The sequence below is a fragment of the Papaver somniferum genome, chromosome 1 (assembly GCF_003573695.1).
Source record: "Papaver somniferum cultivar HN1 chromosome 1, ASM357369v1, whole genome shotgun sequence".
NCBI classification, from domain to species: domain Eukaryota; kingdom Viridiplantae; phylum Streptophyta; class Magnoliopsida; order Ranunculales; family Papaveraceae; genus Papaver; species Papaver somniferum.
The window spans coordinates 152,868,918-152,941,006 of NC_039358.1; the positions used below are offsets into that span (position 1 = coordinate 152,868,918).

The 72,089-nt window shown below is 38.4% G+C and overlaps 3 protein-coding genes, 2 non-coding genes and 1 pseudogene across 7 annotated transcripts; all 6 read right to left on the bottom strand.

Annotated features, from left to right (window-relative positions):
* Nucleotides 1–15,932: 15,932 nt before the first annotated feature.
* LOC113333559 (15.4 kDa class V heat shock protein-like) lies at nucleotides 15,933–16,769 on the bottom strand. Its single transcript, XM_026579993.1, has 2 exons — nucleotides 16,464–16,769; nucleotides 15,933–16,366 (listed from the first exon to the last, which is right to left on the bottom strand). The coding sequence occupies exons 1-2, from the start codon at nucleotides 16,606–16,608 to the stop codon at nucleotides 16,098–16,100; spliced, it is 414 nt and encodes a 137-aa protein (XP_026435778.1). The 5' UTR covers nucleotides 16,609–16,769; the 3' UTR covers nucleotides 15,933–16,097.
* A 5,724-nt stretch (nucleotides 16,770–22,493) lies between these two features.
* Nucleotides 22,494–35,330, bottom strand: LOC113304828. The gene is made up of 14 exons (XM_026553971.1): nucleotides 34,813–35,330; nucleotides 33,560–34,712; nucleotides 32,561–33,287; nucleotides 30,933–31,428; nucleotides 30,272–30,417; nucleotides 26,670–30,134; nucleotides 26,345–26,563; nucleotides 25,954–26,154; nucleotides 25,587–25,787; nucleotides 25,315–25,473; nucleotides 24,312–24,683; nucleotides 23,685–24,159; nucleotides 23,466–23,562; nucleotides 22,494–23,230 (listed from the first exon to the last, which is right to left on the bottom strand). Exons 1-14 carry the CDS (start codon nucleotides 34,949–34,951, stop codon nucleotides 23,026–23,028), a joined length of 8,055 nt encoding a protein of 2,684 aa, XP_026409756.1. The 5' UTR covers nucleotides 34,952–35,330; the 3' UTR covers nucleotides 22,494–23,025.
* Nucleotides 32,062–32,165, bottom strand: LOC113342307. The gene has a single exon (XR_003356591.1). It is a non-coding gene; the product is annotated as a small nucleolar RNA snoR103 (small nucleolar RNA).
* LOC113342299 lies at nucleotides 32,306–32,413 on the bottom strand. The gene has a single exon (XR_003356586.1). It is a non-coding gene; the product is annotated as a small nucleolar RNA snoR103 (small nucleolar RNA).
* A 255-nt stretch (nucleotides 35,331–35,585) lies between the features above and the next one.
* Nucleotides 35,586–41,155, bottom strand: LOC113304838 (annotated as a pseudogene).
* A 25,163-nt stretch (nucleotides 41,156–66,318) lies between these two features.
* On the bottom strand, nucleotides 66,319–70,668 carry LOC113304845 (polyadenylate-binding protein RBP45-like). Of its 3 annotated transcripts, XM_026553985.1 has the most exons (7): nucleotides 70,085–70,665; nucleotides 69,057–69,537; nucleotides 67,475–67,533; nucleotides 67,267–67,397; nucleotides 67,071–67,167; nucleotides 66,795–66,986; nucleotides 66,319–66,680 (listed from the first exon to the last, which is right to left on the bottom strand). In XM_026553985.1, the coding sequence occupies exons 1-7, from the start codon at nucleotides 70,406–70,408 to the stop codon at nucleotides 66,678–66,680; spliced, it is 1,287 nt and encodes a 428-aa protein (XP_026409770.1). In that variant the 5' UTR covers nucleotides 70,409–70,665; the 3' UTR covers nucleotides 66,319–66,677. The 3 variants fall into 3 exon arrangements, 2 of the variants coding, with proteins under 2 accessions (XP_026409770.1, XP_026409774.1); XR_003338455.1 differs by lacking the exons at nucleotides 66,319–66,680; nucleotides 66,795–66,986; nucleotides 67,071–67,167 and adding an exon at nucleotides 68,663–68,745 and having other exon boundaries at nucleotides 67,308–67,397; nucleotides 70,085–70,668; XM_026553989.1 differs by lacking the exons at nucleotides 66,319–66,680; nucleotides 66,795–66,986; nucleotides 67,071–67,167 and having other exon boundaries at nucleotides 67,263–67,397; nucleotides 70,085–70,666.
* Between the last annotated feature and the right edge of the window lie 1,421 nt (nucleotides 70,669–72,089).

Genomic DNA, 72,089 nt, shown 5'->3' on the forward strand with positions numbered 1-72,089 from the left:
ACTGTCTGAATTTTAACATAGATAATGTCTTTAGGTTATGTCATCTATGGTTGATAAGGGATGGATGGAATGCCCTTGTAAGTCTGCTCAGTACATAGAGTTAGGTCATTTATAGAGTTTGTTAATAGAAATGGTAGCGGAAATACCTTATTCTCATGCCCTTGTAGTAGATGTAAGAATGGTAAAGGATTGGGGCCACTTAGTGAAATTTCATTGCATTTTATTAAGTATGGTATTCTTTCTACATACACGACATGGCGTTTTCATTGGGAAAAGTTAGAAGTAGAAGCACGGTCACATGTGGATAACACTAGTAATGGCGATATAGCTGAGAATGTAGAAAATGTTAATGTAGGAGATGTAGTTGTTGATCCTGCTATAGGTGAGGGTGAAAATTTAGGAGATGTTGTTGAGAATGTTGGTGCTGCTATAGTAAATGACAATATTAGAATAGATAGTGGGGTTCATAATGATGCTGGAACTAGGAAAAGGAAGAAAAAGGAATCTGTCTATGAGCGTGCAAAAGAACCGTTGTATTCGTCGTGTCCTAAAGGAGTGACAGCATTGTATACTTCTATCAAGTTGAATCACATAAAGACACAATATAGGTTTTCTGATAATGGTATGACTGCACTCTTAAAGTTGATGAAGGAGTTGCTTCCCGAAGAGAATACACTGCCATCTAAGTACCCAGAAGTGAAAAAGATGATCCAAGAACTAGGAATGGATTATATAACATATGATGCCTGTGTAAATGATTGTGTTTTGTATTGGTAGGATTATGCATCGCTGGTGAAGTGTCCTGTTTGTCAAGAATCTAGGTATAAGAAGGTTTTTAATGATGGGATGAAGCTTAGTACTGTTGCTCAGAAGACGGTTAGACATTTTTCGTTGATTACAAGGGTGAAAAGGTTTTACAACGAACCATGGATCGCAGAGGCAATGACTTGGCATTCTATAGCAAAGTCAGATATAAGCGTCATGCGTCATCCCGTCGATTCTTTAACTTGGCGATGTGCAGATATTTTTTCGCCAGAGTTTGCCAAGGAACCAAGGAATGTAACACTTGGGATATCAACTGACGGTTTCAATCCGAATGGGTGTTTTGGTCTTGCACAAAGTTGTTGTCCGGTGATAATGTGTATTTATAATTTGCCTCCTTCGTTGTGTATGAAGCGGGAATTCTCTTTGTTGTCGTTGCTGATATCAGGCCCAAAAGCACCCGGTAAAAACTTTGATGTTTATTTAGTCTTATCCTTATTTAGATTGATTAATACAAATCGACTCGTTATATTGGTAGGAGCGCGAGAATCCTGATGTGGAAATCAGCGCCTCTGATGTGTGGATTAAAGATCATACTCAAGAGGGAGGGGAAATTCTACCTAGTGCGCAAAAACACTTTGTGAGTCAGCTTGTGTTTCATCTGAATTTTAGTACTCATATGTATATTATGTACTAGTCATTTATATATTTTATATCTGACACATGCACTGTTATGCTCAACATGGCAGGATGAGCTTAAGAAGGTGCAAGAAGATATCAACCAGAAAAAAGCTGCGGGTATTCCTGTACCAGACATATATGTAGTGACTAAAGCTTTTGGGAAGGAATGTAGAGGACGGGTTCGTGTTGTTGGTCCTGTTACTCGTACACAATATGATTGTTCTGCTCCTGCGCGTGCCAAAGTACTAGAATTGAAATCCAAGGATGGAGCTGTTAAGCATCATTTAGAGGAGCTAGGTAACAAGGTGGAGGTTCTGATCACAGGTTTAGGATCAGTATGTAACATTGTGAAGGAAATTCAAACTGCAATTCCAGGGTCAGTTGTTGCATCAAACAACAACAGTTGTTCACAACGCCACGCAGCTTCTCCTGTTTAGAATGATTCACCTACACCTGCTCAAACACCTACACCTGCTCAAACACCTTCACCTTCTCAAACACCTTCACCAACTCGATCATCAGTAGCAGGTACTGAAATTCCTTCATGTTCATTGTTGAACCTTGATGATGAAGTCATTGATGTTGGTAGGCTGTGCACTGGTGCCATGAGACGTATGTGTCACGGCTGTATTGTACCATCTAATCTTGGAAAAGTGATGTTGGACAAAATTTTACTCCCAAATGAACCAGTCCTGAAAGTTAACAAGTTTGTTTCAACCTTTCAAGATGTTGGAAATGGAGGGTACGTGCTTCATCCAAAGAAGTGAATCAGAAATGACTAGTCTGGTCGGCGGTCGACTTGTTTTTTGGAGATATCTCAGCCATCGTATATAATGCTCTATAATCACTTTATTAACAACACATATGGCTTTATCTTTTTCTTGCTTGTATATGTTCACACTTTTGTACATGTTCTTAGCATGCTAACATGTAGATTCTTATGCAGTTGTGCATAAGGAAGACTCTCAGGCAGTTGTGCTTTATATTTTTTTACTTTTTTTGAAACACTTTTATACATGTGCTTAGCATGCTAGCATATAAATTCTTATGCAGTTGTGCATAAGGAAGACTCTCAGGCAGATTCTTATGCAGTTGTGTATAAGGAAGACTCTCAGGAAGTTGTGCTTAAAAACTTTGAATCATAATGTATCTATGTGAACCAGCAGTATTAATATAATCAATTTTTCTTTATGGATGTGTGTGGTTTGGGTTATGTTGTATTTTGTTGCGCAGGTGACTGCAGTGCAGGTCAATTGAAGCGGTAGTAGCCACCCGGGGGAATATCAATCCCTGGTAAGTACACTTCCTCTGCTTATGCTTATCATATTGAGTTCAAACTTATGGATATTAATCTTTATTATGTAATCACTTTTGAGGTATTATGTTGTTCATGTTGTTGCTACGGACTATGTTGTTGGTAACCTTACTCCGGTAGGTCTTTGTTGTGATCTTCGTTACATTATCATTTGCATTTTATTCATTAAGCCATTGGGTCTGGTGGGTCTTCATAACAGCTGTCTTAGCTTATATGGTCTTTTTTGTTCTATTTGTGCAGTTCACACTTTTGTCAGACCTGGAACCATCTCTCAAAGCTCTTAAAGATAAGCTCTTGACTAAAAATGTGCATTGACTTTGTAATGAGCATTGACTGTGTTACATTCTAACTTTTTTCCCAATATTGTGAATGTGTGAATTACTTTGATACCAAATTACTTGGCTTTTTTCAGTAGATTGTGAACTCTTTACGGTTGAGCAGACTCATTCATCGAAGCTTCGCTATGGTTATGCTCGTGTGAATGATGATAAAGATGTTTCCAACATCGAGGCTAAGATGACTGATGGTATGTCATATATCTTAAATTATTTAGTAGTTCACTAGTTCTTAGTTTCATTTTTAGTATAGTCAAGACTCAAGATTTTGGTGAATGTTTTGTACTAAATAGAACAAGAGCAGTTTTAAGGGATAGTTTTGTGTATTATGCTTACAAGATGCTAGTGCAGACCTAAACATATATCACGGAATCCATCATAATTAGGATTTGGCTGACTTCAGCTGGATTACAAGATGATCCCCAAATTCTGGTGCAGATTCAATGTGTTTACAGAACACCAATTATATGCGCAAGCTTTTGATGTATCATTGTTTTAACTTAGGTCATTGGAAGGAGGATTAGAGACAATGGAAACTTATACAGTTTCCCATATTCATCATTTCCACAGATTTTGCCTGCTTGTACTTATACAACATATTATTTCTTTATTAGTTTTTGACTCAATCTTTATAAGCATACTGGTTATCTGATCGGAAGAATTTGTGATGCTTTGTTCGCAGGTTGATTGAATGATGTTGTGTTACGAGATCAGAAATTAAGGTTGGAGAACAAAGCAGCATCCATTAGGTCCCTTAGCAGCTGCAAGATTTGTAAGTTTATGTAGTATCTCCTTATAGTGATTTAAGTTAGAAGAACTTAGGAATTTCGTAACTTTACTTGGAATACATTTGTATCAAATACTCATAATTTTTGTTAACATCAATTGAAGAATCCATTTTTCATAATATGATACAGTTTTGTATGTTGAATGAATGAATGACATGGTTTGTATATCTGTGGAAATGATGAATATGGGGAACTGGGTAACTGCAGGGGGGAAATGTGGGGGGGGGGGGGGGGGGGGGGGGAATGGATTTTGACCAGGTCAATGAAGACTTGACCTTTTTTTATGTTGCAAAATATTAGAAACGTCTTTGATCTGTTGCTAAATTAGAACCAGAACCAATAAATTAGAACCAGAACCAATAACATTTAGTTCCGGGTAGGGGTATTCCTGTAATTAAAAAAAGCTTGGCAACGGCATATCTCGGTTGCGAATAAACAAAGTAGCAACGGCACGGGCCGTTGCGAATCCCCGTTGCTGACCGAGAGTCTCAACGGAGCTTATGTCGTTGCGAAAAATGCAACACCGTGTTTTGCAACAGCGATCTGCCGTTGCGACCCCAGTCAGCAACAGCCAGGGTCCGTTGCTAATCCCTAAAAATGGTGTAGTGTATCAAAGAGTTATATCTTTGTTTCTTAATGTAATCAGTAAATCAAACAGATAGAAATCCGTGAGCCTGATTAATATAAGAAACAACTTGGACGGTATCAAAAACCAATATCCAAGTGTCAATCAATTCAATCAACAACCAAAGGTTGGATTCACAATTGATTGAACTTACGCAAAACCTGTGATATTTCAATTATATAGAAAATACATTGTTAGAGCATAGCTCGGTTGAACCCACCAAGCGTTGGTATGTCAAGTTTGGTTGTCATATTTTGTGAATCAAAACTCATTTAAAGAGTCGCTTGATTATATATGCTAGAGTCAACTTCGTATAGGTTAACTTGAAAGTATTAGGATATGAGACATTACAAGTATTACATGAAGAATTGAAGAATGTGAAGAAGTAAGGAGCTACAACGACGACATCATCCTTCCACTTGAGGTTAGTAATATTTGACTTGAACTGTTTCATTCCATAACTATCTTTCAAGTCGTGCATATTGAAAACATAACTGCGAAGCTATGAATGATTATACTCTAGTTAGACATAGTATTAAGGAATACAATACGAAGTATAACGCTTATCTTTTGAACTTCGTATATAAGACTAGGGATGTTAATGGATATTCGATATCCAGTATCCGTTTCCGAACATCCGGATTCCGTTAGGTTAATATCCGACATAACGGCTATCCGATATCCGATAACCTTAACGTAACGGATATCCGTTTATTAACATAACGGTATCGGTTAAGGGAGTTTCTGTTAGGTTAATATCCGATACCGTTAGTGTATAACTATATCATAAAATTTTCGGAAATTTTCGATACCTAATACCCTTTAGGTTTACTCTTTAGCCATTTGATTATGTCTTTATTAAGTAAATATCGGAAATTATCGAACATTAACGGAAATTATCGGAAATTATTGAATATTAACGGAAATTATCGGAAATTATTGGAAGTTTTTTGTATCATGAGTAGATAACGGAAATTAACGGAATAATATCAGATATCCGATAGCTTATCCTTAACCTTATCGATATTGAATTTTTGAATTCTGACGGATATTATCGGATACCGGATATCCGATAACCCTTAACCTTAACCTTAACCTTATCGGTATTGCCAATATCCGACGGATTTTTATCCATTGACAACCCTATATAAGACATCGACATAATTGTTTGAATGCTATTGTGATTATGTATGGGTATGAGGCGAAGATTTCATCCTAGGAAACAATGTTTTACATTTGTTTAAAGGAACTAAATTCATGAACTTGTTTTATGAATCGAAAGGGAAATCGCTAGGCTTATTGGTATTGTTATTCATTGCAAATCTTTTGAATTACCAATATGTGTGTTTAGTATAACCGCTCATGACTTGCTTATGTTCTTGGTAAAACTATTCACAAGGCCTGGCTTTTGTATTGGTATGACTTTTATTAGTGAAACTGATCTTAAGTAATCACCTGAGATGGTATGATCGATTTGTTGTAATTGGTATGACCAACTCTAGTCATTGGGGAACCGATCCTAGTAAGAGGTGCAACCGATCACAAAAGGGGAATCGATCCTTGTAAGAGGTGCAACAAGTTTCTAGTTATTGGGAACCGATCCTATGAACATGTGCAACACATTTTTAGTTATTGGGAACCGATCCTATGGACATGTGCACCAAATACAAGTTAGATAGCATATATATGTGGGAACCGATCCTAGTACCTAGTCAACCAAGTTTTGGTAACTAGCGTGACTAATTATAGTACCCACATGGAGGTAGAACCGAAACTTGTTTTGGTAGAACCGTTAAACCCATGTTTGGTGATTTGATAGGATAATCAATCACATAGTTCTTGGAAGTCAGATGAACCAATTCTAAACTTGTTTGGAAGTGTGGCAAATCGGTTTCAACATTGTAAGTATGAAAAAGGACTTACAAAGTAAAGATGTCAACATACTTTGAACATGTGCAGTAACGCTTATCTTTTATTGTTCAAAGATATTCCTTAATAGCTAAAGGAGAATCCCGGATCGAAAATAAATTGAGAATCTTTTAATTAAGGTTTTTAATTTTATATTTGGAAAATAAAAATTAGTAATGTGCATTTACTAATTGGAGATTTTCTAGTGAGATTTCGATCAATATTTGGACAAAGCATTTCCATGAATTATGGAAACCGAATTTGGAAATATATTGCATATCTTGAGAATATTTTCGGTTTTGCAAATTCCTTGGTGTCCAAACTTCCTTAGTCTATAAATATTGAAGTTTGCATTTCGAGCAAACTTGTAGCGCCCCAAAGCTAACAGCTGACTAATCCAAGAGATTAACGAATAAAGAGGCACTAAGGATCTAAAACATTTACTTAAACATTCAATTAAGAAATCTGCTACCAAACTTAACCCAGAAACTAGCCCTGCTCTGAAATATATATATATATACAAGAACTCCTCTCAAATGATACTTATACAATAGTCAATATGTTTACAAATAGAACATACAACATATTAAACATAGCAGAGGTTAACCAACTAACGAAATCAACCCTTGAAACTTTCGCTACGCAACTCTGATCTATCTCTGAAACTGAAAGTGGGAATGGGTGAGCACATCATCCCTAAAAGGGGTGCCCAGTAGAAATAACATTTAACTTTCAAGAAATCATGGCAAGACATGGAAAACAATACATGTTTTCCCAAACATTAAAAGTGACCAAGTCACTGTAACAAACAAACATGTATATGGACAAACTCCTTCTTCAAACAATGTATAATATGGTTGTGCAATTCCGAACTCGCAAATCCACACCTAATCGTATGTATGGATGTCGATAATTCCGAACTCGCAAACTGTCGACCAATATATCATAAAAGCTCTATGTATAAATGTGAAGGAGCGTATCCTATATACCATCGGTGGAAATTCTTATGTCCCATAAAAATTCATATTAACATTCAAACATTACAAGTCCTTTCCAAACCATATAAAGATTACAAAGAATCAATAGAATAATCATAATACAAATAACCAACGCATGGAAAGCACAAAATGACAATGCATGAGTTCATTAAACATAAACTTTTGTAAAAGAAACAACAATGGTTTCAAGAGAGTTAAATGTATTCTCACCTCTTTTGATGACAAGCCACGCCTACCTCGAGATCCATGATCCACTGGTTCATCCTTTGAATCTATCGTTGTTAATAACTAACTGTTAATCACACAAGAATTCTAAGAATCTAGCCAAAATGGCTCACACAAGAATCATGCAAGTCTATCTAATGGTTCTAAGCCTATTTATGGTTCTACACCTTCTTATCATCTATCTTAAGCATAAATAAGAATTTACTAATCCAATTAGGTTGATTCTATAGACTGTGGCTAAGTCTTATGAATATCAAAAACCTTGTACAATAAACCAAAGGCTAATTCGGACCACAAGAGGTCCAAATTATCAATTTAGGAAAATAGGGTTCATCCTAGTCAACTAACACTCATTAACGGTCAAACTAACAGTCCAAGGTCAACTTAACAGTCAACGTCTAAGTCCAAGGTCAACTTAACAGTCAACGTCTAAGTCCAGGTCAGAGTCTAGTCAAAGTCCAAGGTCAATGGTCAAATAAGTCAAAAAAAGAATCGGTCAACGATCCAACACAGGCCAAGATAGGGAAACTCAGTACGTTAACTCAGTCAGATTGACAGAGTTAGAAGTACCAGGTCAATTCAGCTAAGAACAAAATCAGTTAGATAATCTGACTAGAATGACTAATAGGTCTTAACCATTGATTCAACAACGAATTCCCATTCTACTAGATTTGGTGCTACACTTCCATTAAAAAAACCAGAGCAACTCAATCACTTAACTTAAACAAACGTCAAATCTTAATTACAATACTAAACTAAGGTTACCTGCAATTGCAGCTCTAAGCAACACTTCTGTCACTAATTACAATTCAGTTGTAATAGATTTTATCACCAACATCCTCAAATCTGCAATTGCAACTTCATTAACATCTTCAAAACCTTAAACTCAATAAACCATTACCACCTGCGAATTCTAAGAGTGATACTACTTCTCCATTTCAACACCAACGACCATATACAATCAACTGAATCTCAACATGTACTTCATTCATTTACAAACCCAAATTCAGTTTACCTGAGTCTAGCAGCAGTTGTATGCTTTCACATAAACCACTATCTATTATCTTGCATCTACCATAGCTCAGCTCAACCAACCAAACCAATTGCTAAAGCACAACCCTGACAACTTCTTCATTTCACAGTTTAACTAACTCTTGCACAACATAATAGCTCAGCCATCTTTCTTCATATTACTTACAAATTCCTCCACCAGCAACATCTATAGTTTACCATCAACTCAACCCTTCACAACCACAACAATTGAATTTAACAATCATTTAAAACATCACCTCCACCCAACCTGTATCAATCTCAGTCTTATTGGCATCTCCAGAATCTTGTACTTTATCAAAACCCTGACCACCAGCACTTGCAATTCTAACTATAATCAGAGCAGTAATCTTGTTTTGCAACAATCATATCCACCACCACCAACACAACACCATAATCTCTATTACCACACCACTAATATCAACACTACCGCCACTTGTATTACCGGTTCTCAACCAAAGCAATATCTCAATTCCAGTTCATTCACAAACACATAAGACCAATCAATGAAATCTAATAGTTTTACTAAATTAACTCAGAAACAATTACCTCAAGTAATTTTCCTCAAGCAACTGAATCAGACTCTGCTTCTCACCTTGATTTTCATTCACCAACACATCTCAAGACTACCCAGAACTCATCAGCACAACTCCAACCATACCCTAATTCTTCAACCCATCACTGATTCTCAAATTGAGAAAGAACATAAAGCCTAATTTTCCTTGATCCCGAATTACTCTTCATCCTTGCCCCTAATTCACTCTAACGATCAGTACCCGTCTCGAATCATTCTTCCACAACATCAATTTCATCTTCTACAACCTCTCTAAGTTATTTCTATGAAACCCTAATTCTATAATTCTTCATGAACAACTCCATAACTTCTAATCAACTCAAACCCTTTCTTCAATTAGCTAAATCCAACCTTTAAATCTTCTTATACGTCAATAATTCGAACTTTAATTCGATTCTCTGAAAAATCTTAACTTAGTTCTCTGGTTCATCTTTTCTTCTTCAACGACGACAACTTCGACTCCTACATCATCTAAGCAACTCCACCACCGATTTAGTTTCACTCAAAACTCACTCTCGACTCTTAAATCTCTCGCAGGAGCAGAACAGGGGGAAGAAAAGAAAAAGAAGAGGAAGAAGAAAGATGAATAAGAAAGAAGCAAGATGAGAAAGAAGACTTATCTACTCGATATGGTCTTGATAAGGCCAAGGGAAAATATTAAGGCACCCATTTAATTGATAAGGGTAGCCAGGAGTTTAAGAGGAAAATGACAAACCCTTCGTACATATCTGATGCTATCTTCTTCGTACGCTATCCGAATGCCACGTTCGAGTAGTTCATTGCACGTAACTTTTCGAGATCTATCTAACGATACTAGTTTCGTATCTAAATCGTTGTTAGATTAATTTATATTAACTACGTTTGTGTTAAACTAATCGAGTCATTAACGGTTAAAACGTCTCTTGATCGTCTATTGACCGGTCTAATAGCGTTGACGAGCTTGAGGGTCTTTAAAAAACTAATCCTCAGAGCCAGAAAAACTACCTAGTTGTGTTGTTACTGGTGGAGCCTCCTATTCGGAGAGGAAAGTAACCTAATTAGGAGAAATCTCTTATGGCCGCTCGGTTTTAAAGACTTCTTTGGGATTGAGAAGCTCTATTAGTACCTTTGGTGGGAAACTAGATAATTGCGGTTTATTATTAGTTTTCGATTGATTTGATTGACTAACGGTTGTTGAACTTTGAACGCATCTAGTTTGTTTATGCTTGAGAATCTTCTCTTCTGATATAAGATTCACTCAAACTAGATCGAAGTTTCGACGTGGATCTTTAGATTGTTTGTAGTTCTAAAGAAGTCTTGTGATAATCCGTTGTTAACAGACTCCGTTTTTTGTGTGATTGATCACAAGAGATTCAAGTTGATTTTGTGCATGTGTTTATTGAAGATCTAAGAAGATTTGAAGACGAAGAAGATTTCTGATTTGGGTTCATAATCTTTGATGTGCACAATACTTGTTTCGGGTAAAAAGGATCCAACTATAATCGGTTTATCTTTGTGATAAATTGGATTGATTAGTTGAGTAGATCGACATCAATACAATTCTTTGTGATTCAAAGTATTGATTGCAAAATCTTGACAATTACTTTGGTAGTTGTTATTGGATAAGGACCTGACAAAGGAGTTTATTGGGATAAACGGAAGAGTCTTTTGTCGAACTCATATCACTTGATTGAAAAGAGTTGTTATCGAACAAATTTGTTGTTCCTTTACTGTTTGGAATACGAAACAGAGAAATTGGTCCAAGTGCGTGACTTATTGCAAGTTGGAGGTGCAGGGATACAGACGGAACTTGGTGAACTATAGGTTTAGTTGCTTGGTCTCAACTATACGAAGTTGGTTTAGATTTTGTATAGCGGATTAATCCTGAGAGTATTCAATTCTGGACAAGGTCCCGAGGTTTTTTTCTGCATTTGCGGTTTCCTCGTTAACAAAATCTTGTTGTGTCTTTTACTTTTCTATTTCCGCAATTATATTTTTTTTTATTATAATTAGAAGTAAAATACACAAACGTTAATTCCTATTTACTTGATAGTAATCCTATTGTGTTTGGTTAAGTTTGAACCTTTTATCAAGTAAACACACTTTGTTGTTGTATCATCTCGATCTTGTATCCATAGTCAATCACACAAGTTATCTTGTTGTCGTATTGTCTCGATCTCGTATCCATAGACGATTACACGAAGTGTGAACCGATTAGTTGTATTGTCTCGACTCAGTCCATAAACAATCACTTTCGGAGAAAGGACTTATAGGTGGAAAAGTTTTAGATTGAGGTATATTTGGGTAGTCTTTTCATATAATGCGGAAAAAAAAATAACACATACATTAGAAGTTTTGTTAACGAGGAAACCGCAAATGCAGAAAAACCCCGGGACCTAGTCCAGATTTGAACACCACATTGTATTAAGCCGCTACAGACACTAGCCCACTCCAAGTTAACTTCGGACTGGAATGTAGTTGAGCCCTAACCAATCTCACACTGATCAAGGTACAATCTCGTTCCTTACGCCTCTAGAACCACGTCGGATTCTGCGCACTTGATTCCCTTAGCTGATCTCACCCAAAACTAAGAGTTGCTACGACCCAAAGTCGAAGACTTGACCAATCTGTCTCACACAGAAAAGTCTATTGAATAGATAAATCTGTCTCCCACAGATATATCTACGAGTTTTTTTCCTTCTTTTGATAAATCAAGGTGAACATTAACCAATTGATATACCGGACTTATATTCCCGAAGAACAACCTAGAAATATCAATCACCTCACAATAATCTTAATCGTATGGTAGCGAAAAAAGATATTGTAGAATCACAAACGATGAGACGAAGATGTTTGTGACTACTTTTTATCTTGTCTATCAGAGATTAAATCTCGAGCAAGTATTAGAGAAGATAGTACTCAATCACGATAGAAAATAGCAAGATCAGAACACGCAACTACAGATAAAATAGTTGGGTCTAGCTTCACAATCCCAATGAATTCTTCAAGTCGTTAACCTACTAGGTTTTAGAAAAACCTACGGTTAAAGAAGAATCGTCTCTAGTTGCAACTAGTATCACAGAAGAGGTGTGGGAATTAGGTTTCTCAGTTGCGAGAGTTCTCCTTTACATAGTCTTTAAATCAGGGTTTGCAATCAATGTTACCTTGGTAACAAAGCATTCAATATTAACCGTTATATGAAAACTTGATTAGACTCAAGCTAATATCTTTCAATCGTTAGATCGAACTTAGCTTGTTACACAAAAATGAAAAGTGACTTCATTTAGATACGAGTAATCGTACCTAAACGTGTACACCTTTGTTGGCTCAACAATAGTTAACCGAAGTTAGCCATATGAACACTTTCATATCAACCATATTCATCTTAACCATAACTAGTTCAAATGACTCAAATGAAACTAGTTCTAGAGTTGTTCAATTGTTTATATTCTCATAGAAGTATACAAGACACAATTGAAGTAAAATCGATTTTGATTCACTCGAATCAATTCATGAACATTATAGCCACGGTATGCAAAATATTGCATTTGTATTAGTTCATGAACAACCCGATTTTAGAACATAACCTACTCAAGTATGCAGACAGGTATGCATACTATAGTACTCGGACTTCAACTGACTGCGCCAGTACGCGTACAGGTACACATACTCTAGCTCCCGGACTTTACCTGACCTCGCAAGTATGCATACGGGTATGCTTCTGCATTCCGCTCTTGGATCAACACATATGAAAGTACGCATACTGTGTTTAAATGCAATTATGGTTAAGTGTTCTAAACTCCCATTTCAATCATTGAAATATTCTTAGAAGACGATAATAGTTGTCTCACACAAACTATTAGCTTCAAATCAATTTTAAAGTGATTGAATGATCAATACGAAACATTTCGAGTCTACATCAAATGACTGTCTCACAAATCATGTAAGATGTTACCAGGCGATTTTCACATGATCATCTTTTGATTTTTGTCAAGAATATAAGATGAACTTGGTTAAAGCGAAAGCTTACCAACACATATTTCGAGAAATATGTAAGCGAGTTAAACTTAGCTCGAAATATCAAATGTGTATAATCGAAGTCTATATAGCTATACGACTTTTATCTCAAATAAGAGATAGAGTAGATATACTTTTGAGTGATAGATGAGTTCAAGTCTCCACATACCTTTTGTTGATGAAGTTGCACAAGCTCCCCTTAGTATCGATGAATGCCGTGAAGTCTAATGCTCTACTACACTTTCTATCTTAATCCGAGACTTAGCTATAAGTAGACTAGAAATCAAGACTTACAGTTTTGGCAACTAAACTTGACAACAAGCTTGAGATAGAAACGCTTGCGAGTTCGACCGAGCAGTTCTCTAACAGATTGCAAGAATGGGGATAAAAAGGGAGGGAAGAATTGATCGTCAACGTTGGAAGAGATATGGAAGTGCGATTAAGAGTGAGTCAAAAAGATCAAAAATTGGTTATGAGTATTATGTGGAAGAGATATATTCAAGTGAGGAAGATTCAGATGTTGCTGAGAAAAAAAAATGGCAAAGTATCATGAGGATAAACTTTATAAGAGATATTAAAATGAGAAGTTAAATCTTGCAATCTTCGCCAGGACCATGCAAGAAGGTGAGGAGACAGAGGATGAATATGAAGAGTTATTGGAGAAAGAGACTGGTGAAGATACTGAAGGCACAGAAAGTGATTCTGATAGGTCGGAAAGTTCTGGATATGGAACTCCTGCTTCATCTGGGAGTGATTATAGTGCATGGTATGAAGAGGAAGACCGAGGAAGCTATGATGAAGAGGATTAGGAAAATCCTCTTTTGGGGTAACAAGGCTTTATATTTTGAAAAAAGCTTGAAGATGGTTAACAAGTTCCTTTTAAATAGATTATGTTGGTACTTGCTTCTGGTCTTATGAATTTTGCTGCTAGGAATGGCTATCTTCTTGTTGTTTGTTCTATTTTAGTTTTATTTCTTACTGTTTTTCTTTTCAGATTTTGTTGTGAATGCGAAGGAATAATGGTAATAAGGTAGTGATGTTTGGTGGCGACTTTTGGTGATGATGGGTTTGAAAGTTTATAACTTGTGTAATCATGTAAGCCTGAAAATCTCTGCGACAGTTAACAAGAGATTTCATGTGGGTGTGAATCTGTATGGTGTTAGTACTTTTGCTTTTAGCTTGGGAATGTTTATAGTAATGAACTCCTGTTGATATTCTTGTTCTTTTAATGTCTTGATTGGTAATTTTATTGAGCAGACTTGCAATAGCTAAGAACACATTTGAATGTAGAAGAAAGAAAATTGATGATTACTCCCTCTGTACCACAGATATAGGCGGAAAATGCAAAATCTCTTAGATTAAGATTTTTTTTGGTTTCATAAATATCCATTTTCTTTTCTGTTTTGCCTTTATCATATTTTCAATGCTAAAAACATTATTTTAGTTGTGGTGAACCAATGTATATTAAATAAAGGTAATATGTGCAAAAATTCATCTTGAAATTGAAGTTCCGCCTATCTAATGGGACAACCAAAATCTAAAAACCCGTCTATATATGTTGTACAGAGGGAGTAAAAAACAAAAATAACTGAAATTGATGATGTTTTGGTACGAGAGTGATGAACACATATTTGCTTCATTACCAATGAATATGTTATCGCTTCTAACGCGTAAGGTGATACTCCCTCCGTACCACATATATAGGCGGAGGGACCAATTCTCTTAGATTAAGAAAATTACCTTGAATTCATCATTTTACCTTGAATTCATAATTTTTCATGTTTTTTCTTGTTTTACCCTTTGTCTTATTACTAACACAATTTTCTACGTACAATAAATAAGGGTATTTATGAAAAAGTTCATCTTTAAAATAAGATTCTGCCTATCTATTGGTATAAAGAAAATTCAAAATTCCATATATATAATAGGTACGGAGGAAGTATATCAATTCATCTTTATACACGAGTGAAAGTTTACAATATTCATTCGGCATTAACTCCCACTATTTATAGCCTATGTATCAAGCACCTATTTATACCTTGTTTTGCTTAAAGTATTTTAGTCATGGATAATGAGCTGTGACCACAAATATAAAACGATATACTCGGACTACATAACCACTACATTCTACATACCATAGATTCAAACAGAAATTTATATCCCATGGAAGAAGCTTCATTTAGTGGGGAGGTACTATCTTTTCCCAAGTTATGTTAGGACCTATGGGTGAGCCTACAACTGACGGGCGCATCTAAAATGGTTAGTGTCTGCGTTAGACTAGTGCCCGAAACATGACTACAAGTCTACTGTACGATTCTCCCAGTTAGTACAATGCTGATGATGGATTTTACTTGGGATGCACCAATCCAAAGACAATTGTTTTTTTGTTTTATATGTAAATTGGTACGCCCCAAATAAAATGATATCCTCGTTAGCAACCTTTCATTAGTCCTGCTCCTTGATTACCTATGAAAACTTCACATCCGATGCACTTTCAAAAATCGTCTTAAACAAAAAACAAAAAACGCAATAAAATAAACAGGTTTAGTGGGAGAAACTGCAGAAGAGAAATGTAAGTTATTGCTAATTTGCTATACACGCGTAGCAAATATACTATTGGTCCCCGAAAAAATATCTTATGTGTAATCCCCACATTCTTCCCCAACAACAAAAAATGACATAGGAATTTGTATCATTATAACAACAACAACACTGATCAAGAATACATTTGCAGCTTTCAAGCAAAATTAAAAAGAAAAATGTTCTTAAGAAATAAGAAAATAGCGAAAGAAACGGAACATCACGTTAAAAATCTAAAAAATTGCCCATTAATTTCCAAATTAAGCTGCAGGGGCAAGTATTTCATGCCTGCCTGGTAAATCAGAAAGATGGATATGTAAAAGTCTCCTTGCAGAAGTTCTTGGAACTGTAACAGTTAATACTCCATCTTCATAACCAGCTGAAATTGAACCAATATCAATCATACCAGGAAGTCTGAATTTTCTCATGAAACGTACTGCTGGTTGTGTTTCTTCAGTTAATTCTTCTGTTCTTATGATCAAATATTTTGAATCCTCTACTTCTACTTTAATTTCTCCTTTCCTTACACCTGTGCATTAAAAAAAATCAACAAAAGCACCATTTATTAGCATGAAAGAAAAATCCAGATGAACCACAAAAATAAATATGAGATTTTATATGATTACCGGGAAGGTTGGCTGTGTCGATATGAGATTCTAGAGTTTGTGTCCAGTGAACATAGTTATCAGGGGTAAAGAGAGAAGAAGGAAAGAGAAATGGTGAATTCATGAATATGGGTGACCAAGGTGATTCCTGAAATGTAAACTCCATTTTTTTCCCTTTCTGTGAAGTTTTTGTTTGAGGCTGATGGTTTTATGGCACGGTCTTGGATTACCTTTGTATTCTGATGTTGTGTTGTTATCGGGACTTGAGAGCTTCTAAAAAACGGATATGGTTGGTGGCTTTGGTGGTGTTGCTAACATTTATGTTGAGAAATTGCTTATGGGAAAAGAAAAAAAAAATGAATGGTTATTGGTTGTTGGAACTGTGAATATACTGAAATGTCCTGGTTTGAGCTAACTGTCAGTATCTCTAATTTTTTTATTTATTTCTGATGAAAATATCTCCTCTTCCTCTCTAGAATTAGTCTAAACCGTTTTGGCATGCATCCGTTTAAAAGTTCTTATTGTTTACCACAATTTTCATTGCCCTGTTTTCAGTTGATTTGTTAAGAAAATGACATTCTCCGATATGTTAATCAAATATGAAAAATAGATATATGTTTAGAAGAGTGTAAAATTGAATTGTTGGTGTATTTTTTTTGTATGAGCAAACTATTTTATAAATCAATCCAATTTTGGTTGTAAATTCCAGTAGGCTAGGCATCCCTCTTCCGCAGACATAATATTGCAACCGTGTAAAAAACCACGAATTTGCGGAACGACGTTGGTGTATTGGTAATTTGGTATCGCCATACGTCGGTAAGGTCCCCTGAACTGAATGTAAAGCGTGTAACTGACACAAATACTACGTTAATATAGAATAATTTTCGAAAAATGTACGTAATCCACTGTAGTCCAGCCCGGTTAGGATACCTGGCGACCCGGGTTCAAATCCCGGCAATGGAATTCCGTTGAAGGAGGCTTGGAAGTATCTAATTGGAATCAGATGAATTATAAGAAAGGAATTGTTATAGAAGAAAATCACAACTCAGCTCATAATACAAAGAAAACAATAACCCCTCTTTTAACCCAATTCACCAAACCAACAGAACCCTCCAACATGAACTCTAAAATCCAGAAAGTGACTGAAACAATAAGTCAGGAAAGTATGCATTCTCTCACAAAAAGGCCAAGCAAAGTCAAAAGATCAAACCAGAAAAAATCCATCCCATTGAAACAGAGAGCTAGAGATGTTAAAGACTCAAGTATAGTTTCTCCTCTAGCAAAGAGGAAGCTAAACCAAAGAGATGACGAAGAAATGGAGGAGTGCCACAAAAAGCAAATGTCTGAAAAGGTAGAGGGAGTAGTACATGTGGTGCATGATGGGTCTGATTTCAAAATGGGAAGGGGAACTCGGGTAAGAGAAACAACAAATTTAAGCATTCTGATAAGCCAAATCCAGCCAAGTTAGACTCTACAGAAAAAAGCTCTAGTGTCACCAGTCAGCACTCGGAACAACACGATGGACCGGCTCCTGAAGATGTGGCTAGAGGGATACACGGCTCCATGTAGGCAAACTCGGATAAGATCTCCAGTTTTGGACACCAGGTACATACTTGTTTCGACAACTTTTCCCAAAATAATAGAACGTACCCCATTTACTGCATAATAAGTAATAATGCTGTGCTCCTAGGACTGTGCATAGGGTCTGAGTTATTAAAGGCCTTTAAATACCATATTTTCAACAACCATTACAGGCACTATACTGGAAATGTTAGAGTTATTTCCTGGAATTGCCAGGGAATAGGTAACCCACTTACTCAACAGTATCTCAGTAACATGATTAAGGAAAAAACACATAAATCTTTTTTTTTGTGTGAGACAAAAAAATGTCAGAAATATTGTGTATCCTATAATCACAGGGTTAGGATACAGAAATTGTTTCATGGTTGATCCAATAGGTGCAGCAGGAGGGCTAGTGGTGGCATGGAAGATAGGTATAAACTTAAGAGTTGGAGTGTTCTCCAAAAATTTGATCAACTGTCACATAAGGAACATGGTAACAGGAGTGGAAAGTACATTGTCGTGTGTGTATGGGCCTATGGATTGGAATGAAAAATACGAATTTTGGAATTACATTGTGCAAATGGATGGGAAGATGAACCAGGAATGGCTGCTCCTAGGGGACCTAAATCTCACTTTCAATTCCTCTGAGGCAGATAAAATCAAGTATTGTCTGGAGATAGCAGATCTAAATGACATGGGTTTTGTGGGGTACCCTTACACTTGGAGCAACAAAAGGAAAGATGAGGCTCTAACTGAAGCTAGACTTGACAGGGCTTTAGCAAATGGGAACTGGTGGGGAAGCAATAGCAAGGCAATGGTTACTCACCTGATGGGGATGGGATCGGATCACTTACCAATCATGCTCAACTCTAATCCAGTCTCCGAAGGAGAAAAAAGCCTTTCAGGGTGATGGGAACTTGGCTCAAGGAACCAGAATGCAAGAAGGTGATTACTGAGAGTTGGAAAAAGAGGCCAGAGGCAGCAGAGCCCATAGATTAGTGTACAAGTTAAAGAGAACCAAACATGAGATCTATAAGTGGAATAAGAACTCCTTTGGCGACATCAATAAAAATCTGTTGAGAGCTAAAAATAAACTCAAGCAAGTTAGCTCTAGCATTAACCTTAGGAATATGAGTAATGTGGTTAGAGAATGTGAGAAGGATGTAGATAATTGGTATAGGGTAGTGGAAAGTTTTTGGAAAGAAAAGAGTTGTGAGTAAGATGTAAAACTAGGGGATAGGAATACAACTTATTTTCATAGAAAAGCTGTGAACAGGTACAAGAGAAATAGAATAGAGGTCATAAAAGATAATGCTGGAAAGTGGGTCGAAGGAACTGAGAAGGTTGTTGAAACAATCACACTTCACTTAAAAGAGGTGGCTACTTCATCTAAGCCGGATACTGAAAGCAGTTATCTAGATGATGTGAGTCCAATCCTAACTGATAAGGAGAACGAGATGTTGACCGAGACACCTTCTATGGAGGAAATTAGGAGTGTTGTATTATCTATGGAACCTGACAAAGCGCCAGGGCCAGATGGATGCACTCTGAGATTCTTCCAGATGAACTGGGAGGTTGTCCAGCATGAAGTGTTTAATATGGTGGAGAGTTTTTTTACCTCAGGTTTCATTCTGAGAGAGATAAACACTATGTTTATCACTCTTATACCTAAGATAGAATACCCTCAAGCAGCCAGAAACTATAAACCAATTAGTCTAAGCAATATCATATACAAAATTATGTCAAAAATCTTAGCCAACAGATTGAAAATGCTTCTACCAAACCTAATTTCACTCTGTCAAGCTTCCTTCATTCAAGGGAGACATATTTCAGACAATGTGCTCATTGCGCATGAGATGATACATACCTTGAGAGCTCAAAGAGGTAAAAAATTCCTAATGGGTCTCAAGATAGATATGTCGAAGGCGTTCGACAGAGTGGAGTGGAGTTTCCTAAGAAAGATTCTGGAAAAGTTAGGTTTTAGCAAGCACTGGTGTAAGATTCTAGAAAAGTTAGGTTTTAGCAAGCACTGGTGTTGGCTTCTATACTTTTAAATGGAGTGCCTTGTGAACAGTTTAACCCTTCGAGAGGGTTGAGGCAGGGAGATCCATTATCTCCCTACCTTTTCATCATATATGCATGGAGATGCTATCTAGAGCTATCTCCAAAGCTGAAGACTTGAACCTCATACATGGGATAAAGGTGGGACATAATGCCCCGGTAATATCGCACCTCCTGTTTGCGGACGACTTACTGATCTTCAGTAAAGCTAGTAAGGCAGAGGGTGAAAACATTTTGAAAGTGCTGAATGAGTTCAGCTTGGCTTCTGGCCAACTCATAAACATGGAAAAGTCTGGTGTTTTTTTCAGTCTAAATTCTCACGAGAACACTATGAATGAGGTCATAAACACACTGGGTGTGAAGAAAATTTCTCTAAATGATAAATATTTAGGTTGCCCTTTATTTACGCACACATCGAAATTCAAGTCGTGTTAGTTTATGTTAGACAGAATGGGGGGAAATCTGAAAGAGTGGAAAGGAAAAAACATGTCGTGTGCAGGGAAAGGTGTCATGATACAAGCATCTTCTTCCACAGTGCCGATGTATCAGATGAATTGTTTCAGAGTGCCAGTTGCAGTGACTCACAATATGGATAAAAGAGGGACTTTTTCTGGGGTAAGAATGAGAACAGGAAGAAAGGAGTATTTCTGAAGGCTTGGATTGGTGTTTGTACGCCAAATGAGATAGGAGGAATGGGTTTCTTGAACTTAAGGGAGTTTAACTCTGCAATGCTTGCCAAGGTGATTTGGAGACTGCTGAAAGAACCAAATGGATTGTGGGGGTCAATTTACAAAAGTAAGTATTTTCCAGAGACAAACCTTCTAGACAATAAGTACAAATGCTCTGACAGAGATTCGTGGGTATGGAAGAATTTGATTAGAGAAGTGAGAAAAATAAGGGAGAATATTGAATGGAGGGTGGGAGATGGAACAACCATTAGAATATGGGAGGACATATGGTATCCAGGACAACAACACCAATTGATAGAACCACTTCAACAAGATATAAAAATCACTCATGTGGAGGAACAAATGGTAAAAGAGGGAGAAAAGTGGGTCTGGGATGATCTGAAGATGGCAAGGTATCTTGACCCTCAGGCAAAGCATCAAATTAGAAGGATCAAAATCAACAAAAACAAAAGGGATGAGACAAAGTGGAAATTGGAGAAGAATGGAAAATTCACAATTAAGTCCTTATACAAGAAAATCATGCTTAGGGGTCAACAGGAAGATATTGGATTGAAACAGTTTTGGAAAAAGATTTGGAACATGAATACAATTCCAAGAGTTAAGACCTTTGTTTGGAAGTGCATCCATTCCATTCTTCCTCTGAACGAAAGAGTGGCAAGAATTCTACCTTACATCAATAAGAGTTGTCCAATGTGTGGAAAACATGATGAAACCTAACCCATATATTCTTAAACTGTGAGATCATTTTTAAAGTTCTGAGCCATATGGGTATTAGACTCACTGTCTATACTAACAACCATACTGATTTTCATTGTTGGCTCCAGGACTGGTTCAGTAGAGATAGAATGGATAAAATAGGGGACATAGAGTGGGCAGACATCCTGGCAATCACTTGTTGGGAGATCTGGAAGTGCAGGTGTGATTTAGTCTTTAGAAAGATAAAACCTAACCCCCAGAGAATAAGATTTAATATTATCAAGATGGTAAGTTGCAGCCGGAGGAGTAGGAGGGAGGAAAATTTAAACCCTGAGGTTCAAATTAGAGAAAACTGTAAGCCCGTAAATGCAAACTTATTAGCTGCTAAGATAAATAAAGCCCTAAAGGTTAGTAGTACCGGCATGGAGGGAGGAATAGGTTTAATGGTGTCTAATCATGCAGGAAACATCACCAAGGCAAGATGCAAAACAGTTGAAGCAAGTACAAATGATTATTTAGAGGAGGAAGCTTCCATGACGACCTAGTGGGCACATCAACTAAACCACCCGCAAGTCGAGGTTGAAGGTGACAACATGAAAATCCGCTGTCAGAAACCGAATAGGAGAAGCCGCAAAGAACATACATTCAATGCAGGCAGGAAGAAACAAAAACTTTATTCTATATATTAGAAGTCTTAAAGAACTCAGTCTCGTTCCAGAGTCGGAAAACTTCATGACAAGAAAGTTAGCCAATGTCTATCTTGAGCTTAATCTCAATTCACAGTGGGATGAGCCACTTATTAACTCTCTTTTGGTAAATCTTCTGTAGGAAGGTAGAGACAATGAAATGTATCTCCAGGGTTGATCCTGGTTTCTTTATTAAAAAAAAAAAAGACTGGAACTTGTCTGTGGCAAAGGAAATGGGGTATCAAAATATGGAGAATCAAGAACCCTATTTCAAGAAAAACCTAAAGCCATGCCCTACAAGTGCATGTCACAAGTGAAGCAAAATTCTTGGCTCATTGTGGAATAGCCGGGAAAGATGTCTCATAAATCATCATAAATTGATAGAAATTTAAAGTTTAAGCTCAAGAGCTCAAAGTCTTTTCAGATTAGAACAAAAATGTAGCAATCAAATGAATCCTTGGATCCCTGGAATCTGTAGTTCTTTAGGCACCTCAAAGATGGCGAAATCATTGAAGTTTAATCACAGATGCTCAGTACTACTTGAGCTGCACTGACTCGGTAAGAGGACAGAAACTGAACAGGTGTGGAGCTATTCTCTGCATTATTGGGTACTTATCGAGTACGGTCGACTATATTTGAGAACAGAAGTAGAAAGAAAATTTGGGCTGTCTGGGCAATGTCTTTCTCGATTCAAAAATCTCCAGATGCACAGGCTATATTGTTATACTGAAGTAGACTGTACATTCAAGAGCAGAGCACTTCGACAAAATTGTACTCAGACATAAAGCTCAGTATTGGGTAAAATCATGAGCAACTCTGGATGATGTAGCTGTCACAACTAACACACAAGAGCTTACACATTTTCAGCTATTTGATTTAATTGAAAAGTTAACCTGTTGAAAGAATGTTTCTCTCCCATCCGAAAACACCCGAATCATTCAAATCTTGATGCGATAAAACAGGCAAATTTACCAACCTTCCTCCAACAGCATTTGAAAATATTAGCAAACTAGTTTCGCAAGCATTGTATTCATCAAACTTCTGCAGCTCTGTTAGCTCTGAAGACGAGTCCTCCCATGGTCGATCAAATGACCTGTCCAAACAAATGTAACATGAGTGGTTGATACTTCAAAAGAAAGCATTTATTATTGTTCAGACGTCTAGGACGTCCTCTCTTCTATTGCATAAAATTCAGAATACTCAAATTCTTACTTCTTTTGGGATTTCCTACGGTTTTTCATATCAGACCCAGGTATTTAGTTCTAGCAAGAGTATTTTCACGAAACTGAAAGGGGAAACAGAAATTAAGAAGATGAAGGATTTTTTACCATCTCCAAGCAAGATTAGCTTCAGCCGGACAACTAATATCTGCACACAGTGATTCCAAGTATCTACCTTGGTCACCAATCAAAGAAACTGCTCCTCCTGATTCAATATACATACATACAAAAAAATTAGTGTCCAAAAATTATATCAGCCAAGACCCTAATTAGTAACCATCCTTAAATGTTAAATTTCATAAAAAATTGAAATACAATATTTTTTACCAGCACTTTCAGAGTCATCGGGTAGGAGTAATAAACTTAAAGCCGAAACAACGGGTTGGATTACTTTGTCATTCGTTCCAAGGAGTTGCTGAAGATACAAAATTGTCACTGCTAACCCCACAATGTTACTATGATCATCTTCTCGCCCTTCATCAAAATCATCATCAATTCCCTTGTCATGCCTTTCCCTTAGGTTGTCCAATAGCGACTTTAGACTTTCTTCCTTTGTATACTCCTTTCTACTTTCCAGAGCAAAGGTATCGATTTTGCATGAAGTTCTAGATATCCTTCCTAGAATCACAGAAGCTGCCACCCATCGTAAAAGTGTTGAAAGTAAAGTATTTTTAGATTGTTGTTCCCCGGAAAAGGTTGTCGATTGGAGTTCAGAATCTCTGAGTACAAGTTTCTCTTCACTATATGGCATCGACGCAACAGGGATCGCCCACCTAACAAACCTTGTGATTTTTGATATATCCTGTAATTCAACATCAAATTCAATTTCACAGTTGAAAGTTCTTCCTTTTGAAAGCTACACATTAGTTATCAAAAAATGACAATGATTCAGCACATACGGCAAAAACTAAAGGAACTTTGTAGATGAGTGCATAAAGAGAAAAAAGATGATACCCTGCGGTTGAGAATAGGCGGTGCACTTGTAAGTACGGCCTTCAGCACAAGGTCAGCAGTAAGACCAAATCCTTTGTCATGTCCACCATCAATGGCTTGGTACAGTGGAAATAAGCTGTCATACGACAAGTTAAATCGCGGCTGATCTGGCAAGTTTAAATGTGGCTCAAACATTTCTCTTTTCTGAGTAACCCGCAAAGTTGTCACCACTATTTGCAAAATCAAATGAATCAACGGTGCATTTTGCTTTATCAGCACTAAATTTTCAAAAATAAATTTGTACAGATGAGACGAAAGCTCTGATAACTGTTCAAGGTGGTAGTTCTGGAGCAATTTAGTAATCGTACTCTGCGAAATAATATCATTGACGACCTGTGTTCAAACAATAAATTAAACTTAGTGGAGGGAGGAAGTTAACCGATACTTATTGCTGCATAGAGATGTTTTAACATATCATGTCAATCCTCTCCTAAAAACTAGCACAAAGAAAGATAACTAAGATATGAAAGGAATGTAACGGCATTATAAATAACTAGGAGTGCCACTGCGTTATATATTACTAGACATGTGTAATTATTTATTTACATAATTAAGAAAATGAAAAATATGTTCATCCATTAAGAAGCGCGGTGTTAAACTGCTATCAGATTACTGTTCACGGTGCTAACATTGTCTACCTAAAAGAATGAAAGAAAAACACAATAAATAGAAAAAACATTACTAGTTACACATAATGTTGCAGAAGCTTCTTTTAAAAACCACTGACAAGGAAACCATGATTATTATACAACAGGAAAGTTAAGATTTGTGGATCAAGATGAAGTTTCTCTATATTGTGAAACAAAACATATAGAAAAACTTAAAGCAAGGGATTCTAGATTCCTGCCATTAGGATAGAAACATAAGCAACAAAAGCTTAAAAGTCCTGCCGTATATTATTATTACTACCTATATATGTGACAAAGCTAGTAAGCAGGGAACAAATTTTGATGTCGGTAAATACCTCTAAACTGATCGTCATAGCCTTTACAGATTGGTCCTTATCGTCACCATATAGCCTCTTATCACAGAAACAAAAAACAGATGATAACCACGAAAGCAATCCACATGACTTGACTAAATAACGAGCTAGTGTATGCAACTTAACAGCTTTCTTCACTATCTGCAAAGTAACCAACACACAAGTTCAAATACATTTGAGTATCTCGTTCACGTGTCGTGAAGCAAAATTGAAGTTAAATGATTAAATCTGAACTTGTTACATTACAAACCCACCTGAAGAATGAGAATTTTGGACTCATAATCAGAGAGAGGAGACGAATAAAAACTCAACATCTTGTGAAGACATTTCGACTGAAATATTTCAGCATCATCATCCAAATTTAATCCCGAATAGGATAGTCGAAGTATCCATAGCTTGTCTGTCTTGAACTTAATCGAGCAACTCTCAAACAATGTATCAAATAATGGAATATTCTGCACATGGGCGATTCTACGGGTTAATTGTTTCACAAATGCAACAAAGAAGTATAAAGATAAACACCGGTTCAGTTCAATTCCAACTTAATGAGTAGGTGAAAAGAATATAAATGACACAGGCACATCGACGAATAAAAGTTGAAATATGTAGTATGATAGCTACCTTCAAATTCAACGGCGAGCGTCTCAACAGTTCGGATATGGCAACGTGATGATCACTTGAAGGATCCAACAATACTAGAGAAGCTTCAGCAGCGAAAATAGCTGACACAGAAGGTATTCTTTGCATTTCTTGAGTTATACCATTTTGCAAAGATAATAAAAGAAGTCGAAGCGGCGACAAAGACTTCTTGTTTTGCTCATCCTGCAATCGACGTTGAATTGAAAAATATAAGAATATTTGAAACTGCACCAACTGGTGAGATACATGTCTGATCAGTAAACTAATTCAAACACATAGCCAAGGTCATGAGATTGTGAAAATATCAGAATCTCACATCAAGAAAGATCAAATCTTCTTATTAGCACCACCTTGTAATGGTAAACAACCCTACCTTCTTGTATAAGGCGTTAGTGAATAATCCAAGAGCATCATAACCCAGTTTCCTAATTCCTTGGTCAGGTGAAGATATGCTCATAATAGATAGTGCAAGTAAACCAAGGCCCGCGAATTCCAAAAGCTCAAAGTAACCCATTGATAGACCATGAATTGACAACCGTAAGATGAAAGCCGGATCATACTGTTGTATCTTATCAATCCTTGGATACGGTTCCTGCAACAGTTGAAGTAATTAACTTGAAAATAACAACAAAAGGAAAGAAAAAAAAAGACATCCAGTATAAATTAGTTAAACGGAACTCTTCAAGAACAGCAAATACCTCTAGCATATTCAGCAAGTTATCCTCTTGAAGCTTGCTTGTTGTTGTAGGGCTATCAAGGTCAACTCTTTCATTGGGAAAATGTAAAACTGTTGCTACACATAAATTCTGGTCAATCGAAAAACTCTCCCTAAATTGCCTTCTTCGACGCTCTTCGCATGTTTCACCATTGATTATCTCATGGGTGGACTCAAGCTCTTTCACACGTCTAAGTTTTAAAGCGGCACCTCCCCACAGATAATCCATTTCATTAATGCTTAGATTAGATCCTTCTGCGGACACTATATCACTCATGAGGCTGAATATCTCCAAATCGACCTTTCCCATTGTTGCGCCATAACAGGACAGAAGCAAGGAAAGCAACTCTCTTGGAACCATGCTGATATCTTCTGCTGGAGCAACATTGCCATTCTGACAAGCCTTGAGATGATAAAGTACTCTCAAAAGTTTGATCACTTCCAACTTTCTCGAATGGGAAGAAGATAAATCAAGATTAATCTTGTCATCCGACATGTGTAAATCAGTAAGTAAGAGAACATGAGACTTCAATATGCTGGATAAAGGCCTCAACAGAGTTACACCATGAAAAACACTAGAAGAGTCAGAAATCGAGTTAGTCCATAGAATAGAAGGGATGAAATGAGAGTGAGCTTGCATAAGTTCAAGAAGGACACCAGAAGAAAATTTCCCTTCAGATAGTGTAATAACAACATCCCTGAGCACTTTCAATGTGATAGGATCCTCAAATCTATACCGAAGAGATGATGAGAAAAATGTATCCAAGAAAGGAAGTGAATCAAACTGGACAAGCTCTGTCTGCATCTTCCTACACAATTCAGATATGTTTCTCAGAATATAAGTTTCTAAGAATGTGAACACTGAACATTCTGGGCGTTTCGACTTTCCGGAGTTATCTGTCACTACAGGGAACTTCATGGCAATAGAGCGCAATGTACTGACCAAGATTCTCATTAACCTCAATCTCATAGAATCCTTTCTAGTGGAACCAACTTCAAGAGTCATCTCCTTCAACCCTCCGCCTCTTTTAGTCCTCAGAGACTGAATAAAATTATCCGCTGGAAATAATAGCAACCTAGAAAAGCATACTTTTGCTATGGCTCTAATCGCAATGTTTAGTGAATCATCAATTGAACAATTATTTATCTCACCAACATCACAATCTAGCAAACTATCATCTGTACCAGAAGATGAATACATAGAACAAAAAAGATCCTTCCTTTTCTTCTTGTCAATAGAATCTGCATTTAAAGCAAAACAGTATCTCAACATGTGAATTGTTTTTCCATATAGAGTACCCCCGAATACATTAAGAAGATCTTTAGTAGATGATGGTGGGGATTCATCGAATTCTTCTTGAAACACGGTTCTAGATACAGAACTCCTCCAATTTAAGAAACCATCCAACAGTATTCTCGAATAAATCGAAGTGATGGCCCCTAAAGACTTGAGATACTGAACGCCGAACTTAGTAATGCTCAAATTCAAGTATGATAGAGCAACAGGTAATAGCAGTATAAGGTCGTCATCTGCAATGACACATTTATGGTTCTCTTCGACCATGTTGCTAGTTGAAGGCAAATTTTTACCCAAGATGGACAAAACTACTTGCCCAAAAAGAGTCAAGTGCAAGGGACTTACTTCTGTAAGTAGAAACAAAAGTTTTGCCTTGGTTGCACTTGTTGTGTGGATGCAATGAGAAATAATTTCGATGGGAGTGCTTTTTATCACCCTCGATAGTGCCATAACTAGTGGAAACAGATCCTCTTTCGGCAACATAATTTTTTGCTTATACACGGTATTCACAGCCTTCAACAAGCATGTATCAGCGAATCTTAACTTGGAAGTAGTGGCAAGTTCAATTACCTTGTAGTAAGTTTCCTGGAGAAGGCTGATGTCAACATTTCCCCCCTTAACTTCCCAGAGCAAAGAGGAGTGCACTTTTCTTCTGCTGACTTGATGCAAATAACTTGATAGCAAATCGAAAGCAGCATCAAAAATATAGCATCCCACTGCAAAAGCATCAATCTTAAAAGATTTCCAACCTATTGAGTCAATCAGGTCAACTTTACGAAAAATCCATTGCACAAGCTCTAGCAACTCAATAGGAGATATATAAGGACTTAAAGCAACAACTATGTGATAAGCTGGTAGTATGGGGGTCGAATCTTTATCCCTAATGCAACAATCGAACTTATCCATAAAGAATAAAATAACCTGTCTAACCAAGGACTTGAAAATCTTCAAAAGCTTTTTATTTTCTGCATCCTGGACTTCAGTCACGGCAACTTGATCCAAGTATGAAGAAAAGAAGTAATTGGCAACTGTCGTCAATAACTCTAAGATATTATGTTCCATCGAGTGAACATTGAACTTCGATGAGCTTACAAAATCCTCGGAGCCATTGCCCAGGCTTACACAAGCAGGCATCAAACCGCGGCGCAAAGGTTGTGATAATGACAAAATCACTGCAGGATGATGGAAAACAATTCTTGCAACTTCTTGGAGATATGGTACCAATACAGGAAACTCACTGATAGATGAAGTATCAAAATTTGATTTGACAGCAAAAAGTTGTGTCAATATGTGCTTTATGCATATAAAGCAAATCTGCAAGGGCCGTTCAAGCTCATCTACCGGGTCAACTCTGAATGATAATTGTATCTGATGAGCCCAGAAAAGTGCAAGACGAAGAGATGCAATCAAGTCGCCGGGTGAACCTTCAGTAAGCTTGACCTTGAGTATGTCTACAAGTTTAGAAGAGACGAAAGATTCAAGATTTCCAACTCTCAATACCGAAGAAAATAGCACATAAAAAGGTGCCTCCTTTAGGAAGAAACTAAATGCAACGGAAGCAGATTTGATTGAATCAACTTCCATGGTAGAAATGATTTCCTCACTGGAATAAGAACTACATCTGGACTTCTGAGCAATTGTATCAAAATGTTCTAAAGCAGAGAACACTATATTGGGCCATAGATCAGAAACTCTAGAGAGAAAATTTTGCTCAAGGAAAAATGGATAAGATAAGAATTGAAGATGTTTTCCTAGAAGGAGATGGGATATAGTAATGATGGATGGAAAATTTTCTAATATCTCGTAAGAACTTATACAAATTATTGAAGAGGAGAAACCTGCGGCTACACCCACTAAATCACCACCTTGACTACGTTTTATGATTTCCTTTATGTTATCAAGAGTTCTTGCAAAAGGATGACGACTTGCACTTTGAGTTCTTTGGGGAATGGAATAAGAGTTACAACAAGCCTGTTTTTTAGAGACATTTTGTGAAAGGAGCAACAGATTCTTTAATGGCCTCCATTCACATGGGAAATTGCATGAATCATCAAGTGAAGTGAAGTCCCCAAATCCATTCCTTCTTGATAGGTCACAAAGTCTTTGAGTTAAAAGGAACTCAATGAAAGCATGTAGCAACCCTCCTTGAACCTGTCAAAATTAAAGTTAGTGAAAAAAACTGGTGTTAACAAACAAGACAAAGTACTTGAGGAGATAAAAAATTAAGTAGTAATTAAATTGTGTAGGTATGTCTCTGTGTGTGTGTGAGAGAGAGAGAGAGTAATTACCTGAGTCTGCAAGAGAAAACTTAGTGTATTGCACACATAGAGTGATACCATTGATTTGTCACATAACTTTTTCCCGGAACTGGACTCCAGCAACCTTAGACACTTATCCAGGATACAGAAGACAAGAGGGCTGAAATCAGGAGCATCTGCAGGATAAATCGTATACATTACACAATGCACTAGTATCTGTCCATTTCAGCTAGAAGTGTAAATATATATGCTTAAAGCCCAAGATATTGCAACACACTAAGCTCTTGATAATTTATCATGTCAGCACAATGTGCATGTTTAACTTGGAATGACCATATTATTGAAACCCGAGATAAGCAACACATCTGACTCTGACCTGTTTGTAGGTTAAATGGTCAGGAGATGTTCACTCACAAGCAAAAAGGTCCAGCCCTTACCAGTCTACAGAAAGTTTACAGGCTAAAAGGAAGGACAACAATGCATTTAGTTTTCTACACCTTCTATATCGAGCTCTAGATAAGATATATCAAGTTAATATCATAGTAAGTAGGAGTTAGATCTCAGACTGCTTTGTTACACTTGGGGCTGTATGTCACATAGTATCGATATAAACTAAGACTATGCCGGAACCAGAGTAGCAAAAGAGGTTATAATTAAGCTCAAAATACATAAAAACAATCACATAGCTTACCTTTGATGTCATTTAATTCGGAAAGTTTGCACCTTACCATATCATGATATTTGTACAAGTTATTTCCCACCGTAGAAACAGCGTCACAGAAAAATGAAACGACAACTCCAAACAAGTCCCCGAAAAGGTCATGCCCTTGTCCTTCCTCTGTCTGCCCCTCTCGTCTATAACCAGGTAAAAACAAGAACCATGCATCAATTTCTTGATTATCTCTGTCAAAGGCACCAGTACTAAACATGGCTGCTCGAGCCAGAGTATATGCTTGATTTTGTATTTCTTTGATTGGTGAACGTATCAAGAGATTGACCAACGGATGCAGATGCTTGTACAGTGCTTCAGGGGGTCTGATGGGGACTTTCCTCTCAGGAGACCATCCAATATATTCTATTAAAAGAGGCAATAAGGATTGCTGCTGGTTACTTGACAATGTAAAAGGGTCGCTTGGAAGCTCCTTAAAGAAATCATATGAACCCTCTAAAGTGTTAGGCATGGTGCGCTGCATGAAAGATAAATCATATTAGAAGGCATACCACATGGTAAACTGGTGCATGACTTTGTTTTCCATCCTACTAATAGAATGACAATAAGCAGTTAAAACAGTGAAACACTTCACGCGTCCAAACAAAAGTGATGTTTTTCATCCTTCTTTTAAACTTAGAAATATTTTCTTAAGCTATTTCCATAAACTCTAAAAGTGATGTTTGACATATACTGTCAAGACTGGAATATCAGCGCACATAGGTAGTTAGAAAAAATACATAGGCGGTCCTCTGTTTTTTAGAGATTGTCGTTAGTTCCTTTTGTGCATATGGAAATTCCTAAGGTTTGATGGTGATATCAACTCTTACCATTCAAAATATAAAAATGACACATTGTGAAATAACCATTGTCCATATATCAAACAAAACACAAACTGGCTACTGAATGATTTTGTTGAAAATCAAGTGTCTGCCATGTGCTTCTATCAGCAACACACATAGGGAACCAGGGTTTTCCATTAGAGAAGATCATAGCATCTCCACAACAACATACAATATGAGATGAAACAAATAGACAGTACAACTGTTCACCCCTACATCTGATCACAGCTACAACTTTTTTTCCAATAACCTATGATCCAACACAAGCTCCATGTGTGTAAGTCCTTCATGGGCACCAATTAACTCATCGTTGCCCACCTAAATCTACACATATTACTGTCTGTCCATATTTACAGCAAAGCATATTCTTTAAATGACCTGCCAAGAATTAGGACATTGACCTCGAGGGAGTACTAAATTTTCCAGAAAAAATGTTTGCCTAAGAATAATATGAGCTAATAGCCTAATACTTATAAATTAAAAATAATTTCACCATAATCACACCATTGCAGATTATGTATGCAGGTCCTTTATGAACAACCAAAAACTTAAAGTATGCCCACCTAAAAGCCCACAAAAATTAATATTTGTCCATATTTACAGCAAGTACACCATTTGCATGTCATGCTAAGAATTAGGACACACAATCCAAACTACCAAAGTTATTAAATTTTGGACTTGAGAAGGGATATTTTCGAGAGGAAAAACACATATCAAAGGCATAATACTTCTACAGACTATTTAAGAGGTTTTTGAGAGAGGACTTACTAGGTATAGAGCAAGCACATCAAGAACCTTGGAGTGGAAACATATTTCTGCATCTTGTTGTTCAACTCTCTGAAATCCCCAAATACCAGCAATAACATCAGCCGACTCCTTTTTATTTTCCACCTGGTCTATAATCAGTTCATCCATAATGCTCTCAGTCTTACAAAGCATAGCATTATCGGGTTCACTACTTATTCCACCAATAAGGATATCAATATCACCGTCAATGCGATCAATTTTTGATTTCTTCGCACCAGCATGGCATTCAAAGTTCGTTGACCTTTTCATCTTTTTATTGCAACGCTTGGGATCATTTTTTTGCTCCTTCTCTTTTTTCTCGTCAGAAAGCAATTTAAACAAAACTTGAGGGTCGGGTAACACAGCTCTGGCTTCGTCTTGAATGTCTTGCTTGAGATTCAACCATTTATGCACCATTGAATTGTTGGAACGAGAATTATAATCTACAGAACCAACTAAGTTTTCTAATGATTTTAAGGCCTCTAAAAGAAGCCTCACACTACCATGCTTCACATAAAGATCTTCATGTTGCAATCCCCTATTGATGACACCCCGACTAAACGCACGGGGAATAATACATTTCAGCATACATTGTACCTCAGGACTATCTAATGTAGGTGGATCATGTATCTGGGAAGCAGGAGCACCAAAACTAAAACTAGTGCTTGTGGAAGAAATCAAGTCTGACACCAAAGAAACAGCAGCAAACCTGAAAGCCATTTAATGTTATGGGTAATTTAAAAGGAGGAGGTGCTAACAAATGAATGCCAAAAAGATTTTTGGAGAGCAGCAAGCATGCATCTATATGAAATACAATGTCATATCCATATGCGACTTCCAGGCACTAGATGGGATACTGAATAAAGGGATTTTCTTATCTTTTAGGGAGACTTACATTTGTAACTGAATGTAGACCTTAACAGTGATATCTTACGGAATAAACTATCTTAAATATTAAAAATAAAATAAACAAAAGATTACCAGTTATCAGATGAACGAGGCTCGAGATTGTAAGGTAACTCATCCATGTATGCTGAACCAAAAGAAGGCCTCCCGTTAACAATTTCCAAAAGAAGATCCTTGTGATAACCATTATCTTTTGCATTTAGCTTTTTCATGAGATCCAAGAGGCGCTTTCGATTACCCTTTAATGGATTTGTAACACCCTTTTGATCTGGCATCAGCCCATTCTGAGGATCAGTGCAAACCATAACTAGAACTACATGTGCAACGTCGGCAGAAGGTCCATCTACCGGATTACCCGAAATGCTAGATAATTGTTCCAAGGTAACACTTCCAAAGAGAACACTCCGAAGACTTGGAGGCACCAAAGAATCCGGCGTTAGAACTCTATCCCTGAGTGTAGATAGCACATAAACTACTGTCTCCTCATCGTCGCTTCCAAGTCCACGTAAAATGCCAGAAAACATTTCCTTCTGCTGTAAGACCCATCTCAACAATCTCGGATTCCCAACTTCTAAAAATGAGAGTGCGAACTTGATGAAGGATTTTCTGGTGGAATGCTTTCTGTTTTCAACCTTATTCTTCTTATATTCTGCTAGACTAGCAAAAACAGGAAGCTTGAAGTCAAAGTGCTCAGCAACCTCCGAACCCAAACCTACACCGCGTTTAACAATTGCAGCCATTAGCAACAAAGCTGCATTTTGCCGTCTTCCTTCCTTACTCTTCAACTCTTCATAAACATCTGGTAACTTAGATTTCTTTTCTTTCAGCAAGCCATCCTTTTCTTCTTTGGATGACTCGGATTTAATAATGAGACGAGCAAACTTGTCAAGCTTCTGACTAATAATTAATGTCTCTTTATTACCTGATATAAATTTCCCATCAGGGTGTTCCAAAATTGCAGTAATCAACGATATAATCTTTGAAACTTCAGATTTCCCTTTCCGAGAATTCCAAGTTTCCTCGAGCTCAATACATAATGGTGAAGCTTGTACATAGTGACGGAGTATTTCACCTCCTGTATCTCCTCTTAATAGCTTAATAAACTCTTTTGCAGCCTCTGAATAAATTTTAACTTCAACCGATTTTAAGTTACGCAATAGCTCTCTCAGTTTTGCTTCATCAAATTTGGGAAGAATTTTTTCTTTCTCTACTTCCATCTCATCTTCTTCTGCAAAATCAATATCAATGTGGTGAATAATTTTCCCAAAAAAATTAAAAAAATAAAAAAACATATCAATATTAATTGGGCGATTGAAGAAAGCAGAAACCTTGGATTTCGTCTTGATTAATATCCTCGTCAATTCCTATTTGAATATCATCATCGACGTCACTGATTTCCGTGTAATCTTCCATTCCTATTTCACTTTTTGAATCTTCTTCCTTTGACATCGAGCTTGTTTCCTCCATTGAACAATAGGTTGTTCAATCGTTTGGTCTGTAATAAGAGAAAAGAGGAAAAATAGGAGCAGGGTTTTTGGAGGGAGTCGGGGTTTTAGGTTAACTCATTCACGGCCTGTTTGGTGTAGGGTTTATGTTTTTTCTCTCAATGTACTTGCTTTTTGTTGCGGCTTTTCAAATTTCTTAATAGGAGGCACGTGCGCTGCACGTGTCTTTGAGACTTGCTCATCATCTTTTCTTTTTCTTCACTGTGGCTTAACTTGGAAGAATTTTTTCGCTTCTATTTCTTCACTGTGGCTTGACTTGGAAGAATTTTTTCGCTTCTACTTTATTAGCTACACAGTTGAATATTTTAAAGGCCAGCGGGTTAGATCGTTAAGCAGAAGAAGTAAGTTGTTATTCCCTTTGATGCCATATGCGATCATGTGGGAGGTGCGCGGAATGTAATAGCTCATGGTGGCAGGTCTAAAACCTTTCAAGAGTTGGTTTTACAGTGAAACAAAGTTTGATTCTTTATACTGAAGTACAGGAACGTTTGAATTGGAAAGTATGGCTTCATCTCAGATTACCCTGCAATAGAATTATGTAAATAACTTGAACCAAACGCACTGTTAAAGAGAGTGTGGAACTGAGAAAAATATGAAAAACCGAGAAAAATATGCAACAGCTTAACTCATTCCAAATATACAATCATCAGAACTGTACAAGCTAGTTGACTTTTAGAACTTCTCCAAGCAATTCTAATGTTCATTAGGTAACATTTTTCACATCTATATATCATACAGCTAACACAGTGTGACTTGCGGACTAATTCAACTATTCAAGGCATACATGCAAGACTGAATGCAGACAATTTCAAAAACAGTGAAGAAAATATCGCAGCACTTCGCTGATTAGTATTTAGGGGGTAAACTTGCACATCTCTCATTCATGTGGGGATATGGCTCCATCGTATTGTACTCAGGTAGTTCCATTCTGTACTTGCCTTTAATTTGACAGGAAGGAAGCTTCACATTGTCCCCGTTGTTGCACCATGTTGGCAGGCGGCTCAAGCCATCTTCGAAAAACTTGAGTACGTAGGCATCTTTTATCTGAATATTTCGACAAGGCAAAGAATCATGCATTGACAACGAAGAACAAGAAATACTTAAAGGGATTCCATTTAGACAGCACTTGGGAGGGAAAAAAAAGCTTGTTCCCCCAACGCTAAACAGGTAATATACTTGGTAGTATGAGCAGAGATTTAAAACTAGTTTTCTCAGTGCTTACCGTGAATTCAGTGACTATGACAGAGCTTGCAATTGGACCAAATAACCCTGCCGCTTTATACATTTCGAGAACGAAGGCAATACAAGAAGCGAAATTTCCCATCAGAATAAACCCATTCGTCTTGTTCAGGTATACTCAGCAATTTATCGAAGGGCAATCCACGTATTTCTGTTTCTACAGAACCTCCGGAAGACTAAGATTCTGCAAGAAACATATACAGTTTTTTCTTCAGTGATTATACACTACTTTCATCATCATTCTCTTTATTAAATTTTCAGTCTTTCACAGGTATTACAAAATCCTGGTTAGGCTATACTTTCCACAAATAACAGAAGCGAAGATGGGTGTATCAGTTTTTATTTATTTCAGTCGGTGTATTTATTAAATTTGGATACCTTGCTCCCAAGTCATGTATTCGATGCATCACTCCACATGTCAGAAGCATATGCTGGCTTTAGTTGATTCCACATAGTCATAACTGAAGCAACTGGAGCATCAAATCCACGTGTTGGAACACGGAGTACATAAAGGGATGAATGCATCATTACTAGACTACAGTACATGAAAAGGAAATCCTCATACTGATACAGGAAACGAAGGAATACCAGATGTGCATCCAGTGGTGGTGGGAAATTCCCATCGACAATGTCTATACAGCTAAAGATCATGTTATTATAACTGTATGGTTTCCCTATCATGCTCTTTGCATACTCCCACGCTGCAGTCTCGTTAAATTTGACCCGGACGTCAGGGTGCAAAGGTAGCAATGCAATATGAGGATTAGAGTCATCTTCGGTAAGCTCAAACCTCCACCATTCATCCCATGGCGTCATCACAATAATATCTTCCGCCAAGAATAGACATTAAAAAATACATCAAAACTTGTACAATATATGTTTCTTTTTACCAAAAAATAGCGGCATTCATGAGCATTGTCTTACTCCTCATTTTCGTGACCAGATTTTCCAACCCAAAGATTTCCTTCAGGATCCTTCAAGCAAACTGCAGTATGCTCAACATAAGTTCCAGTAACCCACTTTTCCAAGGTCTCGAAAGCACCCCATCGCCCACGGATTTTTGATATGGCTAAGAAGTCTCCTGAGTTAATACTATCGACAGTAATATTTGTAACCCAGGGCTTAGGACGTTCTACAAAGGATGCTCTCATGTGCTTCTTAAGGAATGCTATGTTTGAATTCTCACCCCATTTGGGTATTTGTGAATAAAGAAAAGACTTCCCAGAGAGCTTGAAGTGTACCTAGCATCCCTGATTGGATGAGAAAGATAGAGATCCCGTTATGCTTACCATGGTTTCAAAGAAAGAACAAAGTCTTGGTAAGTAACTTGCTTATTTTTAACAGAGAAGTGGAATTTACAGAGAGTTGTTGACAATGGAGCTGCAAACTTACATAATCATACTCAGCTTTTCCTGCTCATTCTTTACACTCAAGGGTATGATGCCGACCAAGGAAATAATAATCCCGTGTAACACGAAATGGAGTTGCGAATATGTAGTGATCCATACATGTGTAACTATAGGCACTGCTGTCTGCAAATACAAAATAAATGGGAAAACTTGCATAACTCAAATCATTTAAGTGCAACCACTACTGAATGCCATATTAAAACAGCATAATATGACCACCTTGAAGTTTTAGGAGATTCCTTCAAGGGCCCGACAAGGACAGAACTAACTGTATGCTTATTGCTTACAGTACTCCGTACCAAGTAGCTACACTTAAACTTTCAGGAACAAATAAGTAACGACCAAACTCACATAGACTATCTTACATATCTAAGAGATTACCAAAAACAAACTACCTGTTCCTGTATGTCACCTAGAAACCCCATTAGCAAGTTGGAAATAAATACGAACGCTTACAGATCAGATTATGACAAAAAGCTAAAAATATTATCTGTACATCTGAAGAGATCTGATAAATAGGCCACCAAGTATCATTCTCAACTGGAGTAATTCATTTTCGAATTGGTGTACAAGTTACAACTCTACAGCAGAAAGTCTACATGCATAAAGACCCGTACAGTCAATGACTAATCAAACCTAGAGTTCGGACTTCAATAACAAATTTCCAACAAAATGAACAGCATATAATCTTTTCTATGCCTCTAAGAAATGATTCAAGATCCTTTCTTCAAGGCCCCAGATCCCTAATTAAAAGTGCACAACTAATTTCAGATGAGAATAGTTCAAATGTTCCTATGTTAGCCACATCCTAAATATTTTAAGACTTGCAGTAATCAGTATTAAGTTGTAAAGGAAACAGTTCAAACGTTCCTGTATTCAAAATTTATTTCTACTCTACATCTCAGATTCTCTTTAGTTTGGATTTGAAACTGCATCAACGTATGCAGTGTGGAACTACCTGAAAATATTACTCACATCCGCATCTTTTTTAACTCGTTTGGAATACTGAAGTATTTAACTCACTTTCTTATTAGCACAATCTTTAAAAGTTTCATGTTTGCTATCATACCCATACAAATCTTTCCAAATTTCTTCCCTGATTTTGTTTCATTTTGTATCAACTCGCTTAAGATAGATTTCCTCTTGGTCCCGCAATACAACCCATAAAGTTGAAGTGTAAAATAGACAATGCAGACTTCACAACTTTTTCTATTGTATTTTCTAAAAATCCACTGTCTGGAGGGATGTGGCTTTTCCATGCTAGAGGAGAGGAGAAACTTGTTACATACAGTGAAGAACTTGTCTATAGTAAGGTGAACCTAGGTAGTTTATTTTTTAATAATAAGAACCAAGCATCTACCTTGTGATCCAACCAAACGTTGACTTGGTAATTGCTGCAACAATCCTACTCCCTGCGGATTACAACCCCATAAGTAGTCAGAACTGAAAGGTGTAAAACAGATTGTTGCGGCTCAAAAGCTGCTAATACACACACATACCTGAAAAGCAAAGTCTTAACAGTCTGTGAGCCTGTCAAGTAATAATTGAATTGCTTGTATGATCTGCATCTATGTAGTCACCTCCCTGAGCCATACCATAGTAATCACATCCAGCTGAGTAGTACATTGAGCGGGTTCTGGAGATATTTCCTGGACATAGTTTGCAGCAATGGACAAATTATTATCAATGTGTATAACCGAATAGGTTAATTATCAAATTGTATAACTGCATTAGGTTAGTATGTATATCTTTATTCACAGAGGCCAATGAAGGCAAAAAGAACAATAAAATCCAACTTTACCTTCTAGCACCTATATCATCACGTAGTTGCAGCAGATGCCGGTTACTACTTTATTTAAATCCATAGAGAATGATGAAACATTGTTGACATACGCAATAAATTCTCTCAAATGAGAAATTGTACAGTGAACCTGTTTGTTATCAACTTCAACTATCTATCTTCATACACTCCTTGTGTAGCTTTCCTGCTGATTAATAACTCAAGACCATAAAAATGGCATACAGTTGTTATCACTTATCGACTTTCATTGTAAGCATTAGCCAGATAACTGATGTATATGAACCTAAACGAAATTACAGATGCTCGTTACGCTGGTTAAATATATCTTGATCCACCACATTTCATTATTCAGTCACCTCGTGTACACAAATCATTCATTCAAATGCATAACTTCAGCGACTATGAAAAGGCTACCTAATGCAGAGTATGTGTTGCCTTGGAACCAATACCACTTCATGCATCTACTTTGAAGGGCCAAAATGGATTCATTCAAGATGCACAGCCAGGCACCACTAAGTAATTGACACTATTATTTCTGGGATTTGCGAGTAGTGCAAAGTTACCTCTTCTTAGTCAAAATCTTCTCATCTCGAATTAGGAAAGCACTGCATAACCACATACAATCATTATTCAGTAATGACTTTAGAAACTCATATAAAATGTTAAATAATTGGTCAGTTCTCAAAACAATCCGAGACCACTAATATGTTGTTCAGATTCTGATGTATATTAACAAAATTAAGATTTTGGTAAAATGACATTTGGGTTCCCAGTAAAGCCACCAAAACTTGACTTCACACCTACAAACTATTACGTATATATTACTGACCAGAAAGCATTGGAGTTCTTGGACCATTCACCTGCACCATAACAAAAAGAAAATCCACAAACACGATCAATACAAAAACAATCACCTCTTGAAAGTTCGAGAAATACAAAATAGAATTAGAGTCACCAGCAACTTTCTAAAATACGGCTGCTTGGCACCTGCAATCTTCCAAAACATGGTTGCTTTATGTTGTACAGCTCTATGAAGCACCTGCAATCTTCCAAAACAGGTTGCTGCAATTGTATGTTGTTTGAGCTATCAAGCACCTACAATCTTCCATAACATGCCACCTTTATCTCATACAACTCTATCAAGCACCAGCAAATGGTAAACAATAAGACAGCAGTAAGGATTGGTCCGATTGGACCTACTCAACACATAAATATTTAGCCAAAATCAAGTATATCCTCGAAGCATGTATTTCATCCTCTGGACTTACTGGCAATTTTCCCACAATTAAAACACAGTTTCTTGTTTCTTGTAGATGTATCTTGGATCTCCGTCATTCGGTCTTGTAGTTGTGTTCTGACATTAGATCGCTTCACAGTTGTCTGTTTGAGTCAAAAAATTAGACCAAAAAATTAGCTAACCCTTAACATAATTCTTGAACCAAATTTTCCATGTGAGGAATCAGGATAACTTTACAATTTAATCTACTAAAAGTCTGATCTTCAATAATATCCACATTTTAAATTCCAAGTTATTGGACCTCATGAGATGTTGGGTGTACCTTGATTTACTGAATCGCATGTGCAGCAGGCTAGCAGCATCGTCTAAAATCCTTCTCAATGCGAGTCTTTCATTCTAATCTAACTGATCACCAAAACATAATACAATCAAAATTCCAAGTTAGTTTCTTTTTTTTTCAGGATATTGTCCAAACCCAATTAAAACAGAATAAATCGCAAGGAAACTTATTACATTTTGAGGATGGCTGAGTCTAAACAGAGAATGCAAATGTAAAACGCACCGAGTAGTAACACCGTATTTGTTTCTTCTGACTCGCGGATCCCACGGAAATCACCCCACTCATTTGGATTTGAATATATTGGTTTTAGACTCGTCTAACTCAATATGTTGGTTTGAATCGCGTATTTTCCAAGAACTATCATTGTACACGGTTCCGGAATCTGGACCACAGTGTATATTCTTCTATATGATTTCAAGATAAGTTTCTCACATGCTTGCTTGAAACCCTAACTAGAATTTCGTATGAACAGAGAAAGTGTTTGTTTGATTCTCAAGTTATCTTAGCTTGAGTTCTAAAAAAACTTATCCATAAATAGAGAGATCCATTGAACCGAAAAAATCAATCCCTGACATTTTTGTGTCCTATTTGATTGCTACAGTCATCCTTTACTAACCTAGGTTTCAGCGATAAACATAATTAGATCTACAATTGAAAGACTTCATTTAGGAATTCGTGAAGCCAGGTCCGACTATCTTTAATTACCTTGATAGTTTATTTACCGAAATACATAGGTATTAGGAAACGTTACATTTAAGGTAACAATTGTATTTCCTGAAATACAACGGCATTAGGAAACGGTCCATGCGGTTACCAAAATATTGATGGAAGTCTAGCAAAATCAGGAAACCAAGGGGATCCCACGACCGAAAATATACCTCGCACAACTATCGATCCACGCTGCCGGATGAGGAAATCGATGGTCCGATATATCCGGATAGACAGATAACACTTCTTTTTATAATATAGTAATATATATATGTTATATAATATTAATCACACAATAGCGGAGTAGTATAAGATTTGATTAAAGTTTCAAAGAAGGTTGCTAAATTCTATCAAAGGTTCTGTCTGGGTGTAGATAGGTCTTACATATTAACTAATATTTTGGAATACTGTCAAACGCTATCAATGATTATGCTTTATGTATGACGTCTAGATTTTGTTACTACGTTAGATTGCTTTAGAAATATTGTTAATTGAAACATTTGATAATCTAAAATCACTGTGATGCTTCATTTTTTATAATTGTGTTGTATTTGATATGAATGTATTGTATTGTTGACTGTTGTACATGTAATTTGATAATTTAAAATTACAGGATAATGAGTATCATTGATGAAGAACATCCTCTTTGAAAAATATGTCACAAAATTAAACAAGGCTGAAGGAGGAGGGAACGTATCATTTACATGTCACTATTTTCGAACTAACTACAAGAGGGCATATTCAAGGGTAAAGGCGCATCTGTTAATGATTCCAAATTAAGGAATCAGAAAATGTCCAAAAGTCACTGAGGAAGACTTAGGTGAGATGAAAAAAATTATCTGATGATGCTGAAACAAGAGCTAAGGCTTCTAAACCCAAACAAGTTTCTTTGCCAAAATCTGGGAGTCATGCGGTAACAAGATTTTCGAGTTCAATTTCATTTGATGTACACTCCAAGAAAAGGAAAGGTAGTATTCAAATTACATTCAACAATGACGCTCGTGAAGAAATGAACAAATTGATTGCATGAATGTTTTATTCTGTAGCACTACCTTTTAATTTGGCGAAGAATCCATATTTTATTGAATGTTTTATTCTGCAATACTACCTTTTAATTTGGCGAAGAATCCATATTTTATTGAGGTTATTAGGAGAGTCACTGCAAACAGCAAAACACTTTTGGGCTACATATCTCCGGGATACAACCAGTCGAGAACAGATCTTTTACAAGAAGAAAAATATCACATTGGACGGTTACTCGAACCAATAAAAAGTACGTGGAAGCATAACAGTTGTTTCCGATGGTTGGATTGATATTCAAAGAATATTATTAATTTTATTGTCGTTTGAGAGAGCAGTCCAATGTTTTCTAAGAAAATAAATTTTCAAGGACAGAGTATTTATTGCAAACCTTCTAAGAGCAACTGCAATGGTGCGATCAAAACCATAGACCAAATACCAAAAAAAAACGACCAAATTTAAGTTTAGTTTGTGGTGTTACACTAGGGTGGAAGAGTAAATTTGGTCAGGATCACTTTATACGTCCGCCCCATCACGGGATCATTTTATACCTTCGCCCCACCATCCATCAGGATCACATTATACCTTCGCCTCACTGAGGATCACATTATACCTTCGCCCATCATCATGCTCACATTATACCTTCGCCCCACTCATCAGGCACACATTATACCTTCGCCCCACCATCATACGGATCAGGCTCACATTATACCTTCGATCGGTATCATGCGCACTTATAATGTCTGCTCGACTATATTTGGTTTTGGTCTTGGTCCCAGACCAAATATACTCTGAGATTTGGTTTTAGTTCGGGTTTTGCTCTTTAGTCCGTCCCGCTGTGTCTGTTTTGTGGACCATATTTATAGTTTTACTCGCCCACTGTGGTTGCTCTAAAGACGATCAATGAAGTTGGCCCAGATAATGTTGTTCAAGTCATAACCGACAATGCTCTAGTTTGCAAAAGTGTAGGATTATTATTGAGACAAATTTTCCTCATATATTTTGGACCCCATGTGCAATCCATACATTAAAAATTTTGCTCTCAAGAATATATGTGCTGCAAAGAACACCGGAGCCAATGCAAAAACATTTGCTGAGTGTTCTTGGATAAAAGATATTATATCGGATGCCGTGTTCGTAAGAAAGTTTATTATGACTCACTCCATGAGGTTGGAAATGTTTAATGAGCATAATAAATTGAAAATGTTTATGGTAGCTGACACACGCTTCGTTTCGAGCGTGATAATGCTACAAATATTTGTTGATATAAAAGAAGGTTTACAAAGCATGGTAATCGGTCGAAGTGGACTTCTTACAGAGAAGATGATGTTGGAAAAGCTCAATTTGTGAAAGAAACAATATCGAATGATGTATGGTGGGACAAAGTAGATTATATAATTGCATTCACATAGCCAATTTATGACATGTTGCGACGAACTGATATTGATCCTCCGTGCCTTATTTGGTGTATGATATGTGGGAGTCTATGATAGAAAAGGTAAGAAAGGTTATATATAGACTGCCATGAAGGTCTGACTAATTCCAAGATTCTTCATTTTACTATGTCGTGTATGCAATATTGACAAGTCGGTCTCTCCACTGTTTAGCTCACTCTTTAAATCACATGTATGATCACTGTCTATTAATCAAATTTGTTTTACTTGCAATTTAGTCAAATACAAGTTACACAAAATTCATGATTTAGGCTATTCATTTTCAACAAAATGAACCAAAAGAGACAACACACATTAGTTATTTATTATTTTATTAATATTCTATGACTATTGTTATGAGTTATCGCCTTATATGACATTTCCTGACATTTCTAATTCTGATAAGGTATTATATAAACGAAAATATACTCTGACATTTTTCATATGAAATGATTAACTGTTAGAACTGCAGTAACTAATTATATATAAAGTCGTGCTGTCCCGCGCAGCTGCGTGGGACGTCTTTATACGCAAGCGGGTTGTAGCCCTTGGATATTATTGGATCTCATAATTTTTATTTCGAGTGTAACCATCAAAACAAACATACCCCATAAAGTAAAATAACCATATACTCTCTTATTTCCTTAAGTAATTCGATCTCTTTGTTTATGAGAATCCTATCGACTATGCTTTCGGTTGTTGTTGTTGTTGGTGATCTGCCATTGATGATATTAGTTAGTTGCATTGAGACTAATCAGTTCTATCATCATCCCAAAATCAATATGCCTCCTTTGAATCCAGAAGACCCTATCTAAATTGAATCTCTTTTGAAATATGGAACAATAAATTTGTGTTGTGATTCATGATTATTCTAGGGTTATCTTGATAAATTACTAACTGTCAATTACTTAGAAAAATCATACTCAAAATGTTCCATCGAAATCAAGTTCACCAAAAACCCAGAGAGTTAAAACTCCATGAACAACATTTTGTTCCACGAATTTCCTAAAATATGAACAAAAATATTGGATAGTGGTTTTCTGAAACTAGTTTAAAATGGGTTGATTTTTTTCTTCCAAAAATCAACTTGATTTTAAATATATTTATACTATTTGGTTTATATGATGATTATCAAGGCAAGAGTTACGTTCAGAACAAAAAACTAAAGCAAGAAGTTAGACCTGGATGACTTTTATGTAGAAGAATGTAGAAGAAGAAGACAGGGAAAATAATGTTACACAGAGAAACTTAGATGCAGGAAAGAATGTCTAAAATAACGTAATTGGAAGATAAGATAACATCCAACGGCTAGCAACCAATTTGCTTATAACTGCTTCCCACGCAGCTGCGTGGGATAGCACGGCTCTTATATATATGTTGATCATTGCATTACATGTATTATAGCCAGGAATGACTTAGTCAATCGTCGGATCGTCTTGATCCGCATGTAGATAATGATATGTCAAAGCAACAACGTATATTCTTTGAGAGATATTTTGAAGGGGGAGAACTAAGACAAGTGAATACTGAATATGCTCTTTTTTCTGCTGGATTGGGAGAATTTTTGGCTGCTAATTGCATCGCCGATAGATGGTGTATGGAGCCATTTATACTGTGGGTTTCTTATGGTATACCTACTCAGTGTTGCATAGGTTAATTTTCAGAAAACTTGCCCAACCTAGTTCCTCATCTTGTTGTGAACGAAATTGGAGTACCTTTGGCATCATTAATTCTTTGAAAAGAAATAAGATAACACCAAAAAGAGGAGAAGATCTAGTTTTGTGCATTCGAATCTTCACCTTCTATCACGAAGAGATCCACATCATATGACAAGTAAGACAATAATGTGGGGTGTTGCAGGTGATATATTTGATACTATGGCACGTGGTGGAATACTTGAGATTGCAAATCTTTCGCTTGATAAACCAGAATTAGAGATTGTGATATTCAATGATCCATCTATTTATGTGGATGAAGATGTATACCTAGATGACAATTACACCTCATTTGGTTGGAAGAATTGGATTCTTAGGAATTCAATTATGGGGTAATCCAATTCTTGGAATTGAATTCCAAAGAATCGAATTCAAATCCAAAAAATTAGCGTTTGGTTGAGGTAATCTAATTTCTTTTATTTTTACCTTGGAATCCAATTCCATTGCACTACTAGACCAATGCAATGGAAATCTATTATTTTGGGGGGAATTTGACTCCTAGGAATTAATATTCTCAATTACATAGAATTGGTTTGGACTATTTGGTTTAAGAAATTGGGGAGGTTTTTCCACTATTTATAGGGTTTTTTTCCCCACCTCAAGTTTATTTTTACTTAAAACTTTTTCTTTATTATTATACATATGTTTTATGTTCAATAAATGCACTATTGGAATTTGGATTTATAAAATTTTAGATATCTATTAAACGTGTCCCTGTAACCCACTTTTTTTGAGAATAGACGTGTCCCCGTAACCGTGTCACGTGTCCGAATCAGTACAACCCAGGTACATATACGCAACTTGATCATCTTGAGCTAGAATATCCAGAAAGCAGAGGAGCATGACCAAGAATAAAGGTTAACGTTCATTGATGCGCCACCTTTTTTGTACAAATTGTTATTGTACAATGGTCTAACCTGGTTGCACCATGGTATTTAACAATGTCTTTCAGGGAGCCGAACAGTCAATACACTCGGTATATGGCACTTCCAATTTCACTGATAGACTCTCTACTGTTTGAGGGTGAAAACGGTTTCTGATGATTTCGGTAATTTCGCGTGAGTGGGTGAGAAACGAGTCTAAACCCTAAACAATGTACTGCAAGGGAGTACTTTGATTCAAGAGATAAATCTGTACAAATCCGTCCTAAACCAAGAAATGGTCGTTCCATACTTGCTTCGATCACAAAGTGAAGGTGAAGGGTTGGTCGTAGGGAGGGAAGCGATGACAGTGTTGAGACCAGAATGGTTGATTCTGGAAGAGTAGTTGTTTGATGACTTGTATCAGAAAGTGAAACGCTAGCAGATTGGAAAGCTAACAAGTGATTCTGAGTGTTGTATGCTCCGGACCAAAACTTGTTCTTTGGTGGAAATAGGTGAGACATATTTATACAAGTCGCAACGAAACGTACCCTGGTTTCGTAAGAAGTGGAAACGATCGAGTAAATGGAAGAGAACGGTAACGGGTAACGCTTGGAATTGATGTTTCCATAATGAAGAAAACGTTTCACCATTAATTCTTGTGTTTACTAACCGCCTCACTCTTATGGCACTTTCTTGTAATGGGCGTAGTGTACGCCGCACGCTGTAAACCGCCAGACCAATACCCTGATGAGCATCCCCCAGTTTGTGACATGTTTTGATGTCTCGAGTGTTTTGCGTAGCATGTTGCTATTGTTTGGCAAGTTGAGATTGGGAGGCTTGCCGGCTCGGTAGTGACCTTCGACGGTCGAGATTTTGCATCTTGAAAGGAAGGGTGGTCGTTGATCGTTGCAACCCTTCGTTTGGCATCCAGCGGCATGGAGGAATGACTGGCATGGCTTTGGCATGGTTTAGGCGCGACCAAGCTAGGATTTTGGCATAGTTTTAGGCGCGATCAAAATTAGGGATTGGCATTGGGCCAAGAGTTGCCACGTGTTTGGTGGCGAACTTGGACGGCTGAGATTTGCATCTCAGAAGGAAAGGTGGTTGTTGATCGTTGCAACCCTTCGTTTGGCAGCTAGCGGCATGGAGGCATAACAGGCATGGCTTTGGCATGGTTTAGGCGCGGCCAAGCTAGGATTTTGGCATAGTTTTAGGCGCGGCCAAAACTAAGGTTTTGTCATAGTTTAGGCGCGGCCAAAATTAGGGCTTGGCATTGGGCCAAGAGCTGCCACGCGTTTGGAGGCGAACTTGGACGGCTGAGATTTGCATCTCAGAAGGAAGGGTGGTCGTTGATCGTCGCAACCCTTCGTTTGGCAGCCAGCGGCATGGAGGCATGACCGACATGTCTTTGGTGCGGAGGTGCGGATGGCATGGCATGACATTGGAACGATGGTGCGGCCGGCGTGCCTTTGGCACGGAGACGTGGATGGCATGGTATGACATTGGCACGATGGTGCGGCTGGCATGGTTGGCATGCCTTTGGCGCGGAGATGTGGCTGGCATGGTATGTCATTGACACGATAGCGCGGCTGGCATGGTTGGCATGCATTTGGCGTGATGGTGCGGCTGGCATGGTATGCCATTGGCACGATGATGCGGCTGGCATGGTTGGCATGCCTTTGGCGCGGAGACTTGGCTGGCATGGTATGTCATTGGCACGATGGTGCGCTTGGGATGGTTGGCATGCTTTTGGCGCGGAGATGTGGCTGGAAAGGTATGCCATTGGCACGATGGTGTAGCTGGCATGGTTGGCATGCCTTTGGCGCGGAGATATGGCTGGCATGGTATGCCATTGGCACGATGGTGCGGCGGGCATGGTTGGCATGCCTTTGGCGCGGAGATGTAGCTATTAGGGTTTAGCGTGTCGAAACCCTAGTTTAAAATATGTGGCACGCGTGATTGGCACGTTTGGCTAGCATGCGCGGCTGGCATGTGCAGAGATGACGCCAGTCAATATCGAGGGCTCTGTCCTGGAGCATGGCATATACATAAAAAAGGTACTCGGTAATTTTACGCAGACATGTCAAATGGTTCAATAAATGTGCTAGTGGCGACATTATTACTCAAGTGTGACGTCACTATTTGACTAAGGTTTTACGATTTTAACCCTAAGCTAAAAACCACCATCAATATTAAGTCCCCTGCTTAGCTCGGAACATGGGCATTGCTACGAGGTAAGCATAAGATGGTGACAGACAAGGACAAAATCGAAACGGCAAGTCATGAAAAAGATGGTCAGGAAGATCCGTCTAACCTTTTAGAGAGGTAAGGAGAATTCGTGATTCTTGTGTTGGTGGCTTTGCGCAGATTCTGCTCGTGGTGTCGTAGCTAGGCCGCGGAGTGGTTGGCGTTGTTGGCTTGACTTGGCAAGACGTTGGCATGGTGTGGCTTAAAACAGAGCGCTGGCGTTGGTCGGCTTGGAATGGGAGCCGCAGGTATTGTGCGACTTGGAATGGAGTCGCAGGCATTGTATTGGCTCGGAATGGAGCCGTCAGCGTAGTATTGGCTTGGAGCGGGGCCGTTAACGTAAACTTGGTTTGGGCACTGGCTTGGGCTTGGGCGCTGGATCGGTGTGGCGTGAGTGCTGGCACGGCATGGTGTGGGCGCTGGCATGGCGCGGTGTTGGCTTGGAACGGTGCTGGCTTGGCGTGGCGCGGATTGTTGGCACCGTGAAGCTTGTTCTTGCGGGCCCAATTGACTTTTTCCATACATAGCTCAAATAGGAAATTCTTTCCTTATTCAAATTCCAAAAGTGTCACGCCTATAAAAGGGTTTGTTATCCTTTTTATCTCGTATCTTTGTTGAAAAAGCGGGGCTCTAACAACATCACCCAATATTTTGCTTATCAATCTGTATGGACTAACTCCGAAATACTTTGCTAGAGAATCAACTAGAGAGTCAGACTGAATCTAGATAAAAGTATCTCAAGGAGTTAATATCTCTCTCTTGATTTGATTTTTACTCAAGCTAAAAACAATAGCGAGTCTTTATCAAATACAAGGAATACTTGGAGGTACCAAAGACCAATGTCCAAGGATCAATCAATATCAATCAACAACCAAAGGTTGGATTTCCAATTGATGATCACGAACGCACAACCTGTATTATTTCAATTATATAAAATATAATGCGGAAAATAAATAACACACACACCAGAAATTTTGTTAACGAGGAAACCGCAAATGCAGAAAAACCCTGGGACCTAGTCCAGATTGAATATACACTATATTAAGCCGCTACAAACACTAGCCTACTGCAAACTAACTTCGGACTGGACTATAATTGAACCCCAATCAGTCTCCCGCCGATACATTGTACAGTTGTACTCCTACGCCTCTGATCCCAGCAGGATACTACGCACTTGATTCCGTTAGCTGATCTCACCCACAACTAAGAGTTGCTGCAACCCAAAATCACAGACTTGATAATAAACAGATCTGTCTCACACAGAAAAGTCTATCAAAGGATAAATCTGTCTCCCATAGATAAACCCTAGGTCTTGTTCTGTCTTAAGATATAAAATCAAGGTGAACAGGAACCAATTGATAATCCGGTCTTATATTCCCGAAGAACAGCCTAGATTAATGAATCACCTCTCTACAATCCTTCCTGACTACACAGGCGGTTTGTCGAGGAATCACAAACAGTGAGACGAAGATGTTTGTGACTTATTTATCGCCTATCGGAGAACTCTCACGATATCAAGCCAATCAATCGATTGTACTCGTACGATGGAAGATGCAAGATCAGATCACACAACTACGATAAAATAGTATCGGTTTGGCTTCACAATCCCAACGAAGTCTTTAAGTCGTTAACCTGATTTTAGAGAAGAAAATCAAAGGTTAATAGAGATCGACTCTAGCGGGAGCACTAGTAGCACACAGACATGTGGGGATTAGTTTTGCACAATGCTAGATGTCTCCTTTATATAGCCTTCAAATTAGGGTTTTGCCTTAGATACAAAGCAATCCTGATCACCGTTAGATGAAAACCTGATTTAGATTCAAGATAATATTTCTCAACCGTTAGATCGAAGACTTAGCTTGTCACACACACTTGGGTAAACGTTTACTGGGTTTGTGAAAACCATGCCCAAACGTGTACGTGTATGTTGGTTCAACATAGTAACCCAAAAGGTTAACCATATGAGCGTTTCATATCAACCTTGTTCTTCTTCACCATAACTAGTTCAATTGACTCAAATGAACTAGTTAAAGAGTTGTTCAATTGCTATGAGATCTTGTGTAACTACACAAGACACGATTGAAACAAAGATGATTCGATTCGATTGAATCGGCTCATGAACATTATATCCACGATTTGCATAAAGCATTCCTTAGTAATTTAATGTTTCATGTTCAGAGCACATCTTCAGAACATAACCTCTTAAGTTCAAAAAAAAGTTCGCGGACTTAAGTTAATCAGTAGAGTTTTCCAAACTCGGCAGAAATTCTCGGAAAGAGAACTTCCGCCAGTTTGCGGACTTAGCACACAAACGAGTTTTGAAGAATCCAGCAGAAATTCTCGGTCGAGAACTTTGGACAGTTTGCGGACTGGGTTCGCAGACTTGGCAAGCCAATTCCACAATCCTCCCGATTTCTCTTGATCAACAAAGTTCGAAAACTTCGGTTCAAGGAATGCATGGTTATGTAATCTAAACTCTTATTTCAATCATTGAGACATTCTCAGAGGACGCTATGTTGTCGTTATTCACAGACCGATTCACGTCAGAGCGATTCTCAAAGTGATTGAAACTTTCCATGACTTTCGTTACTAGGTGAAGATAAACTTGATCAAAGTGAAACGCTTTACCAACACAGGATTTCGAGATAAAAGATAAGCAATGAATGCTCAGCTCGAAATGTCAAATGTGTATGATCTAGTCTATATAGCATACGACTTTTGTATCATAAGAAGTAGGAGATAGAATAAATATACTTTTGAGTGATAGATAAGTTCAAGTCTCCACATACCTTTTTGTTGATGAAGTTCCACGGTTCCTTATATAGATCTTCGTCGTTGTATGATGAATCGCCACGAAGTCCTTGAGCTCAACTACACTTTTCTATCCTAGGTTGAGACTTAGTTATGTAGGCTAGAAATCAAGACTTATAGTTTTGATCACTAACATTGACAAACATGCTTGAGATAGCAACGCATGCGAGGTCGACCGAGCTATGCTCTAACAATCTCCCCCTTTATCAATTTTAGTGACAAAACTATTAATACATATGGAATACAAAAAAGATAAACTTTAGTGGCTCCTATTCCATAGTCTAATCTTCAACGTTCCCTGAAATCTTCGTCCTTCCAAGTACTCCAATGATCCCAAAGGTTGTAAGTTTAGCATCACCTTTGTTGAAGATCCGTAGATATAACAATGACAGAAATCGAGATTCTCGATCATTTTTATACAGTGTCATAGTATTATTATGTAATATCAAAGTCCAATTGTATCACGACTTTAACAATAATACTACGGTGATATGTATCACTCCCCCTTAGTCAATACTCCATCCCGATCATGGAAACCACTCCCCCTTACACAATGATCCTAAAACCATATGTATTTGTAATGTGAACTATATTATTTCTCCCCCTTTTTGTCAATAAAATTGGCAAAGGTACAAGAACGGGATCATAATAAAATTTCCATAAGAGACATTTCATAGACTAAAAGAAAAATACATACCAACTTAATTTAGATGCAATCATAAAGCCGAAGTTAAATGCATTCATCAAGGAGTTTTAAGATACAAGATAACCCCTATAAAATTCCACAGCCGCACACCCCGCAAGATATTACCATTAAGCACAAGTTCAAAAGAACTCTCCCCCATTTGATGTAATTCCCGAAAGAAAAACAAGAGCGACCTTAATTTCGAAAGAAAAGAAGGATTTTTTTTTAATTGGACACCATAAACCATAGGAATGATTCTCTATATCCAAAGCTCAACCAAATTAATCACAAGTAAACCCATGATTAATTTAATTGGAATACGCAACTAAATCAAACCACAAAAGTGATCAATTTAATTGATTGTGCTCAACATAAGTAAACTTATGGAGCTGCGACTAAGGTAATCATACGAAGATGACTAACTTAATCGTTCACATACTCAACATAAGGAAAACCTTACGGAATATACGACTACATCAACCAATAGAACATAGTTAGTATAGCCATACGCAACACAAGAACTTGTGAAATATATGAAAACTCAACTAGACTAATTACAAGAGAACCCATAATTAATCTAATTGGAATACGAACAACCAAACTAATCACCAAAGTAATCAATTTAATTATTTTGGGCTCAACACAAGAGAACTTATGGAACCCCGACTAAGTTCATCATAGAATATGACAACCTTAACCGTACATGTACTCGACATAAGAAAGAAACTTATGGAGTACAAACTAAAAAACCAAACTGGTTGATTAATTTAGTTCCTAATGCTCGACATATAACATCTTATGGAACAACCAACAAGCCAATAAGAATAATCGACTTAGTTGTATCGTGCTCAACATAAGACACTCAATGGAGCCTTCACGGTAAAACATAACAAGATGGATCAATGAAGATCAATACCGTGGATAACATACAAGGATCTATTATATTTTCCATCATAACGATATAATAGACTTTATCCTTGTCAAACAAAAGATATCATCCTGTTTTCCATCAAATACATGACTGGATAGGCATAACTTTATGTCAAAAGTCCATTCGTCCTTTCATCAATACGAATACCGATTCATAAACGCCTTTACTTTTGACCGCAATATGGGATCTTCAAGTTCACAGACGCAAACAATACATATCCCATAAAAATATTACAATATCACAAACCATTAAAATACTGCAATAAACATCATCCTCAAAATATTTTTAGAATTTAATACCAATAAACCAAAAAAATAAACATAAGAAGATGAAAACAAAAATAGCTATGTGTAATCACAATCATCGCTATTCAAAGCACTAGTTATTCTTCCAACTAATCCAAAAGGAAGACATCCTAGGCATTCATGAACTTTTCCAAAGTTTTTTCAGAGAACTCCTTCTCATTATTGAAGAGTTCATTAACAAAGGGATCATTCAACTCCTTCAAGTCTTTTGAGAACACTGTCAACTTACTGAGTTCTTTTTCTAGTTTTCGTACAGTGTTTGTAGATTGAGACAACATTCGTTCATAGTGAACAATATCTTCTAAGGATGCAGAAATCCGAGATTTTAAGTTGTTTCTTTTGTTGATGAAATATTTTACCAGGTTCCTGAAATTTTCATCACTTTGATACGACGACAAGAACGAGTTTAAGGAAGGATTTTTACCATTAATTGTAGCCTTCACTTTCTTCAAACATGAGGAGGGGATCCCAGTACACCGACGTACGTTAGCTGCCAGGGTTGCATTCTTGCTTGTGCTGCATCTAGTAACGGGTGCCATGGAACAGAAGCTTTTGAGATACACCATCCGTGAACAGCTGAAACCCTGTACAAGCAAAAGCTTTTGTATTATTTAGAGATTTATATAGGTAAAAACAAAAATAACCAAAAATACACTTCTTGAGCCAAAAGACGCAAATCCCTATTTTCTCAAGACAAACATGGGGACGCGAACGTCTAGGGTTAGGAAGACATGATGGGATCAAAAAGCTCCCCTTGTTTATCCCATAGTGACTTTCTAAGGTAAGGCACATGTGCAGAGATTCTTCTTCTTTTGTTCCCTGAAGCACTTGTCACGTAGGACCTGCGACAATGTGTAGGCCGAAAAGCTAAAAGGCATTCCATAGGAACAATCATTTCCTTAAGTTCAAATTCTTCAACACGTGAGTGTCCTTGATAAATGAGCCTGAGATTATTTCTGAAGGTGTTTAAACAATCTCCCTCATTCCTGGATACCCATTTAGACCCTTCATTATGGACATCGCACTTGCATGATACAAGGTTCCACACGACTTGTCTATGAAGTTGATCTAACTCATCATTCATTGATTTTTTCAAAGAGAAGTTGCTCAGAGTTACATCAATGTTTCCTGGTTCTAAATGAGACGAATAGCAACCAGTTGAAAGAAGTCCTTCTGTCTTGGTTGTAGAGTCTTTTCCACGTTTGGAGACGATAGAAGATACACACACGGAGGAATCGCCTAACACATGTAGAAAAGTCCCACAACGACTGTCACTACACCATCGAAGAGAGGAAGTAGGACAAGAAGTGAGGCTGCCTATACCATCGGTACTTTTATGTACAAAATTCCCTGATAGTATTGTACGTCCATTTTGAGTAACATAAGGTTGCACAGTATTCTTACAAGGATTACTTGTAGCCTTCAGACTCTTTAAAGACGGCGTACAGGGTCGTCGAGGATGATCGGATGAGCATCCATAAAATTCAGACCCTTGGAATTTGCCTGAATGGTTCCTAGTCACATCAGTTTTCTCAACAAATGATCGTTGAGCATTATCTGAAAGATGACCATTCTTTAGAAAGGAACAACTGGATTCTCTCAGATTCAACGAGAGATTTTTACTGGATATCAAATCCTTAAGAGTTGCAATTTCTACAACAAGACCAGAATAGATCTGAATTTGTTCTTCCAATCTCTTTTGAAGATTAACCAGTTTATCAGACCTTTTCCTACGGTTATTTTTTAAACCTGGTGAGGCGTCAATTGAGACTTTACAATCCATATAGTCAGATTTCCACAAACACAGACTTTTGAGGTCTTTAACGTGTTTGCCTGCTCTGATACCAATTTAAAAAACGGGGGTCTAACAACACCACCCAATATTTCGCTTAGAAATCTGTATGGACTTACTCCGAAATACTTTGCTAGAGAATCAACTAGACAGTCGGACTCAATCTAGATAAAAGTATCTCAAGGAGTTAATATCTCTCTCTTGATTTGATTTTTACTCAAGCTAAAAATAATAGCGAGTCTTTATCAAATACAAGGAATACTTGGACGGTACCAAAGACCAATGTCCAAGTATCAATCAATATCAATCAACAACCAAAGGTTGGATTTTAATTGATGATCACGAACGCACAACCTGTATTATTTCAATTATATAAAATATAATGCGCAAAAGAAATAACACATACACCAGAAATTTTGTTAACGAGGAAACCGCAAATGCAGAAAAACCTCGGGACCTAGTCCAGCTTGAATACACACTGTATTAAGCCGCTACAGACACTAGCCTAATGCAAACTAACTTCGGATTGGACTATAGTTGAACCCCAATCAGTCTCCCACCGATCCAAGGTACAGTTGTACTCCTGCGCCTCTGATCCCAGCAGGATACTACGCACTTGATTCCCTTAGCTGATCTCACCCACAACTAAGAGTTGCTGCAACCCAAAATCACAGACTTGATAATAAACAGATCTGTCTCATACAGAAAAGTCTATCAAAGGATAAATCTGTCTCCCACAGATAAACCTTAGGTTTTGTTCCGTCTTAAGATACAAAATCAAGGTGAACAGGAACCAATTGATAATCCGGTCTTATATTCCCGAAGAACAGCCTAGATTAATCAATCACCTCTCTACAATCCTTCCTGCTACACAGGCGGTTTGTCGAGGAATCACAAACAGTGAGACGAAGATGTTTGTGACTTCTTTATCTTGCATATAGGAGAACTCTCACGATCTCAAGCCAATCAATAGATTGTACTCGTACGATAGAAGATGCAAGATCAGATCACACAACTACGATAAAGTAGTATCGGTCTGGCTTCACAATCCCAATGAAGTCTTTAAGTCGTTAACCTGATTTTAGAGAAGAAAATCAAAGGTTAATGGAGATCGACTTTAGCGGGCGCACTAGTAGCACACAGACGTGTGGGGATTAGTTTTGCACAATGCTAGATGTCTCCTTTATATAGCCTTCAAATCAGGGTTTTGCCTTAGGTACAAAGCAATCCTTATTCACCGTTAGATGAAAACCTGATTTAGATTCAAGCTAATATTTCTCAGCCGTTAGATCGAAAACTTAGCTTGTCACACACACTTGGGTAAACATTTACTGGGTTTGTGAAAACCATGCCCAAACGTGTACGTGTATGTTGGTTCAACATAGTAACCCAAAAGGTTAACCATATGAGCATTTCATATCAACCTTGTTCTTCTTCACCATAACTAGTTCAATTGACTCAAATGAACTAGTTAAAGAGTTGTTCAATTGCTATGAGATCTTATGTAACTACACAAGACACAATTGAAACAAATATGATTCAATTCGATTGAATCGGCTCATGAACATTATAGCCACGGTTTGCATAAAGCATTCCTTAGTAATTTAATGTTTCATGTTCAGAGCACATCTTTAGATCATAACCTCTTAAGTTCACAAACAAGTTCGCGGACTTAAGTTAATCGGTTGAGTTTTCCAAACTCAGCAGAAATTCTCGGAAAGAGAACTTTCGCCAGTTCGCGGACTGGGTTCGCGGACTTAGCACACAAACGAGTTTTGGAAAATCCAGCAGAAATTCTCGGTCGAGAACTTCCGACAGTTCGCGGACTGAGTCTGCGGACTGGGTTCGCGGACTTGGCAAGACAATCCCACAATCCTACCGATTTCTCTTGATCAACAAAGTTCGAAAACTTCGGTTCAAGGAATACATGGTTATGTAATCTAGAATCTTATTTCAATCATTGAGACATTCTCAGAGGACGCTATGTAGCCATTACTCACAGACCGATTCACGTCAGAGCAATTCTCAAAGTGATTGAAACTTTTCATGACTTTCGTCACTAGGTGAAGATAAACTTGATCAAAGCGAAACGCTTTACCAACACACGATTTCGAGATAAAAGATAAGCAATGAATGCTCAGCTCGAAATGTCAAATGTGTATGATCTAGTCTATATAGCATACGACTTTTTTCTCATAAGAAGTAGGAGATAGAATAGATAGACTTTTGAGTGATAGATAAGTTCAAGTCTCCACATACCTTTTTGTTGATGAAGTTCCACGGTTCCTTGTATAGATCTTCATCGCTGTATGATGAATCGCCATAAAGTCCTTGAGGTCAACTACACTTTTCTATCATAGTCCGAGACTTAGCTATGTAGGCTAGAAATCAAGACTTATAGTTTTGATCACTAACATTTACAAACATGTTTGAGATAGCAACGCATGCGAGGTCGACCGAGCTATGCTCTAACATTTGTTCTTCACTTTCTTGTGCTAGCGGCAGAGTGGTAGCGACAAAGTGGGCAAGCATATTCCAGGTATGTACTCCAACGCTTCTTTTTCGATCTCTTCTTTCTTTCTTTTTTGAGTTGGTGCAAACCCTAGCCATAGGTGTACCTTTCATGAACTTTTAGAAATATTGTTCTTCTGTATTGGTATAAACCCTATCCGTAGATATACTTTCCATGAATTTGTAGAAATATTTTGGCGTGAATACCGCAGTAATGTTGGCCACCTCAATTATTACGCAAAGTAGGCATGCATGGGCAAGTAACTGCCACCCACTCCTTCCCCACGAAAACCTAGTTTTTAGGGTTTCCTCCCTTTCCTTGGTGTGGCCGTGTGCATGGTTTCCGTGGTGGGGCGCGCTTTCTTGGCCGGGTGCGTACTTCCCGCTGCAAGGTACGGCTTTGGCATGGGGCGTGTTTTCCGCGGCGACGCAGGGTCTTCCAGTCCCTATTTTTTCGCCTATGCGTGTTGTGACTTTGCAACAAATTGGCTCGCGTCCAGAATGGATCCCCTGTGGTTGATAAAATAGCTTCCATGCACTTTGTAGTAACTTCTCTTCGTATTGTTCCATTGTAGTTACTTTGAAGGTTAAAGCAGCGAAAGAAAATTTTTGTTAGGATGCCGCTTGAGAAAAGTCCTACCGTACCGAAAGACGTTGGCAACTCCAAGACAAACGTAGATGATGAATTCTTTACAACGTCTGCCACATCTAGGAGAAATCATCCCAAGTATGTGTCGATTCTTCTGACCGGTTTGGAGAATGAAGGAGTGACCCGGTCGGTCCGTCCAGGGGTGTGATACGGTTTTATCTTTTGAGGAAAGAGTATTCTGCTTCTCCTATTGACTTTAAAATCTGTGTGAGTCCATTGCGTTCTTTTGATAAATGGATGCGATTCATGATAATCCAGGACTGCGTAAGAGCCAGGTTGACCAAGGCGCAAATCATTGATACTGTCATGGCTTCTGCAGCACTTCAAATTAGGAAAGATATTCCAGGCTTGGTTGTTTTCATCTCCAGATGGTGTCCAGACACTCATACGGACATATGCAGGTGGGGTGAAGTGACTATCTCCTTAGAGAGCATGGTCGTATTGCTGAATCTTCCCATAACCGGAAACCTTGGTATCAAGTTGTCTGAAGATGAAGAAGAAATGTGCGCCGCTCTTGTTGCGAAGTCGAAAGGGTTCGTCGGAAGGAAAACGAGATGAGGTGCTTCTATAGCTGGTGGGTGTCTCAATGGTTTTCTGATGAGTTGGAGCCGAATCAAAAGAATAGTACACTTCATGTCGCGACATTCTTGGCTCTTTGGTTATCCTGAGATATTTCCGATGATGACTCTGGTAAGAAAGAGATAAGACAGGAACTCATCAAGTTTTCCATAAAATTAGCGAAAGGTGTTGTTCTCCCCATTGGTGGTTTGTTTCTTGGTTCTCTGTACACACACTTGGATCATCTGGTTGCATACATGCGCGCTTCGAACGGTTACATGAAAGTGGACTAGTATGTCCATGCCGCTTTTCTCCAGACATGGTTATGGGAGCATTTCGAGAAATACGCTCCCAAACCGCTGGCTTCACTTCCCGAGTCTTGTGCTGGTTCCAGGATACTTCGTTGGTCGAATAAGCGCTCAAAATCTGGTTCAAACCTGGTGAATTCCTCGACAGCTCGTACGCGGTTAACTTTCGTCCCTGGGATCCGGTGCATGCATCCATAGTTCAGGTCAACACTTTTGCTCCTACTCCGAACATGTCTTTGCTTTCTGGTGAAAAGGATATGAGCATTGGAGAGGTTGTGTTCATGCGAAGTTGCACGCCTGGTTATGTACCGTCTTTCTTTCGAGGATCTTGCCAGACAGTTTCTTATAACATTGACAGGGCGGCTCAGCACATGGGATTTGACCAAGAGCCCCCTCTCTCTCTTCAGTCGGCTGTCCCAGAAAACTTGCTGCCAACTGCTCTTGATGCTAGTGCTCTTGCACCGGGTATAAGTCTGCCCTTCTTGCTCTCAGGATGAAATCCGACAACAACTTCCAAGTATAACATATTCTGGCAGGACGAGTTCCTTGCTATGCATGGATTCGTGAATGACGTAGTGAAGAATACCTGTGGTAAGCCTTCTGCCGCAACTCTAGCAAAACATCCATTGTTAAGGGATCCCTCCTCGCACAAACGGAAATCTCCTAACGCGGACACGGACAGTCCCAAGAGAAAGAGCGAAGGTCGAAAAGTCGTGCAGGTGGCTTTCAGTCGGATCCGACGGCTCTCGTGACCTTCAGTTCTTCCAATGTTCGGGTATGTATTCTTTTTCTTGCCCACTCAGCCGGATTGTATAATTCTTTCGTTATTGAAATTTTTTCCTTATTTCTTAATCAGGGTGTGAACGCCTTTGCCCAGCTTGCACATGGTCAGAAAACGGCGTCTCTTGAAGCGGAGGTCAGCAATGCTGAGCCTACCCGCGGTGAAGGGGAATCTGAGAAGGAAGAAAGTTCGGAGTCTAGTGGCGACGAGAACAATTCTTCCGACAGCAACGTCGAGTCTTCTCTGGTGAGTCCGGAAGTGAATCGGCGAGTCTCCCGCATATCTCTTCTTTCTTTCCACTTTCTTTCCCATTTTTATTTTTGAAGTAAAAACCAAATCGTGATGTCACAGGAGGGAGCCGCTCCTGAGGATGGCCTTGAAGTAGAGACTCGTCATAGTGAAGACATGATTGTTCCTTCAATTGTGGAAACCGCGCCTGTTGGTTACATTGAAGTTGATCATCCTGAAGACGTTGCCGCGACCCGAGTGGCGGAGAGTACTCCAGTGACTGTTGGCGCAATTGTAGTAAGGAATCCCTTGTTGGTTGCTGATTCAGTTCCTGGTGCCACCTTTGTTCCTCCATACGTGGTTCCCTATTCAGATCATGTGCTGGTCGGTGGCTTCAGCGTGCCAGCCAAATACGAGATGCTATATGCCAAGATATGGGAAAGGTATGGACACATCACCACAACCAAAAAGGTCACTAGTAGGTTTACGCTGGTCAAGCGTGTGTAGGAAGCTTTATCTTCGATTGACGACATGTGCAAAGTGACTAGCCACATCATTTCTGAGGACGTGGCCTCAAGCTGGAAGTTCCATCGTGACGTGTGCGTGGACCACGGGTTCAACGTTTCCTGGTTTGTTGAAGGTTTCTCTGAGATCGAAAAGTTGCAGACCATGGCGGTTGAAGGCCCTTCCATGGATGAGGTCGCACACCAGGAGGCGGAGATCAAAAGGTTGTCCAGGGAGCTGAAGCTGAAATGGGCGGCTCTCGAAAGCACGAAGGAAGCTTTCTCCAAGAAGAGCAAGCCATTACTGGATGATTTTCCTTGAGCGTTTTATTTTCTGAACTTCCTTTCTTTAGGTTTTTTTTTTTTGAAAGGCAAAAGAAACACCTAATTTATGGTTTGGTTTTTTATGGTTTTTGGATTGATAGATGACTGCTTTTTATAAGAGTTTTGGATTATTTTGGAATAATATCCTTTTGATCAATTGATGTGTCAAAATCTGAACTGCGAGTGTAAGTAGCAAATCATCCGGGAAGATTGTGAAACCGTGAATGTTGCTCGAGAAGGAAAATATAAGAATCCCTGGGATGATTGGGTCATCGGCTTCCATGGAAAATGTGAAAATCCAAACGACGGGTCATGTAAACATCATCTGGCAAACTTACTCGTTTTAGGGTCTTTCACCAAAACTGAATTTCCAGGGAGTGAATCCGAGTCTTCACGTGATGCCCTAGTTGTTGTAAGAAGTCCTCAGTCGCTCTTTTTGTTGTCTGTGGAACCTTCATGATGATCCATGGTAAGGCGGATAATCCCTAGTCTCCAGACGCAATTCTCCTGAAACCCGCTCTTCTTGGATGCTTCAAAGTATGGCATTCGCTGGTAGGATGATGGAAACGAGAGTTGAATTTGTAACCGAGAGATTAATCTCCCAGTGTGGTCGCCAATTGTTTGAGGGTGAAAACGGTTTCTGCTGATTCGGTAATTTCGCGTGAGTGGGTGAGAAACGAGTCTAAACCCTAAACAATGTACTGCAAGGGAGTACTTTGATTCGAGAGATCAATCTTTATAAATCCGGCCTAAACCAAGAAATGGTCGTTCCAGACTTGCTTCGGTCACAAAGTGAAGGACAAGGGTTGGTCGTAGGGAGGGAAGCTAAGAGAGTGTTGAGACCAGAATAGTTGATTATGGAAGAGTAGTTGTTTGACGACTTGTATCAGAAAGTGAAACGCTAGCAGATTGGAAAGCTAACAAGTGATTTTTGAGTGTTGTATGCTCCTGACCAAAACTTGTTCTTTGGTGGAAATAGGTGAGGCATATTTATACAAGTCGCAATGAAACGTACCCTGGTCTCGTAAGAAGTGGAAACGGTTGAGTAAATGGAAGAAAGCGGTAACGGGTAACGCTTGGAATTGATGTTTCCATAATGAAGGAAATATTTCACCATTAATTCTTGTGTTTACTAACCGCCTCACTCTTATGACACTTTCTTGTAACGGGCGTAGTGTACGCCGCACGCTGTAAACCGCCAGACCAATACCCTGATGAGCATCCCCCAGTTTGTGACATGTTTTGATGTCTCGAGTGTTTTGCGTAGCATGTTGCTATTGTTTGGCAAGTTGAGCTTGGGAGGCTTGCCGGCTCGGTAATGACCTTCGACGGTCGAGATTTTGCATCTTGAAAGGAAGGGTGGTCGTTGATCGTTACAACCCTTTGTTTGGCAGCCAGCGGCATGGAGGCATGACCGGCATGGCTTTGGCATGGTTTAGGCGTGGCCAAGCAAGGATTTTGGCATAGTTTTAGGCGCGGCCAAAATTAGGGCTTGGCATTGGGCCAAGAGTTGCCACGCGTTTGGTGGCGAACTTGGACGGCTGAGATTTGCATCTTAGAAGGAAGGGTGGTCGTTGATCGTTACAACCCTTTGTTTGGCAGCCAGCGGCATGGAGGCATGACCGGCATGGCTTTGGCATGGTTTAGGCGCGGCCAAGCAAGGATTTTGGCATAGTTTTAGGCGCGGCCAAAATTAAGGCTTGGCATTGGGCCAAGAGTTTCCACGCGTTTGGTGGCGAACTTGGACGGCTGAGATTTGCATCTCAGAAGAAAGGGTGGTCGTTGATCGTTGCAACCCTTCGTTTGACAACCAGCGGGATGGAGGCATGACAGGGTTGGCTTTGGCATGGTTTAGGTGCGGCCAAGCTAGGATTTTGGCACAGTTTTAGGCGCGGCCAAAATTAGGGTTTTGGCATAGTTTAGGCGCTGCCAAAATTAGGGATTGGCATTGGGCCAAGAATTTCCACGCGTTTGGTGGCGAACTTGGACGGCTGAGATTTGCATCTCAGAAGGAAGGGTGGTTGTTGATCGTCGCAACCCTTCTTTTGGCAGCCAGCGGCATAGAGGCATGACCCGCCTGGCTTTGGCATGGTTTAGGCGCGGCCAAGCTAGGATTTTGGCATAGTTTTAGGCGCGACCAAAATTAGTGTTTTGGCATAGTTTAGGCGCGGCCAAAATTAGGGCTTGGCATTGGGCTAAGAGTTGCCACGCGTTTGGTGGCGAACTTGGACGGCTGAGATTTGCATCTCAGAAGGAAGGGTGGTCGTTGATCGTCGCAACCCTTCGTTTGGCAGCCAGCGGCATGGAGGCATGACCGGCTTGGCTTTGGCATGGTTTAGGCGCGGCTAAGCTAGGATTTTGGCATAGTTTTAGGCGCAGCCAAAATTAGGGTTTTGGCATAATTTAAGCGCGGCCAAAATTAGAGCTTGGCATTGGGCCAAAAGTTCCCACGCGTTTGGTGGCGAACTTGGACGGCTGAGATTTGCATCTCAGAAGGAAGAGTGGTCGTTGATCGTCGCAACCCTTCGTTTGGCAGCCAGCGGCATGGCGGCATGACCGGTATGGCTTTAGCATGGTTTAGGCGCCGCCAAGCTAAGATTTTGGCATAGTTTTTGGCGCGACCAAAATTAGGGTTTTGGCATAGTTTAGGCGCGACCAAAATTAGGGCTTGGCGTTGGGCCAAGAGTTGCCACGCGTTTGGTGGCGAACTGGGACGGCTGAGATTTGCATCTTAGAAGGAAGGGTGGTTGTTGATTGTTGCTACCCTTCGTTTGGCAGCCAGCGGCATGGAGGCATGCCCGGCATGGCTTTGGTGCGGAGGTGTGGCTGGCATGGCATGTCATTGGCACGATGGTGCGGCTGGCATGCCTTTGGCGCGGAGACGTGGCTGGCATGGTATGACATTGGCACGATGGTGCGGCTGGCATGGTTGGCATGCCTTTGGCGCGGAGATGTGGCTGGCATGGTATGCCATTGGCACGATGGTGCGGCTGGCATGGTCGGATGCCTTTGGCACGGAGACGTGGCTGGCATAGTATGTCGTTGGAACGATGGTGCAGCGGGCATGGTTGGCATGCTGTTGGCGCGGAGATGTGGCTGCCATGGTATGCCATTGGCACGATGATGCGGCTGGCATGGTTGGCATGCCTTTGGCGCGGAGACGTGGCTGGCATGGTATGCCATTGGCACGATGGTACGGCTGGCATGGTTGGCATGCCTTTGACGCGGAGATGTAGCTATTAGGGTTTAGCGTGTCGAAACCCTAGTTTAAAATATGTGGCACGCGTGATTGGTATGTTTGGCTAGTATGCGCGGCTGGCATGTGCAGATATGACGCCAGTCAATACCGAGGGCTCTGTCGTGGAGCATGGCATATACATAAAAAGGTACCCCGATAATTTTACGCATACATGTCAAATGGTTCAACAAATGTGCTAGTGGCGACATTATTACTCAAGTGTGACGTCACAGTTTGACTAAGGTTTTACGATTTTAACCCTAAACTAAAAACCACCATCAACACCTACATATTTCATTTTGCTAACAGATCTAGCACAAGAAAATATGGCATACACCAAAATTTCAAGGCATACAAGATGATTTGCATAGATAGGGTGTGTTTCTAAATGACATACTAGGATAGTTAAATTATTTAATTACCCTTGATTCATTTATTAATTTCTTTTATTTTTAAATTTTTTGAACTTCTTTCTTGTTTTTTTCTTTCAATTTTTTAAAATTTAAAAAAAAAAATATCAAAACTTTTTCCATTTCTCTTCGCTACACCAGTATTTATCGTCGTCGACTAAATATAGTGGTTCTAATCGTTCTTCTAATCCGCGAATTAGTGAAGAAGAAGAAGGAGTTGAAACAGAAATCGAATTGAGACAAGTTGTAGAGCGAGAACCAAATCCTAGTTACAAGGAAACATACAATAAAAAATAATTCCCCCAAACAAATATCTTATGTTCTTGTGTTTGATTGATAGATTAGGTTTAACTGAAAATTTTCGGCAATTGCAAGGTGAAGTTCGGCTGATAATTGAAAGGATCCATCAGCTGAACTGCTCATTTTTTTCATTAAGAAGGTGCTGATGAATATTTCGACCGATTATTAAAAGTGAAAATAAAAGTCGAACATCACTTTATGAAAAAAAAACACTTAGTTCGGTTATTCTTTGCTCGAACCAGCCAAATTCAAATTTGGCGGTTGCAGAGTGAAGTTCAGTCGATGACTTGTCAGACGAGCCTAGACCATGACAAAGATTTACATCAGTTCAAAAGATCAGAGATACACTAATTTAGTCATAAGACCAGATTCACGAAGTCCGCTCCATGTGTACTTACATAGGAAAGGAAGCAATCTTTGGGTATTATATTAGATCAATGTTATAGGGAAAGCTAAAACCGCATCAAGAAAAGTGATTTACAATCGGGAACAGTTGACCTCCATCCAATAGGGTGGGAAAAGAAAAGCAAGTAATCATAATCTTAAATCTTCCACGTTCATCTCTTCTATACTATATATTTTAGTTTAACTTCACTACAACAAACATTCCATTACGTTTATTATAGTCATATAGCTTTTGGAGTTGATTTTTTTTTCAAAAGGGGAAGTGGCGGGATCAGTAAATGAGGTGCTTACACCTTGGCTGACAGTTGACAATTAATTTCTTTTTCCGTTTAGATTAAAACTAAAAGGTCTATGCTGGACTCATTTGCCAATAGAGTCTATGGTGGACTCGTTTCCAAGGTCTATGCTGAACCCATTTGGACTCGTTTCCAAGGTCTATGCTGAACTCATTTGCCAATAGTTCAACATCTAGTCTATTCTGGACTCACTTGCCAATAGTTCGACATCTAGTCTATGCCGTTTAGATAAAAGGTCTATGCTAGACTCTTTGTTTCACCCCAATCCTAAAATCATATCAATAGCAAAAAAAAAGAAACATGTCTTTTTTAAGAAAAGTTCATACTTGACTTTTCAAACCAGATATAATGTCACATAGTGTTGTCATCACCTAAAGCTCACAAGCATCACCACAAGAAAGATAAAAGCATGCACAGACATAAAACCAGAAAGAAAAAAGAAAAACCCAGAAAATAACAATCTCTTCACGTTTACTACCCTAAGCTAGCAGTTCGGTTCATCGTGCAGCAGGAAATGGGCAAATAAGAGCTCTAACTAGGATACATGAAACGCCCATTAGACTACTGAGACCTGACCTCTTCTTTACTCGAAAAATATAGCTTTTATCTGCCACCACATTGATTCTGGCTATCTGATCAGATCACTGGAAGAAGCAAAAACTAAATTAAGTTAGAAAGTTGTTAACCTGGCTATAATTTACATGATACATTAGATTGGAACTTACAATCAGAAAATGACAGAAAGAACAAGATCATACCTGCTGTTGGTGCTGTTGGTAGTTACCATATCCAGGACCACCATAGCCTTGGTAAGAATACATGTTAGGATCTTGAGCAGCTGAAACATATCCATAGGCTTCATAACCTCCATTGTATCCGTACATATTACCAGCTGCAGCAGGCCACTGGTTTGGATCTGCATGCTGCTGAACCATACCACCGGATTGATCCTAAAATTTAGGTAGATTAGTTTGTTAGTCATGGATGCGGCAGTAAAATAGAGCAATATTTAAGCAGAAGGGACATAAAGCTACCTGTTTATTTGAAGGACTGCGTCCCCATGAAAGCCGGATGTTTGAACCACCCAATTGACTTCCATTTAACATCAGCAAAGCCTCCTCTGCACAAGTCCTGAAGCCACCATATGCAATTAAACCAGCAAATTAGAGGGACCGCATAGTTTCCGGTTAGAGGTTACATATGGACTAAGTAAAACTAAAATCCTTTTACCTATTATCGAACTGAACAAACCCACAGCGTTTTCCTACAGGTATTTTCACATGGGATAACTCTCCAAATTGGCTAAAAACTTGTCTCAAGTTTTCCTCGGTGACATTGGAGTCCAAACCACCAACAAATATCTGGTGTTGTTCAAAAAAGGTCAGTATTATGTTAAAATGAAAATGTTATAGACCTGATGTCAAATAAAGTTACCCACAGTTGTATTATTTGGATCACTCTCATTCTGAGTTCCCCCAGGAGTACTCTGGTAAGTGGCTGCAAATAACAAAACAGATACTATTATGCAACAGGAAAACTAGAAGATCATGTTACCGTTAGCTGACATGCTAAGACACAGTAAGCTTGATTTAAGCAGCAACCAATTTGGGATGATGCTGAGGCTTATCTACAAAGGAATACAACTTGATTATCATTATCATATTGGTATGCACCATAAGAGTGCTTTACACATCATTAAGATTTCACCCACACTTAATTTGCTTATCAAATCACTCTGAAAGAAGAAAACCAGAGGAAGAAAATGCTGACGGAAGCATTGATCCTGTTAATATATATACATCTCCAACTACCAAGGAAGGGAGCACCCAAAATAAAGCCAACTAGAAAAAAAAACACTAGTGTTTCATCTTACCAAATAACTAGTACCCACAAAGAAGTTGCACAACTAAGGGGGGCCCAATCTAAATTGTCTATATAACATAACTCCTGGTATAGGGCCCCCCTCCAAAGATTGAAAAAAACACTAGTTTTTCATTTTCCGTTGGTTGTGCACAACCCTCCAAAGATTCATGAGCAGTCTCACAGCAAGTGCACAACCAACGAAAAATTCAGAAAATAAAGACCCACTTCTGCAAAGATAAAGGCAAATAGAACACCTCCCCAAAATAAAACAACATGACCTAATAATTACTGGAGAAAACAGAAAGTGCAAACAATACAAAACAAAAAGGACTTCAGGAACACATGACCTTAACTACTGATTGATGAAAGACTGATGAACTATGAAGTGCATCAACTAAAACTGCAAGTGCTAGGAGTGTAAGGCTCTTAGGCTAAACATTAAAATTGGTACAAATCAGTAGCAGCCTTGCTGCACAAGGAATATGGAAATAGAATGACTGAATCAGAATGAAAACTGATGAACAAGGGAAGAACATCATACTAGGTAATCTAAGACCCAGAGCAGAAGCAATTGAATAACTGAAGCAACGAAAGTTTGGAATGGTTACTGAAATGTAAAGGGTATACGAGGAATTAAATTTGAAACAGTAAACAAAAGTAAGTAGACTTTTTCTTTAAACTGAAATAATCTGAGGATGAAAGCGTAAATGCCGCTGAAAATGGAAATTAAGGCCAGAATTACGACATAAGCAATAAAACTGACCTATACGAGGCCACGCACTAACGAGGAATGCATTTCAGCTGAAATCACTTCCAGGCCCCTAAACATGAGTGCCTGTAGGCATCCTGCTTCGAGACAACATGAGTCCTTATAAGTTTTGGAATCTTTAAACAGCACTTAAGTGTCCAATTTGGCAAAGGAAGTAATATTGGACGAAAACGAATCTTAAACTGCCCTTAACAACAACGTCTGACAGAAGAATTCACCAAATTCTCCAAACAATCCTAATGGAGTCTATTATAGTGAAAGAGATAACAAAAGAAAATTGTTTCTAATAAGAGACATCAAAGCACAGTAATTTGCAAATTAACAAACCAAGAATGAAGTGGTTGTCAAAATCAGAGAAGAAGCATGGATGTGTTGTAGCAACATGTACCTTTTGGATGTTGTTGTTGACCGAGACCAACAGTTTTTTTGTTACTAGCAGGCCCAATACGCATGGGTCTTGTTGAACAAAATTGACCATTCATTTCAGTCATTGCCCTCAACTGTTCGCCTTCATCAGCAAATCTAACAAACCCATATCCCTTAGAACGTCCAGTGGTTCTATCAGTAACAACTTTTGCACCCTTAACAGAGGTATAGTGAGCCTTAAATGTCTCTTGCAACGCATAATCTGTAACATCAGCAGCCAAATCTCCAACGAATACTGTGAAGTCAGCACTGTCATCCTGACGCTTGTCTCCAGAGCCAAAAGATGCCCAGTTCAACCTGAAGTTCTGCTCAACATTGGGCATCAATTGACCATTGTATGTCTGTAAGACTCTTTCTGCTGCAGCATGACTATTAAATTCAATGAACCCGTAACTCTCAGATTGACCTGTAGCCTTGTTGCGGATAACTTTCACATTCAGAACCTGTTTGCAAGAAAAGAAAAACACCATTAGCACAAAAATCAATATGACCAAAAGTCGAGAGTAATCATAAACAGATGAATTAAACTTGGGCATAAATCAAACATGAGAAATATGAAAATAGTACTACTAGATATTACAAACTGCAAAGTATATTCAAACCATGCTTCCTAAAGTAGATGTAGATTCACAGTTAAATATGTTAATTTCTTCTCCAAAAGAATAGATTTTTTTTTAAACAATGTAATATTAAAACTTCGGCAGTCAAGCTCTAGCATGTTTACTAAAACATGGAAGTTTATACATAGATACAGTTGAGACTACAAAACACGCCCCCTCAAATACCCAAACCATAACAATGAGAAAAACATACATACAAAAGGTTTGTCAGCACCAAGGACTATTCTACTAGCTAAACACCTAATCACTTGACACACAAACAACACTTGCAACCATCCAAACATCGCATAAATATAAAGTAGTACAAAATACGGCAAAATCACAGCAGAGAATTAAATATACAAGACCAATAGAAAGGGAGAAACTTTACCTCGCCAGTGTGAGCGAAGCAACCATGAATATAAGTCTCTTCCATCCACTGTTGTAAATCCCCAATCCAAAGAGTACGAACTTCATCAGCACTTTGAGGCTGCGAAGCACCAGATGCATACGCCTGTTGCTGTGGTGGCTGTTGATGTTGCATCATATAAGGAGCAGCACCTTGAGGGGGTGGTGGTTGTTGGTTCCAAGTAGGTGGTGGTACTTGATTCTGATAAGCAGGCATCATCATAGCCCACTGTTGTTGTTGTTGCTGTGGATCCATAGCTGGTGCTGCTGCCATAGGAGGATGAGCGGCTCCTGTTGCTGGTTGCATCTTTCTAAGAAAAAACTAGAAAAAAAAAAAACACTAACCCTAGATTGATATAGAGATAAAAACCCTAGATTCAGGGTTTAAGAGACGGATTTGTTGAATCCGACAGGAGTGATTTTCGTGATTTTCTCTTTCGAAGACCTAGGAAGATTTTAAAGGTGGTAATAAGAAGGAGAAAGAGATATAGATGGGGATCGGGAAAAAAACCCTAACCCTCGAAGGAAACACGAACAAGTGAAATAGAGAGAGAAAGAAAGAGGAATAATTTGGTGGAGTGAGATGTGGTTTTTAAGGGGTTGAGACTTGAGACTCAACGCGGTTGCCACGTTCTTCTGTGGGACCTACTTGTAACTACAACTATTGGGCATTGTTTGATGCACGTAGTTGTGAGGAGAGTGAAGACTACTCGAACTATTGTTTGTCGTGATAGTTGTGGTGCTATGCCTTCTTCTTTAGGCTTAGTCCACGTCGGTTACCGCAACCTTTTAAGTTTTATGCTAGTGCTAATGTAGCAGCTAGTCGCTGAATAAAACAGCGTATCGGTGAACGATAAATAGAACAATGCTTGACTTAGTCAACTAGTGGACTGCGCCGCACCAAACAGCGTCGGCGTCGAACTTTTCAGCGCTCAGAAAATCGATATCTTCCACAGAATATTGATCTTCCTCATTTCTTTCCCCATTTTTCACTTCTCCCTCGTTTCTCTCGAAAATGCATGTTCAAATTCAACATTTCTAGATTATTTTTTTTTTCAAATTCCTTTCGTGGATTTGTTCTACATCGAATTTGTGATCGTTTGAGGGTGGTTTGGAGCGATTTTATCCACGAAATTAATTGGGGTAAGAAATTTAAGTTTTAAGTTTTATGATTTTTGATTATCTTATATTTCATTCAAATTGATGATTGATATTAGTTATTTAGATGATTTAGATGATATGTGTATGATTTAATTTGATTATTTGTGATGAATTTTTTGGGGGGATTTAATTTGATTATTTGTGATGAACAAAAAGTGAAATTTGATTTATGTGATGAAAATGAATGATAAATTGTATGATTAGTTTGTAGGTAAAATTTGTATGATAATTTAATTATTTTTTATTATTTGTATGATGAAAATGAATGATAATAAATTATAATGATAATTTGTATGTAAATTTGATTATTTTTATGATTAGTTTGTATGATTATTTGTGATGCAAATTTGCATGAAATTTAGTTTGTATGATTGATATTTTTTTCATGTTTGTTATTGATTGTAATATGAGTATGGATGAACTGCTAGATCGTTCGATATAGTATCGTCAAAGACTATTGATAAACATGTATGTAAAGATACAAAAGATCCTCGCAAAGTAAACTTTAAAAGTAGTTTGAAAGAGGTTGAAGTTTTATAGCATTGTAGTGAAAAATAATCCGGCAGCACAACAATATTGTAACAATTATGGCTTTTCTTCTGTTTTTGAGTTTGATTTCGCCAATGGGGATAGAGGCTTAGTTGAAGCCATAAATGAGAGATGGTGGAGTAAAACGGAGAGCTTTCATTTTCAAGAGTTCGAAATTGGCCTCTTTCATGTAGATTGGTACATGTTAACGAGAATTCCCACTGGTCTACCAAAAGACCAGTAGTTATGTCGCAGTTGGGTAGTGATCTAACATATCCTCCTCTGGATGATTTATATTT

Bases quoted from the DNA above. Each gene is read 5' to 3' on its own strand.
- LOC113333559 (XM_026579993.1), bottom strand. From the start codon at position 16,608: ATGGAGTTTACATTTCAGGAATCACCTTGGTCACCCATATTCATGAAT. The intron at 16,367-16,463 runs GTAATCATATAA...TTTAATGCACAG, and splicing joins CGACACAGCCAACCTTCCCG to GTGTAAGGAAAGGAGAAATT.
- LOC113304845 (XM_026553985.1), bottom strand. From the start codon at position 70,408: ATGCAACCAGCAACAGGAGCCGCTCATCCTCCTATGGCAGCAGCACCA. The intron at 69,538-70,084 runs GTAAAGTTTCTC...TCTTGCAAACAG, and splicing joins GCTTCGCTCACACTGGCGAG to GTTCTGAATGTGAAAGTTAT. The intron at 67,398-67,474 runs GTGGGTAACTTT...GAACAACACCAG, and splicing joins GTGATCCAAATAATACAACT to ATATTTGTTGGTGGTTTGGA.
- LOC113304828 (XM_026553971.1), bottom strand. From the start codon at position 34,951: ATGGAGGAAACAAGCTCGATGTCAAAGGAAGAAGATTCAAAAAGTGAA. The intron at 33,288-33,559 runs GTAATCTTTTGT...AATGGCTTTCAG, and splicing joins CCTCGTTCATCTGATAACTG to GTTTGCTGCTGTTTCTTTGG. The intron at 26,155-26,344 runs GTAGGGTTGTTT...CGTCGATTGCAG, and splicing joins CTAACGCCTTATACAAGAAG to GATGAGCAAAACAAGAAGTC.